We start from the raw sequence: 72,089 nt of genomic DNA on the forward strand, positions 1-72,089 counted from the left end.
TGCATATTATAATTACTATATTATAATTGTTCTTATTGACAAACATTTATCTGTGCTTGATTTTTTACAATATAATTGTAGTTAGTATATTATATTTATTTAGAAGACATAAAAAATAAATTTTAACTAATTAATTAGAGACAAACACTTATTTTGTGTATGAATTATACATTTCAATAATTACTTTTACAATTGATTTTTATGAAAAATTATAGTTATTGTATTACAATTATTTTTATTTTGATAATATTAATAAAATATTGATTTTGTTACAAAAAATTATCTCATATATAATTTTAATAGTAAAAAATTTCACAGTTTTTATTTTATTATTAAAATCATATATCGAAATTTTTTTGTCAAAATTAGTAATTTATTAATATCATCAAAACAAAAATAAAAAATAATTATAATATGATAACTATAATTTCTCTACACTCTAAATTTTTCAGGGTGCTTTTTTGAAAAGGAGTCCCTAAAGAAGTTATTTAAATATATAATCATGCATGAGATAAATATTTATTATTAATTAATTAATAAGAAAAATTTATATATCTTCTAAATAAAAATAATAGTATATTAATTATAATTTATTATAAAAATTGTATACGAGAGTTAAACAAATTTTATTATTATATAGAAAGTAAAATTAAATATATTACATATAATATACTAAAAAACATTCTTTTTATTTTATTGAAATTAAAATTAAATTTCTTATATTCTTAGAAATTAAATTTAAAGTAAATTAAGTAATTAATTATTTAAGTGTTAAAATTAACTATTAAAAACTAAAATGAAATTTTTTATATTTTGTACAGAATGAATCTAAAAAATTATTATTTTTTTTGTATTTTGTGTTGATGGATATCATTTTTGTCATTGTACAAAATGTCTGCAAATAAATATTATTGTTTGTAGTTTTGTGCTGCAATGCAATGTAGTAGACAATTAAATAATTCAACAAGTTTATATTATTAGTATAATTTTTATGCCAATATAACTATTTTATATATTAATTATTAAAGTATCCAAAGGTGTTCATAAAGAATATTGTGAATAACACTCTTCCCTATAATAACCAACAAAAAATGTGTCCACACTGCATATGGCAAGAAACTTTTGACAAATATCAAGAATTTTAAAACCAAACTTTATTTTAATAAAGTAGTTTAAACCTTCCGTTAAAAAAAATGGTTTAGACCTATCTAAACATGGAAAAGTATAATAACCGACATTAATGGTCCATATATAAATTATAATTTTTAATTAAGTTTTAAATTATTATTTATACAATTGAGATGATAGTCTAATTATTGTTTTTAATTAAGTTTTGAAACACATATTATTTTATTAAATTTGATATTAATTAAATTATTATCTCATTTATAAAGATCAAAATTAATAATTAACTCATATTTTTTGAAAAGTATTATTAAAAATTAGTCTTATTAAATAGTAATAAATTACAATATCATAAATACGTAATAAAAATATTACATTAAGTATAATATAAATAAAATTAATTAAAAATACATTAAAAATTAAAAAAATTATTTTTACAAATGTGTTGGAGCGGAGAAAATATTAGAAATTTAAATAACTTTTAAGCACAAATTTGGGGTTTTGTATCTGATAGCAACCGCTATAAAGGTAAATATTTTTGTAAGGGAAAATATATGTTGAACACGGCTATAAGGTGAAGAAGACCCAATTGACATAAAAGTGATTTTTAATTAAAAAAAAGGAAAAGAGCATAGTAGTTTTGAGAATCTTAGATAAAAGGACACTCACTCGCTTGCTCACTTTGGCTTTGTGCTCCTCAAAAACAGAGTACACTCATTCACTCACTCACTACTCTTATCACATGGCTCGGAGCTCCACAACTATGAAATGGGTCTTCTCCTTCCTCCCTTTATTCCTGCTCCATTTCTCCCTCACAATCACCGCAGAAGACGGTAATGTCCCTCTTCTTCATTCAATTTTTCCTTTATTCCTTTTTGTCTGCTGAGATCTGACACCACAATTACTTGTTTTATATTTATTGTTACTTGTTATCTATCTATGTTTTTCATGTGTTTCTAGTTACCTTTCTTTTGTAAGCTCTAAATTTAATTATGGGTATGGAGTGGGGTAACATATGGGTTCTTACTACTATTTTTTATTTTTGTGATTTTAATTATAGAAACAAGAGACTGATCTATGAGCTTCAAGCTCAACCTTTGAATTGTGCTCTAAACTTTGTAAACCCTTAAAATTATTATTATAAATGTTTTGTCTAGCTTGTTCCGTTCGATTTTATTTAAGGTTTCCCTGCTTCTTCTACATTAAGTGAAATTAACACTATCATTTTCTATTATAAGTTTCAACATAGAAGGCCCAACTTGGTTTCTTATTTGCTATGAACATTTTTTATTCAGTGATTCTTATTCACTTTTGTGTCATCACATTTTGTTGTTTCGTTTTCAACCGACTTATGTTTCAATTTCATTTCTCCCTACTTTTTACGGAAAACATTGTACTATTTTATACTGAAAAAGTGGTACTGGTTGCAAGTGTTTAACAATGTTTTACACTTTTACATATATCTAAGTTCTGCTCTAGGACTGTGATGATTTCTTTTTTTTCGAATTTAAACTTGCAATGTTTAAAAAATGTGTTAGATGTTATATAGCTCTTTTTTAGATGATGCTCTTTAAATAATATTTGAATTAGGCATTTGACATTAATTTAAGAATTTGAATTGTAGCGCAATAATATAATTTTTTTTACATAATTGTTAAATTATGATCAATCATGTCTATATCTTTATAAATAATAATAACAAAAGTCAAATATTATTAATAATTTAATCGTTGTAATTGATTGATTGCTTGAAAAACTTTTTAGTATGACTGTATATATAAATTAAAATTTTAATTTATATAATTTTAATTTTAATTTTTTATTAGTTTATATATTTTACCCCGAAGTAAAGGACATTACAGAATCGGTTATATGAGTTTAATGAAAATAGTTAAATCAACTTATTAATTTGCACTGCAAAAGAATTATGTAACTAACCTTCTTAATATGATCAAATTCTCTCAAACCTAGTTGTATAAGACCCACCTTGAATTTCAGTACACAACTGGAAATGACATTTATTCATCTACCAATTTAATTTAATCACCGCAAAACATCGCCATCCTGCAATTAGTGATAAAGTTGAAGAACCAAAAACTTTACCCTAAAAAATTACAGATCAAATGGTCAAAATACTGTAATGTGACTCATAGAAGAAAATTTTGACCTAGAGCATGAAATGAAATAATGCATATGGAAAGAATATATATGGGTCCCAAGCAAAAGACTTTTTCCATTCTAGGGATATGAAATGATCAAATGACCTATTGACATAGTGTTCCCGCCTCATAACACATCCTCTTTTCCCTCCAATCTTGAGCAAAGTTTAAGGACCTTTCCGTAAAGAACGCAAGCTCTACACAATGCTTTTACAGTTATTGTCCTTTACTATTGTCCTTTATGTCACTAAACCCTATATCCTAGTCTCATGCTCAAGCCATACTCTATTAACTATTTTTCTTAGCGAAACGGTACACTAAAGTGTTAATAAGTGTCCCTATCAAGAATTTAAATATAGAAAAAAATATTGAAATTTCAAAAAATAAATTTTTTCACTTAAAACTTATATTTTATTTCTTGTTGGTATCTTTAATAAATGTCCATTTGTTGGTATGACTTTAATTGAATATAGGAAAAACGTTACTTTATTGCAAGTTTGCATTGCCAAAATACAATTGTTGTTTGGTTAGAGTCATTCTCTCAATAACTTTTTATGAGTTTATAATACTTTTTGAGATGCTACTTCAAATAATTTTTTATTTTATAATTTTTTATTTATTTTTTATTTATTTTTACTTTTATTATCTTAATTGAAAATATCAAATATTAATTAAATATATTTTTATATTTACTAGTTAGTTCAACTATTAAGTTTATCAAAATATTTATACCAACTAATTTATCTATTATAAACCACTATTTTTTTAACTAACACCCTAAATAAATGAAAGAAAATAAAAAACAACGGTAAGAAAAAGAATTGTCCTTGAGTCAAAGAAAAAGGATTAGAAGAGGAGCGAGGGAATGTGTAGGACCCAAGCGCTTAACGCGGGATCTGGTTTATGGTGGATCATACAAGACTTCAATTTGTTCCCCGTCAACATCTTTTTCTTTTGTCTTTTTCTTCCTTCGAATCTTTCCCATCATATTTGCATTGGTTTCTTGCTACAATACATTCAGATGTCATTTTTCAACTGCTTCGCTAGTTGGCATTTTTGAAGGGTAGCTAATTTTGTTCCATAGTAATTTATTGTTCTAGTGTGGGCTTTGAGGCCCATTATTTGGATAAGTTAATTTAAATTACACTAGATATATAGTCTATTATTGGCGTGTTGCACCGTTATTGTTATTGTTTTTAAAGAGGGGACCAGAGATAATTAATTGGAAATTAATGTGCAATCACAATAAAAGAAAATAAAGATGATATTTGCTACGCTCTAGTTCAACATAAACGTTGATTGCCATTTACATTTGGGTTGGGGCATTAGTGCTAGTGGACAAAACCTTGGCAATGATTCTGCTGTTGGCTCTCTTACACGTTGAAAATTTATTCGGCGCAGAATGTGGCCCCGTATTTTATTTTCATGTCATGCTTGATGCTTTTTTTTTTATCTTGAGTGATGCTGCTTGCGTGAATCAGTTATTGCTATTGAGTTATTGTTTTGGGTGTTTGATGAATTTTTTTACAACAATTTTTGTGAAGTTGAAGGTAGTTAATTTTTGTGACATACATACTCAATAAGACTCGGAGTATATCGGGATGGGGTGGGGTATAGTATTTAATTGCCTATAGTCCTTTTCACTTTATTCATTTTTTCAACCAATTTATCCTTACTCACTGCGTGGTAGTTTCTTATTTTATAATTGAATATCAGTTGACTAGCGGGTGATGGAATTAGCTCGATTGTTGTCAAGAATCATTTCTCGATTTTTTGTTTCTAATCTAAAAAGGATATATGAAAAATAACTTGATGTCAACGGCGGATATATAAAAAATTGTTTAAGTTAATATTCAATCTTATGTTTTACCTAACATAATTAATATATATTTTTTACAATGGTGGTAAACATAATCATATTAAAATTGAGAGTAACATTTACACAACTTTAATAATATTTCGATCGTTATTTTAATTTTCAGGGTTAGTAGCAAATGGAGATTTTGAGTTAAGCCCATCAAACGGGTTCCCTAGTGAAGCAATAGTAGAGGGACCGAGTGAAGTCCCAAACTGGAAATCAAACGGCACCGTTGAGTTAGTTGAATCAGGGCAAAAACAAGGTGGGATGATCCTGATCGTACCACAAGGTAGACACGCAGTTAGACTAGGCAACGACGCTGAGATTAGCCAAGAATTACCGGTAGAAAAGGGTTCACTTTACTCGGTCACGTTTTGTGCAGCTCGCACGTGTGCTCAGCTCGAATCTCTTAATGTGTCAGTGGCAGGTGCATCACAGACGATAGACCTGCAGACACTCTACAATGTACAAGGTTGGAACCCTTACGCGGTTTCTTTCAATGCGGATACTGAGAGTTTTAGGTTGGTATTTAAGAATCCAGGTATGGAGGATGACCCTACTTGTGGCCCCATTATTGATAACATTGCTATCAAGAAGCTTTTCACTCCTGATAAGCCCAAAGGTATCTATCTATCCACCACACTAAATGCTTTGCTCAGAATACTTGTCACCTCTTTTAATGTTTACTTTCCTACGTACAATGTGATTTTTTTTAATGCACTTCGCGTATAGTATTAATATTTTTTCTAAAAGGCTAGTAAACTTATGATTTGTTTTTCCATACAAGTAATTTCATGAGTTTTAAGTTTTATGTTTCTCTTTTATCGAAATTTTAAGTTCAATATTATATAAATTATTGATAAAATTCAGATAGTCATTTTCAGTATAGTTATTAATGTTGGTTATGTTGGGATTTACAGACAATGCAGTAATCAATGGTGATTTTGAAGAAGGTCCATGGATGTTTAGGAACACTTCAATGGGTGTACTACTTCCAACAAACCTAGACGGAGAAACTTCATCACTACCTGGTTGGATAGTTGAATCAAATCGAGCCGTCCGCTACATTGATTCCGATCACTACACCGTTCCACAAGGACGGAGAGCCATCGAGCTTCTCTCCGGAAAGGAAGGCATCATATCGCAAATGGTCGAAACCAAACCCGACGAGACATATAGCTTGACATTTTCATTAGGTCATGCTGATGACAAATGCAAGGAACCTCTTGCTGTCATGGCCTTTGCAGGTGACCAAACTCAAAACTTTCATTACACTCCAAATTCAAATTCTACATTCCAAATTTCTAGCCTCAATTTCACTGCCAAGGCTGATATGACTAGAATTGCTTTCTATAGTGTTTACTACAATACTAGAAGTGATGATATGAGTTCTCTCTGTGGGCCTGTTGTGGATGATGTCAGGGTTTGGTTTTCTGCCTCTAATGGGCTTCGTGGGTTAGGCTTTGTAAGACTTGGCCTTGGGATTTTGGGTTTAGTTTTAGTTCTTGTCTAAAGGGGTTTCATTATGTTTTGCTTTGTTTACTTTTATTTCTACAAGCCTAATAGGTGAAGTCACATTCTCCAAAATTGTTGTATTGTGAATTGGCATTAAGTTTATAGTTTATGCTATATTAAAATTTTAAAATGAAAATCAGAATGAGTAGTTGTATGTGTCATTCATGATTCTTAGGTATTTGGATTTGCTGTAGTGACTTACTGCACCTAATCGGTTACCGCATGAATATTCAAGTGTGATTGCACAATCTAAATCTTAAAGAAATTTTATTTTATTTTTTAAAATTAAAATTAAAATTTCCGAATTTAAGATCTAGTCAATAACTTCATAAATGCGTGTAGTCAATGCTTGCAATGAATCTAAATCCAATTCTTAAAGAAAAAGTAAAATTTTAAGCACAGACATGAATCTTTGATGCGCAAAAGATACTGCTTTCAAGATTTCTCAAAGATTGAATCAAACTTCTAAATGAATCCTTCCTAATGTTGTACAATGTGTGATACATGGAATGTGGTAGTTGGCTTGCATCTCAAATTGTTTTTTGTTGATGATTCTCGACAAAGAGATGAAACTGGATTGAATTTGCTTTCTCTCGAATGTGCTGCACAAAATCAATTGTACAAATCTAGAGTAACTTTAGTGATAAATAAGATTATGTTTCCAACGAATCCAAACTAAAATACACTGTGACATGTAGTGTTTGAGGGTTATCACTATGACATGCATTACATCATAGGATATAGGAGTTAAAAATTAGTATCATTTAAAAAATCCATAATCTACTAGAAAATAAGAAGAACATTAATTTTTATAAATTATTATATTGTTCATTTTTAAAAAGTGATATATATATATATATATATATATATATATATATATATTGTATTTATTCATTGATATTGTCTGTGTGAATATTTTTAAAATAAAAAGACAATGTTTTATTGGTGACAAGGAAAAATTATAACTATATATTTTCTGTAGAAATATAAGATGTAAAAAACTCTTGTGTACAAGGGAGAAGAGCAAAGAGAAAGGAGAGATATATAAGTGCATAAAGAATTTATGGAGACAAAAGGAGAATCCAAGATAGATGAGAGATTTAATGACATAAAAAGAATAAAGATATATATGAGATAAGAAGAGAGGCCTAAGAGAAATAGAAAGATGAGAATAAATAAATAAAATAAAAAAGTGAACATTTCCTCTATGATTCTCCATAATCTACTAGAAAATAAGAAGAACATTAATTTTTATAAATTATTATATTGTTCATTTTTAAAAAGTGATATATATATATATATATATATATATATATATATATTGTATTTATTCATTGATATTGTCTGTGTGAATATTTTTAAAATAAAAAGACAATGTTTTATTGGTGACAAGGAAAAATTATAACTATATATTTTCTGTAGAAATATAAGATGTAAAAAACTCTTGTGTACAAGGGAGAAGAGCAAAGAGAAAGGAGAGATATATAAGTGCATAAAGAATTTATGGAGACAAAAGGAGAATCCAAGATAGATGAGAGATTTAATGACATAAAAAGAATAAAGATATATATGAGATAAGAAGAGAGGCCTAAGAGAAATAGAAAGATGAGAATAAATAAATAAAATAAAAAAGTGAACATTTCCTCTATGATTCTCAAACTAGAATTACTTAATTGACAATAAAATTTATTCCATTCTAATGTTTTTTTATCTCCTCTATGATTCTTGAACTAGAATTACTTAATTTTGTCGATAAAATTTATTCCATTGTGATGTTTTTTTATTGGCTTATCAATCTTTCACATTTGAAAAATGTTTGTGACATTCAATCATTTTCTTTTCCAACTCCAAGTTGTTTCATTTCTTTTACTATTTTAAATCTTTTGTACAATCCATTTTGACATTTCTTTGTTCTCCCCTTTATCATTAAATTTTGAAATGCACATAACAACACCAATGAAGCTTAATTTGAGTCTATAGTTCGTGATTTGAAGTTCATTAGTTGAATTCTTTGCTTGTTGGATGGATCCTAAGGGGTACGTGCAAGTTGCCGCAGATCAGTTATTCCAGCTAATGGTCGAATATGATTACTCTTGATTGATTCAATATTATTGTATCTCATTAACCCCTTAAATACAATTATTTGGTTATAGTTAGAGATGATGATGGGTATCAACATAGCTATATGTTGTCCTATTTTGTTGAATAAAAAAAAATATTTGCGTATCAACATAGCTATATGTGAGGACATCCGGTAAACGAATATCTCATGAACTTTTGAATATCTACTAATATTATCTTATAAATAAATAAAATTATTTATTTATAATTAAGTAGTACTTTTCTTCTTTTTTTTTTCTCAATAACACATAAAAATATTAAAACATTAGAATATAATCAAAATGTATCTCAAAATTTTATCATAAAAAATATTAATTCATCGACACAAACAAAATTTAATAATTTTGTAAATTTATTAACATATATATACTGATATCTACAAATGCAAATACCAATTATATCCAAACTTAAAACTTTGACCGTCCAAACAGTACTACACTCAATTTGCACTAAATTCATATTCAAATTTGAGAACAAAATATAAATTCAAACTATAATTTTATTAATGTATTGTTCTATGATTGTTATTATAATAATATTATTAATAATAAAATAATAATTATTATTTATTTATTTTCTCTGACTTTTTGCTTTTATGTCCTTAACGCTTAAAAGTGTTTGTTCCTTTTAATTCACTTATACGTGTGTATGTGTTTTCTCAAATAAAATGATGAAGTAAAGTGATTTTCACAAAAAAAATTCATTTATCATTTTTTTTTCTTTTTAGAAAGGTAAGCAAATTATCTGCGAATGGGTAAAACCCATAATATATACTCTACTTGTTTTAAGATTTTATCATATCATATTTTATTTAAACATGAGCATGACTTAGGTAGCTCAAATATGAATTGAATAGATAAGATTGAAGCCTAAAACAATGTGTCAACTATTAAGGTCAATACCTAAAACCATCGCCTAAGATCATGTAAATGGAATTATATTATGTCTTACTAAATCTTCGTTGTGTTATACATTAAATGATAATGCATTGATATTATTTTATTGTGTCTCTTAATTACATGATGTGACATGTATTGAGAAATATGGAGTTGCGCATACCTTAAAAATATTTTGAATCCAATATCATGATTATGTAAATATAGAATGGTGAAGTGTACTTGATATTGACTTTGACTGAATTTTGATGAACATTATGCATTCCGCGGGAGTCATGTGATGAATAAATTAGATTGTATTGAATTGTGATGAATTTGACCTATGTTGGAGGCCACTCATAATGTAGTGACCTAAGCTAACAAAAAGAGGGAACTAAGATTTATGGTCTATGATCTATGTACGGTATCAAAATTTTAGTAGTTTGAGAGAGTATAATTGAATGACTCTGATCAAAGTTTTCTATTTAGCGTTAAGGTAAGATTTCTGGACCTTATGGTTTTTCAATGGAGAATTCTTAGTGACTTGCAGTAACCTTCTAATAGAAATTAACATGCACCACATGTTTCTTTAGTCTTACACAAATATTATTAATTAATACTATTAATTTTATTTATCTTATAAGATGTAATGTCAAAGTTGATATATTAATTATTATTTTTTTTTATGATCATCACCGCATGAAATTGACACTTTAATTTTTTCTTCTTTTATATATATATATATATATATATATATATATATATGGCAACTATTTATAATTAGTGATTGAGAAAGTAAGAAGGACAATTGATCATACGAAGACTATTGGTGTCTTAATACCGCTGTGGATTGGGCCCGCAATGAAATTGAGGTCTTAGATCTCGTAAATTAATACTTGTAAAATGTAAAAAATTTAATTTTAATTTTTGTAATTTTTTTTTTAAATTTTATTTCAGTTTTGACTTCACTATTTTATCAATTTACGAAATTAGTCTCATATTTTAAAAGTCGAGAATTTTTGTCTAAAAATTAACGATATAACATATTATAAATGACATGACTTATAATTTCATAGTAAAAAACCATCTAGATACATTAATTATTCACACGTCATTGATTTAATTACAAATATATAAAAAAATTGATGTTTAAAATTAAGTTTTTACGATGTTTTATTATGATTTCATTGGTGTTAATCATTTGACATCACCATATAATATGTCATGTTATTTAAAGCAAGTCACATTGTCTTTTTTATTTATTTAAAAAATCACATAAATTAACCAAAATTACCGACTTTTAAAATAAATGAACCAATTTGGTGAATCGATACATATAAAGCGACTAAAATTGCAATTTAGCCTAATTTTATTAGTGTAAGTCCCTATAAAATGCTTTCATTTTATTAGTGTACACCATCAATTTTTTAATAGTTGAGTAATTAATGACATTAAATTTAGTTGTTACAAGATTTAATAAATTTGATTTTAGACCTTGCAAAATATTTTATTTTGTTATAATTCCTGCAAAATATTTTATTTTGTTATAATTCCTGCAAAATACAAGAAATTTGATTATAGTCCTAACATAATAAAAAAAAATTATAATTGTTTTTATTTTTATATTAATGATATTGAAAAATACTAATTTTAACGAACTTTTTATTGACAAATATTTTTGTGTTTGGTTTTTACAATCTATTTATAATTAGCATATTATATTTATTTATAAGACATAAAAAATTAAATTTTGACAAACACTTGTTTTGTGTAGGAATTTTATACATTCCAATAATTTCTTTTTGCGACTGATTTTTATAAAAAAAATTATACCTACTATAGTACAATAATTCTAATTTTTATTTTGGTAATATTATTAAAATCTTAATTTTGTGAAAGAAAAAAATATTATCTTGTGTATAATTTTATAATAAAAAATTTAACAGTTTTTCTTTTATGAAAATCATATATAGACAGATTTTTGTCATAAAAAATTAGTTAAAATTAATATTTTATTAATATCATTAAAATAAAAATTAATTATTATAATATAATAACTATAATTTTTTACACTCTAAATTTTGTATGTTTTTTTTATTTAAAATAACTCGCTAAAGATGCTCTTTAAACATATAATCATATATGAAATAAACGTTTATTATTAATCAATTAATAAAAAAATTTATATATCTTTTTGTTAAAAATAACGGAGAGTTGTTTGAAATGAAGATGGCTTTGCAGTTGGGGAGAAGTGTATCTGAACTGAGAGAACTTGCATCAAAATCAGCTTCTTGTCGCATGGAAGGTGTTGATATTGACGAATTTGCCAGCAAGCTCTTCTGAGATAATTTTCATGACAACCACATTCTTTTGTTTTTTATGTATTGATCACATTCTTTTATTCTTTCAAGTAAATATATTGTTAGTCATCTCACATAGAAAGTGTTGGCCGGGTTAATTCCCAAGTACAACCTACTAATTTTATTAATATTATTATTATTATTAGTATTAATATTGTTATTATTAAAAAAAAAAGTTTTAATGGGTTTGACCCACGTGAAGGAAATAAAAGGAATTTAGAAATCCTAAGAGCACACAATATAAAACAACGGAAGAAGAAGAAAAAAAACGGTTGTCAGAAGAAAAATAAGCGTTTCGTTCCGGTGGTGGTAACATGTGTGTAGCTAGTTTGTTACTTTAATATATAATTTGAGTAGTTTTATCTTCTCTTAGAGTTATCCACTTTAGTGGAAGGTTAGTGAAAGTTTTTATTAGGTCCCGTGATTTTTATTCTCTCAATTTGAGGAAGTTTTCCACGTTAAAATTGTGTTTGTCTCTTATTGAATTTTCTGCCAATTATTTTTGCTATGTGGAATTGTATTTTCTGTTTGGTCATTTATCGGCACATGTGGCAAAAAAATATTCTACATTATTGAGATAGTTATCGCTAATTATCTCTGATTTTTTCCAGCAGAAAGCAAATGTTTATATAGATTAGAGCCATCTGATTCTGCATATATAATTTCTAATTTTATAATGTAATTCAGTAGTTGGATTCATATTATATATATTATTTTCCTAATTTTGCTTTATTGTTGTGATGTTTGCATATTTTTAAATTATTTATTTGAGTTTATTTACTTTTAGGCAATTAAGTGTCCGTCGATATATTGGTGTTTCTCCATTATGTCTCTTAGTTCAGTAAATTCAATTATAATGATTTTAGTAGGTTTAAATTTATTGGTTCTTTAATTTAGATTGAACTACTACTGCAATAGGACTTTTTTCCTTGAGATTTTGTTTTTTAAATGTGATTTGCATTTACTAATAATAAGTGATTAGTACTAGTAGGCCCTTGAGCATAGAGACAATGCATAGCCTCTCGTTAGATGGTTTAGGAATAAAGTTATATTAGGAATAAAGTTATATTTTAAAATTTAATGTTATACTGTAGTTTGTAATCCTAAGCTTAAATAATAGAAAATCATGCTCACTTTATTCTTGAAAACTTATGTACAGCTGAACAAATTCTAAGATAAATTTCTTGTGTTTTTTGTGTATGTTTTTATGTATCTGTTTTGTAAATTAGATTTAAAACAATTTTTAGTATTTCATATTCGACATGGACGCTAATTCCTTTTTTTTTATTCATTGCAATGTATGATGTCAGTTTATTCAAATCATCAATTATATAAATTATTTTTATTTAAATACAAACGATTATGATTATAATACATTTAATTACATTAAGTATACTTAAATATTATTTTAGAATTTGAGTTGAGTCATATACAATTTCACAAAATCAATTTGTAGAGTGATGTTTATGTACTACTTATAAACATTTTGTTTGATCTTAAATGCGGGACTCTTAAACTATTCCTCATGCTTAGGACTACATATTTGGATGAGACCCAAGTGGTATGACAGCAGTAGGTGGCCCTAGAAAAAACTTAAGTCCCATTGAAATTCAATTATGAGTGGTTAGTCTCATATTGACCCATAAATCTAATGTCTTAAAGTTTTTGGTTGAGATGTGGTGTCTAAGTTTCTTCAGAATCTTTGAAAGAGTGACGTCATTTACATTACAAGTTAATTTTAGTAAAGATGAGTTAGATCTAATATAAAATCTAAGATAATATCAAAATTTACTCGACCGACTCATCTACCATTTACTCTTTTGTATATTTTTGTTTAGTTTCTTTTTTTGAACAACCTCATTTTTTTCTCTATCACTTACCAGGCTTACTGAATGTTTTTGTGCGTGTGTATAGGACTATTCACGTATTCTTCAGAAGATACATGTATTCACCTTTGAGATGTTGTGCAACTCCCGCTAATCTTTCATTTTTCATGCGTGGGACTAATTTACAAGAATTTGACTTTCAATATATCTAATTTAAAGATGATGAAAAAATAGCTTATGATTAATTGATCACATTGTAAAAACTAAATCATTCACTATAATTTAATAATTCCTTTTTTTCCAACGCCTTTTCAAACACGATTTACTTTTTGAACCTAATAGTACTTGATTATTTACATAGTATTATATATAGCCATAATACTTAATTTATATGTTGCTTTATGGATTTTTAAATGGAATTTGATTCCTACCGTTGAAACTTGTGTTTTTCTTTTTATTTTATATACTATACTATAGTATATATTTTTATAAAATTATATTTAATTACTTTGTATCAAATCAAACGTTCAACTCAAGTCAAATATTTGAACTTTTTTGACACAGTCAAGTATTTGAACTTTGAACTCATACCTACGTCGATTAGTTATCTCATTTGATTTTAATTATTTTAATTTAATGTTCCTTGTATGCATTTTTATGAATTATTAAGTTAGTGACAGGAATTTAAAAAGGGAAAATGTGAAAAATATCTTTAATTTTGTAAGGTGGGTTTATGATGGATTTTAATAATTTTTTTTTATCTTTAATCTCTATCATTAATTTTCTATTTTTTTTCTTCTAGTACATGATACAAGAATTAGACTTTTAAAAGAACATGGGTAAAACACTAGATTTTTTTTATTAAAAAATATTTATTTTTAATTAATTGAAGAAGCTGGCTATAATTATTTAGCTAATAAAATAGCCGACACATTCAATATGACTTTGAAAAATATGTGAGCTAATCGTCTAGAATATAACTTGAGCATTAACATAATTTGACAAAAGAGATGATTAGTACAATCTCGACACAAAGTCATGAAAATGTATTAATACACATACTAATCCTTCTAAGAAAAGCATAGAAATATGGAGTACATAACACATCCATGGTTCAAAATAATTCCCCATAAATTTTAAGCAGACTATAGAGTAAACTGATACGCTTCATTTCTCTAACATGTGATTTAAGTCTTTTTACTTGTAACACATTTGAATAAAGTTGAATGAGATTACATCTCAGTGGGTCCCAATAAATGGAATTAAATCAATTAGCGTCCTAATTCAGGACTATATTTATTTTCTGGGTTTCTCTTCAAATGTAAAGTTTTGACTCTTTCTGAATATTCAAGTCGTTAGACATGAGTAATCTAACGACTTAAACTCTACCTAACAAGCATGTCATAAAGACTACATTAGTTTTACTAATGTCCTCTTCTTGTTAGTAACTTTATTTTGGTAAGATTTGACATAATTACGTTTGTAAGTGGTGCCCCACTTACCCCTCGCTTCCGTCGTATATAGACGGAGAATTCATCTAGCTAGGATGAATCCTATACTTCTCACTTTAATCAAATATATAAGTATTATATATAACAATCCATACACATACATACACAAATATAACATCATCTAATAATACATATATTAAAGACTACCATACACTCAACCTTGAAAATTATTATGATAACATAAGCTATTAATTCAATTATATCATACAAAGCACACAATGTAAAATAAAATTCCAGAGAATATGTTTAAGGTGGATTTTTCCCAAAACAGTCCCATATTTATGTTATAACAACTCAAAACTGAGTTTAACTTCAGAGTCAACTGATAGAAACTTAAAAATATCATAATTGAGTGAATGAGTACTCTTTGGAAAGCTTATGATGTCTACTTTATAGATAAAATTTTATTTTATTTTTATTTAGTCCCAATTCTTGCAGTTTATTAAAATAAAATACAATGACAGAAAACAAAACAGAAACAACAACTCTGGTCCAGCTTGTAACCCATTTTTCAACATCAATATTCAATCAATCATCACGAATTTTGTACTCAATTTGAGAGTAATTGAGTCTAGTTTCTAGAAAACTAAAAATCATTCAAAACGAATGTCTATAGAAAAAGTTATGACCAAAACATCACATATATGTCATGCGAAATTTAAGTTAATAACATTCCTTCTATGACGCTAGTTTCCTAACAATTCTTGTCAATGTTTTTTTGTTGTTTTATCTCTTCTTCTTTTTCTATCTCACCATTCTTCTCTCCTCTCCTTTCTCTTTTTTTCTTTTGTTTTCATTTGTTTTATTTATTACTTTTAATTTACTACTTTCCCCATTTTCTATTATTATTATTATTATTATTATTATTATTATTATTATTATTATATTATATTATATTATACTAACATGTAAAATATAAATAAATAAAAATTACAGCAATTTTCATACCTACATGTTCCATTCCTTTCCCAGTGTTTTTTGACGGTTTTAAAATTCAATCGTTCCTAAATTAAAGACAAATCAAGAAAACAAATTAAAACTCACAAAAAAAAGTTAATGAAATTAAATAATGAAATTAAATTAAACATCATAATCAACCATCACAATAAAAACTAACCAGATTTGATTGCAAGAATCTAATTTTTTTTTTGGAGTTCTTCACGATTTTTCAACAATTCATTGGTTATTTTGATTATGCATTCTATACAGGAATCTTGTATATCTTCGATTCCACTATTCACAAATGTGTTTTGTGATTAACTTTAAAGAGAAAGTGTTTTGATTTAGTCGCTTAATAATATTTTGTAATTTTAATTTTCATGAATAATAAATAAATAAAAATAGTTATTTTGTTAAGAGGTTAGCTATTATTGACATACATTTGAATTTTTTATTCACAACTATTCATTGATATAAAGCATCTTCAACACTATATATAAATTAAATTTTTTGTTAAATTATATTATTTTATCATTGGTGTATTTTTTATTATCATAAATATAATGTAGAATTAATATTTTAGTAGTAGTGTAGATAGTAATATTTAAAGTGTATATATAAATGGAAAAAAATAGTTCAAGTTACATTTAAAATAATGTTCATTTTAAAATATCTTTGTTGTTTCTAAAGTCACATTTATTTTAAAATAAATGGAGTATAAATTAAAAGTTCTCTCCATATTTACACCTAGGTCATAAAATTTAATATTGGTTCAATGAATTGAATTTTGAAAAAGACATTGATTTCAATCGAGTGGTTGTTTCATTCATAAAAATAAAAAAAATTATTATAAAAAATTTCGAGTAATTTTGAACAATAATCCATAATAAACTATTCAAAGAGGGACCAACGTGAATCTCTACCTCTTCTTTCTCCTAAAATATATTATATAAATAATGTCTCCGAATGAATGTCAATATATTAATTATTTTTAATTATAATTTTATATAATTAATTTATTTTATTTCAATTATTCTCTCTAATTAAGTTGTATACAAAATAAGTAAGCTTGTGATTCCTTATGAGACCAAAAATTGCTATCACCAGCAATAACTAAGCTTGTCATTATTCTCTTGTTAAGCATGTGTACAAAATAAGTAAGCTTGTAATTATTCTGTCTTTGGTTTCTTATTTTTAGCAATCAAACTGCTATATGTGCTGTCCAAACGAGACATTCAATATTAATATAAAAATTCTTCTTTGTCGTGATGTTTATTGGATACAGTAGCAAATCAATATATCATACAAAAAAGAATAAGGCCTGCAAACACAACCTTATCACTGGCTTTAATAGTTTTAATTATTTAAATTTTTGCATTTGTTTGTTTCCAATAGTACACAACACATACTGCAGAGATGAGAAAACCAAAAACTAATTAGATGTGAATCAAAATTAACAACTGGTTGAACCAACTTGATAAATAATAGCAGCAATTAAACTCTATCAATTTCGTATATTTACAACAACAACAAAAAAAACCATAATAGTTAGTTTATATAGACAGTATAGTACAACAAATTTAATAATAACAATAGTACTAGAAAAGCTTGCTAGCAAACTCTTCACAAGCATCATCATCATCATCATCTAAGGAAGGTAACAAGTCAGAAAATTGCCTTAGTTCTGAGACACTCCTACCTAATTGTAAAGCAAGTTTAATTTCAAACAACTCACCATTTTCTCTTTTAAGAAAATCATCTTCATTTAAATTTACCTCTATAGTCTCTTCCATGAGCTGAAAGAAACCACTAGCTCCCCTATAAAACTCAAACACCATCCCAACTTGTCCACCATGTTCTATAGTATTAACAACACTTGCCAAACCTCCACAAATAATTGCAAGCATCACAGGCCAAGTTGAATTAACAGAGCCCAAAAAAACAGAACCAACTGCTGCAAGACAAGTTAGTATTGGACCAGAAACTGCTAATATTTTATTCAACTTCAAAAAAAATTCACTCAACTTCAATTTTTTTCCCATATCCTTCTTTTTCAAAACCATCACAATCTTTTTCATTTCCTCTTCCAACCTTAAATCCCATCCATTATTATTTTTCAATTTCCCATTTTGCCCTTTATATTTTTGCTTCCTTTGTGGCCACCATATAGCTGGTTTAACATTTTGAGGGAACTTCTCAATCATTGATCCTAACAAAGGAAGAGGAAAAGCTTTATCCAATGCCAAAACTTTCTCCATTGCTTCATCAACATCAAATTCAGTAACATTCCCAAGAACAAGCCTTGTTTTGAATTCTCCTTGAAGCTGCTTAAAGAATCTAACAGCATTTCTCTGTTCTTCTGAAAGTTGTGATGGCTGAACTTTGTTCATCAACAGAAGCAAACCAGTGGAAGCCATGTAAAGAATTGTGGAAGAAACTTTCAATGCTAAAAGAGGTGATTCGACTCCACTTGATGAAACTGATGCAAGACCAATCATTGATGCAGCAGAAAGTGTCATCATGTTGATCGATGACAGTAGAAGATGGTTCCAATTGTCACGCTGGATTCCAATGTTTTTGTGCATTTCTAATCTATCTGATATGATTTCCATAATCATGTGAAGCTTAATAACCTCCTTTGAATTTGAGGTGCTTCTGTTAAATGGTGTTGAATTGTTATTGTTGTTGTAAGGATCATTGTTCTTTACATGTGATGTTGCTAAAGTGTAATTATTTAGATAGTTTAATCTATTAGGAAGCTTTGGAATGGAGATTTTGGTTATATGAAACTTGTTTATTGCTGTAATTTTTTATGTATGAGAATAAGAAAAAGAAGAAGAAACTTTGTTTGAAATCATAAAGGTTTCCATGTGCTATTATCAATGGTGTGTGAAAATATTTAATAATATATAGTTGTTTTGTTTTTATATATATATATGAAGGGATAACTAATGGTAGAGGAGTGTATAGAACTGGTTTGAGAATGAATTATATGACCTTATAGTTATAGCACATGCATATAGTATATATAAGTAGATAAATCAAATAATTTAGATTGATAAATTTTGCATTTCATAATTCCAAATATTGTGGAATATAGTTTGAGGCTGTGAAATATTCGTCGTTTTCACTTTGGAAACTTGTATTCCGAGTAGAGTACTTGATATGCTGACTTTGAACAGAATTAACGAGTAAAACCACCCTGTATACCAACTACTACAATATTTTGTTAAATAATTAAGACCATGCCAAAAATATAATATAATTTAATTTATATGTGCTATTATTATAAAAAAAATATTATACTATTAATCTATCATAATCAATAATATTTGTGAATTTTAGAAATAACTAAAATAAAAATTATATAATCTTTAATTTTAACTCAACATATAAATATTGATATTATTATATGTTTTATTCTGATCTTACAACATAAATTAATTATGTGAAATTTATCAATTTTAAAAAAAATCTAAAAATAAAATAAAAGACATATATTGTCTTTAAGTCTAGCTGAGATATTGAACGCCTTGTTATATGACGGTGGATGAATGTATATAAATTAAAATTACAGAAATTATTTTTGAAATATAAATGAACCATACAACTAAATGAAAAATACAATGAAAGAAAAATCCGTTGCTTGAGGAGCGTGGTCGTGACCGAAATGAAAAATGTTTCACTATAAAAGGATGTGATATGAGAAACAGAAAGACTGCGGAGAGAGAAAGAGCAAAAACGAAAGTGCGTGGCAAATTTCTAGAGAGAGAGAGAGATACACATCATCCTCTCTCCTCAATGGAAACCGGCGAACAGGTTCTCCCTTCAGCCACCGCCACCGCTCCGGCCGCCGGCGACCCCACCGCCTCGTCTCCTCCGCTCGGGGATCCTTTTACGGTTCCCGATCCAGATATTGACCTTGACGATGTTGCTGAGCCTGAAATTCATGTTCTGATTTCAGACGAAGAGCATGATCACGATCATGAGCATGACCACGATCATGAACATGATCATGATGAAGGCCAGGAGCGCGATCATGTGGCTGATACTGTTGTCTCCTTCGATGATCTCAAACTCAAGATTATTAAGCAGGTAAATCTTCTTCTCTAGCAGTAACTGATTTATCTCTCTCTGTAATTGGCGTTCAGTGATACTGTTTTATAGTTGAATTGATAGAAAGAGTCGAAAAAACTGAGAGAAAATGGTTGTTGAATTATCTGAGTTTTTTGAAACTGTAATTTGATACGTTTGCTTAAAAACCTTGTAATATTGTGTTTTCACATTTCTAGGGTTTATGTTTGGATATGTTCAATTCTTCTATTGGTTAATTGACTTTGCTTTAAGTAATTGGTTGATTTGTTCAGATAACATAGTAAATTGTTTTTGTGTTGGTTTTGAAGGTGGAGTATTATTTCAGCGATGAAAATCTGCCCACTGATAAGTATATGCTGAGTCTCGTGAAAAGGAACAAGGAAGGGTTTGGTAAGTGATTTTTTTAGTATAGCTTTCTATTTTGATTTGAAAGTGTATTGCGTTAATTCATTTAGGAAATTTTGTCGAAGTTTCAAAAATAAATATGTTACTGAGCAGAAAATGTTGGTTTGAAATGTGGAATAATGTGAGTTATATTTTGTAGGAGATCCTAATTAAAGATGAATGTTAGATATTCCTCTTTCTAGATTTCCCGACTTTTGAATTTTGCCTATATGAATGAAGTTGTGAAAAACAAATTGTTGCGAAGTACTGGTTACAGAGTTGAATTGGCAGCACGGTCATTGTCCAGATTTTCATTTCTAGTGACAAATCGTAGATGTGTGCAATTACTATTATCTGACATTTGAGATATTCAGTTATCTTTCTGGTGATAATGGATGATCATATTTCCTCTTTCTGAAGATGATAGAGAATGAAAGCATATTTGTCAATGCAAGTGGGCTTATTTACATTTTCAATTTGTAATTATTTCGAAGGGGATCTGTTAAAGTTCATGATAGGAAAGGTGATTAGTGAAAGTGATTTGAATTAAAAGGGGTCCGCCGATTGTAGCAAGCACACTTTCAGTATATAGACTAAACCCTGTGTAATATAAACAACGATAGTATCCGTACTATAAACTAATAATAACTATGTAGTTCTTTTTCTAGAATGATATTTAACAGTTACTTCATTATATGAAAACCTTAATGAAACTTTGGCAGAATGATGATTGTTACTTAATTATTTTTAAGAGCATTAAGTAATGCACACACACTTATTTCCGCATGCATCATATGAACATGATGCTTCTTGTTTGCTTTTGGACTATAGTGAATCATCTTTTGCTGTCTTTGCTACTTTTTATTGGTATAACTTAGGTAATCCTAGTTCCATATTATTTGTAGAGTCATTGTTATAATTTTTCCATAGCTCCGTTAATGTATTTGTTTATCCTATTGTGTAATTCCTAGTAATACTGTTCATGCAGTTCCTATATCAGTAATTGCTTCATTTAGAAAAATGAAGAAACTCACTCGAGACCATTCATTTATTGCTGCTGCACTGAAGGAATCTTCACTGCTGGTATAATTCTTCCTTCCTGGTTTTGTCAACATGTAATGCATTGCAATCCTCTACTTCTAGTACTAAAGAAAAATTCTTTTATTGGGGACTGTAGATTGTTAGTGGTGATGAGAAAAGGGTTAAGCGACTCAATCCACTTCATTTCAATGAATTTAAAGACCATAAGGTATTTACTTAATAGAGTATGGTACTTATTTTAATCTATTCTTTGTTATCCCAATTCTTATTCTTGGACTCTAGTTATATACTGTTTTGGCAGAGAATTTGCCGGAGGACCATTCAAAGGAGAACATTCGGCAAATATTCCAAAAAGCTGGAAAGTATGATGTCTTCCTTAACTTATCCTTTTTTTTCAGTCTCATGAAAGAGGTTATATTTGTTCTTCCAAATTGCTAATTGTGACATTATCTTCTAATATGCAGTATAAAGAAGATAACCATTCATGAGCCGCGTTCTGCTGCAGATTCTGCTAAACATATCAAGCAAGAAATGTTCATAAGTACTAAGGTACAAGACCGAACTATTAGATGAAGTGGTTTTGAACTTCATTCCTTAAGGTTACAAGACCAAATTCTTACCACTGAGTTAACACTTCATGGACAAAAACAACTTATGTTAATTTAACACATAATATGTAGTGTTTTTAATTTTTCATTGCATTGTTGCTTTTTATTAGAAATTTCATTGTGTAGATTTGCACCATAAAGCAATGAATCCCAATATGGATTTTTTAAATATATTTTCCCTTTATTTATTTTTACTTAAAATGGATATGATTATGTGTTTAGTTGGTCTCTATTGTAACTACAGTTACAGTGCTAAGTCAAATATTGCATTCTAGATGATGTGTGTTACATTGTAAAAATTGGATCACTGAAGCTTACCCTTCTATAAGGAACAAAATAAAAGAAAGTGCCTTCCCCTTGTTACCCATGAACATGGGGTGAATGAAACTTCTTGTGGCATTGATTTGATTTTATAGGTTGCTTGAAATAAAGTTTACCAATTTCTAGTTCCAACCCTAAACTAAGTAAATGCCCACTTTGTAAATAACTCTGTTTTAAAATAGCTAGATTTTACTTCTTATTTATGTGCTTGAATTGTTCTGTTAAAGTTGGATAGCAATTTGGTGTTTGATTGGGTTTGAAATAAAAATTGATGTTGGATAGCAATTTATGCGCTTTAATTGTTCTGTTAAAATTGTGTTTGTTGGGTCTCATCACCTTCCACCTTGATTTTAATACACAATTTAATTTTCTATTTTACTTTTTGTTGGTGACACCAAAGCTGCTGAAACATGAAACATACTATGGAATATTTCAATTTGCCACGGGATGCCTCATATAAAAGAACTACTATTCTTGGGTTAAGTTTTTAGGCTTTCTGGTCCTCGTTTAAAATGTTCTTGGATAGATATACAATAATCTTGTGTTAGCTCTGACCTGCGATATTCTTCTTTTATTTTGGTGCCTTTATCTCCTTTTCTAATGCTGTTTTCACATCATTCTATTTTACCTATCTGTAGTTACATGCTCTTGTGGAATATGAGACTATTGAGGCGGCTGAGAAAGCTGTAAGTTTAAGTTTATATATTTTCATATTATCGTTAGGCCTTTATTGTCTGAATGGTTTGCTTAGTCTCTATGGTGCCAATGCTGATTTAGGTGGCAATGTTAAATAATGAACAAGACTGGAGGAATGGAATGCGGGTTAAATTTCTCAATCGAATGGTTAGTTGCAGTTATCTTTTCTTGTCTGGCAAATTGACTGTTATTGGTGTTGATGGCGATTTTATGGTTTAGGGGAAGAATGGACACAAAAAACAAGCTTGGAAGGGATCAAATACTGAGAAGAATAGCTCAAGCCATGTAGCTGAGCAAACTAGAGATGAGGAGAATCATGGTTCACACGAGCATCATGAAGATACACCTAAGGAAGAGGTGTGTGCTGCATTTGTTTTTCACCTTGGCAGCATCCTAGCTAGTATTATTGGTTCCTTTCCCTTTCAGGATGAAATCATATTATTATCTTCATATGTGAGAAGTTACAAATAACAAACTCTTGTAACCAAGCATATTCCAATTATCAAGATACCATGACATCATAATAATTGATAGGCACTACAACTATCACTTTGGGGTTTGCACTACACAATACCTATAATTTTGTGGTTTGGATTTAATGGAACATTAGCACACTTTAGTTGTGTTTTGGAGCATAGTAATAATTACTGCTTGCATTCGTATGAAAAGTAGAAGTTCCAAGTCTTGTTGTTTGTTGGAGCTTATATCATGTCCCCTTGTATGCTATCTTTCTCTTAGACAACTTCAGAATCCTTTGTCTTTTGTTCAACTTTGTTTTCAATCAGGATCCTGTAGAAGTCTGCTCTATGTGTTTCCTCATGCTCATGATTTTAGGCAAAACCAGTATAAGCCTGGTTATTTGAGATTCTGAAACCTACAGAATCAATTATGATGGAAGCACTAAATGTGTTTCTTTGGATATAAGTGCTTTGGAATCCATTATTTTCAATTATGTGTTTGAAAGAATATCTCACAAACAGGTTAAATATTAATCAGATTACATTTGTCTCTGGTGCTTACCTGTCATTTCAGGATGGGGAGCATTTGCCGAAGGATAAAGGTGGGCAGAGGTACAATAAACAAGGAAGATCAAGAAAGCATAAATACCGTGCTATAAATGGAATGGGTATCTTTTAATCTATATATATTTGGGAATTTCATTATACTTGATTATAATATTATTTTGAATCCCTTCTCTTTTTAATAACTTGTTGCATTGTTCTAGGCCATGGAGGTACATCATCTATTCATACTGCCGAAGCATCAAAACCTCCCCCAGGACCAAGAATGCCTGATGGAACGAGGGGTTTTGCAATTGGACGAGGTCGTCCTCTTGTCCCTGCATCCAATTAGCAAAGTTGAGGCCATACAATGGACTGTATTTCACTGTATTTTCAGTTGTTTAGACGATGTACAAGTTTTAATTTGGTTCTGATGTGTGTTTGCTTGAGTCAACGTTCAAGGGTTTGTTGGACTGTTAATTTTGTGGCCCTTTCTGGTGAAAGGTAGTGTTGGTGGAGCGCAATATTTTAAGATTATTAGGCTGGGAAATATGAAACTTTTTTTTTTGGGTGGTAATCCTCACCATACGAGGAATTGTGTAGCAAGCAATATTCAATAACAAGAAATCTGTTGAAAGGGGTGAAAGCTTCATGTTTGATATTTTATTGAAATGATTTGTTTGACATTATCGCTGGTGTTAAACTGGAAGTTCTTTAGCTATCTCTTTAATAGAATTTTACTACACAGTGATGAAATAACAAGGCAATTTTACTCTTGTATTTCGTGACGATGAGGGAAAAGGAAGATTATTACTTTGTTAGTTTATAGGGTTTTTAGACAGTTATAGTACACATTGGAATATCAAATCTTTGCATTTTATTAATAGTTGCCAGTGGATATTTGAGGATTCGAACATAAAGTAGAAATTTGTTATCTCTTGTTCGCTCTTTGCTCTGTTTCATTGAAAGTATGGTTATTACCTTTCTATACTTGAACTAACAACAGAATGTTGAGTTGGTTCAAGATATATCTCCCATTTTCTTTTTTTGGATATTTTGGAGCTACTTCTAATAAATTTTGTATGCTTTTGTTTTTCATCATGTAAACTTTTTGTAAAATTAATCGGCCTGATATTTACTTTTGCAATTCATTTTATGGTTTTCCCTGAACTAGGTATAGTTAGCACAATCTTTATGACTTGTTTTCTATGACAAATTGCATGATCATATATATTGTCAAATTTATTAAACTGAATCAATCAATAATTAATAGTATATCAGAACTTAGAAAAGGGCTCTTGATATTTTGAAGAACCGATTAAGCAGAGCTATGCTAATTTGTACTAGTGATGAGCTGAGGCGCACAGTATTTGCAGCAAATAGGAAACAAATCAAAACTACGCATATAAAATTACTAGAGAACAAATGCAAAAGGTATTCTCCACATGGAACATGTATCATATCAAATTGAATCACCTTATGCAATAATGCATCTACAGCAATATAAATAAAAGAATACAAGAGAGAAAATTAAAAGAGAGATAGAAAGTTGTAGAGAGTGCTGCACACATTCCTGCAGCAGCAGAGGATCAGGATCTAGATCCGTATCAAACACGTCCATTGATTGGCAACTGTTCATAATAACATGGTGTAGCCGTAGAAATAGAAGTTCAACCACATTGTTTGAAGAGGCAGTTAAAACTTAAAACTAGTTTTAGAAGTGGCAATACCAAACACAATATATACTTTGTTTGCATCGAAAGCACCTAACAAATTGAAAATGACCCCACCGAGAGAAAACGGTTTCGTTTCGGCTACGCGATGATATCAAAGTAGCTAACACAAGAAAGTCGCAGTTAATTACCGCCATTTGACACTTTCCCTCCTCCTGCCATATAAAAATGAAAATATCCTTTCTCCGTAATCGAATATACTCGCGCCCTTGCATTCTACTCGATAATAACCGTTTGTTCCTTTTTCTCTTCTTCTCACTCTAATCTCAGATCTACTCTCTCTCGCTCGCTCGCAACGCATTCATGTATTCGCATTCTTGTCTCCTCAACCACCAAAATCTACCTCTCCGCCTCTCTCGTATTCACCGCCTCTCTGTTCCTCCTTCTTTGTCACTCGTCTTTTCTTCCCCTTCCAACTTCGATTGTGCCAACCTCAAGGTACTCTTCTACTCATTTCAATGTTTATCAAGATTAGTTTTCTTTGTACTTTTGTTTAATCTTGCGTGAACGTGAATCGGGTGATATTATTCATTCATTGTTTAATTGTTTTATCGCTTCTTCTTCGATGTTCTGCAGTTACATCCATTCATTATTCATCAATACAGGTCTTGTGTTCGACGAAATGTTTCAAAGGGAGCCTTCGATGAGGTACACCTTATTTCAATATATATATCAAATTAGTGATCGTAAGAACCGAGTCTTAGATTTTAACTATCAATGTTAGCAGCTACTCTCATTTCTTAGATCAATAGGAGAAAACATCCATCATTAGATCTCTGCATTAATGATGAAGTATTCACGATTAAGTAACATTATTTTAAGTTGTTTGTGAATATTAAATAACTTTTAATGACATAATATTCAAGATTATATCCAAATGTGATCTAGGTTGTATTTTTTTTCACCTCACTCTTAAGTATACAAATATTCCTCTCACTTGATTTTACCTGGTTTATAAGTTTTACTGTGGTTTTTACTTTTAAAATTGTTGATAGAACTTAACCGAGGTTCTTGATGCTTTGAGGGATTAGTGTTATCATTTCAATTGCCTCTAAAGAAGATTATAAGTGCTAATGTTTTATTTTAACTACATTGAGATTTTGGTTTAAAGACATTTAGCAAACAAGTATTCTTGATTATTTGACTGGTGGCATTTGCGGAACTAATGTGATAACAGTGATGTCAAATAGCGGGGCTATAGTGTTGCAGAATTTAAATAAATCTCTATTGTTCCGCAATACACTATTTAGTACATTGTGTTGTTTAATAGCAGCTATAATGGGCTTTAGCTTGGTAGAATTTGAACAAACTACTATTTTTTGCGATCTGCAATTGACAACACTGTGTGATAGTCTGTAAAGTTCATACATTTTCTGGGTTTATATTTGGGGATTTAGCCTGATGAATCCTGTCTCTAATTTCTAGCAAGTCATTGCTTGTCATGAGTTGTGATTTATCTATACTGATGATGATTCAGTGTCATGACATCTGTTATGTGTTACAGGATTCATTTGACTTTCCACTACTTGATGATTGGAGTCCTGAAGAGAGTTCTTCTTATGTGCTCTCATCCAGTGATGGCGAAGACTTTGATGGCGATGTCTTTCTTACCCCGGTGAATGATGTTGATTTGCCTTCTGTTTCTGCATCAAATAATGATGCTTTAACAGTGGCTGCTCATCGGCTTGCAACCATTGGGAGGGGACACAAGAAACATAGGCAAGTATGTTGTAGAACTTGTGCAAATGGTTTTGTCTTTTATACCCTTATTTTGTCAAAGGAATATTTCACATGTTGAAAAATGAAACTAATATTCTGTAGCATTTTACGGTTATCTAGAAATTTGGTGTGATTTTACTATGTTTCTTCCTCTAAGGAATTTATTACAAAAAAATTGGAGTTCTGCTACATATATTATATTTATGTATAGTACTGTCACTAAATTTTTTACAAAAAAGCACAACATAGATGAAGATTTGGATATTAATAGACATCAAAGGTGTAGCTGACCTAAATGAATTTTAGATTTCATAAGGATTTTGCGAGAGCTGGAAATGCATCTTTACGGTTGGTGCATGATTGGCTTTTCTGTCGGCTATTACACGAGTTATTAAAATTATTGATTGCATTTCTATTTCTGTGTGATGTTACGTTAACCCAGTTCAGGTTTTAATGTATTTTCAGGATCAAACTTGGCCTTTTCATCACTGTGGGGCTTATAATCCTCTTGACAGTGCTGCTTTTATATGTAGATTGGTGTGCGTGGAAAATTGTTAGACTGCCATTATCACCTTTTTACTTGACCTGCCCATTTCTCGTATCAGCCATTTTAGCTTCTTTTGCTGGTTATGTCTGTGTCCCAATTTTTCGTCATATTAAAGCTATCCATGTTATCAAGCAACAAGGGCCTCTTAGACATCGCTTGAAAACAACACCTACATTGGGTGGTTTATTTTTTGTTCCTATTGGTATAATTGTTGCTCATGTAATTGCTGATTCCTCATCTATTGAAGTCTCTGGGGCAGCTGGTGTTACAATTGCATTTGCAGCAGTTGGTTTACTTAGTGACATATTGAGCCTCACCAAAAATCATTGGAGAGGTTTACCAGCATTGGCAGAAGTTCTCTTGGAGGTGATTACTCTATTTTTATGTCAATTTTTATAATCAAAAGCATTATTTTTGGTTTCCTGCCCAAAAAAGGCATTATTTTTGGAGTTTCGATGTGCTAGCTAATTAAACTATTGTTTTTTTGAGCTTCAAACTAAATTTTACGTTTGTATTTTGTTTTTTTTTTTGCTTCCTTTTGCGCTTCACAAATCAGTTTTTGCAATCTAATTCCTCATCAGTCCAAGTTTGTAATCAAATCGGTCTCGTGGGACATTCAAATTGATATTTTGATGGACTGAATTGAGGAAAAAAGCTAAAACAAATTGTCTTTTTATCTGAAAGAAAAATATCTATGCTTCAATTTTTATTTGGTAAATCTGCATTTTGGTAACACAGGTAGCTGTTGGAACATGCTTTTCGTTTTGGTTGGACATCACCAGTATATCTTCACCCTATGGCATGTATACCTTCTTGTTACTAATCTGATCAACATTTTTCTGAGGGTAACTCACATATCTGTTCTCATAAAAAAGCACTTTATTGGCAGTTGCGAATATGATGTTTTGCCCATTCTGTCCTTGAGTCATACCAACAAATAAAAATAAAGTATATAAAGATTTTTTTTTTATGCTTCAAGTTAAACATGCAACCGAGTTTCAATTTTTCTTGTCAGCAACATTAAGTATTAATCTTCAGCAATCCTTTGATCATTCTGAAAATTCTGCTTGGTCACAGGAGTATAATTGGAAAGATCCATGTGGGGGTACTTTGCTTTGAAATTTAAGAAGAGGGAGACAAATTTATCTTTATGCTATATATAAGAATTTCTTTTGGACTTTGGATGCACCCCAATCCTTTAACACAGATCCTGCCCTGCTTGACATATGACTACTAAAAAATTGTCTTTATAAAAATCACATGGAAAACTGATAAGTTAGTCTTGAAAGAACATTTTTAATGTACAATTCCTGTTAATTGTAAAATATAGACGACGATGCCCAGAAGTGAGACATTTTGGCTATTTATATTTATAGGCCCCTAACTTGTATATAGAAGAAGAGGAGTAAAGGGAAAATAAGGCATAACGGGAGGATGGTCTGTTACTAATGTATGAGCGAAGAAAGTAGCAAGTGCGATCAGAAAAAGCGATGGAATAACCAAATTGACAAGTGGGAAAGAGGGAATGGAGGAAAATGATGTATGAGTCATACGTTGTGAGGAAGGAGCATGATTAGAAAAGGGGGTTCAACAAAATAGGGGTATCGTGGAATTAGAGTGGTGAAAGGTGAGCGAGACTGAGTGCAGTAGGGGTCTTGCTTTCAGTCAGGGTGCAAATTTTCTTTTATCATATGCATTTCAATCTTGTAAGGAGCACTTCTTCATCCATAGTCATTTCTTCTTTTTCACCCTTAATTTTTCTGCATTCTTTTATTATTACAAAACCTTCTTTGTTCGAGAGAGTTATTAATACGGATACCACATTTTCTTTTTTCATAACATAAATATTTGTTAAGTTGTTAGGACTAGAATATCTTTTTTGTTGACTGGGCAACAAATCATTCATTCCTCTTAATTCCCCTCACTTCTTTACTTACATGCAGGAAGAGATTGCTCCCACTACCACTAGGCCTTGTGTACTTGGGGCGATATTACCAACTCTTGACCTCGTGTTGTTTTGTTTCCATGGGACATGGTGTGAAATTAGCAGATGCTCTTGATGGACTCGCTGGAGGCATTGCTGCATTGGCTTTTACTGGAATGTCAATAGCTGTGCTTCCGATATGTTCTGGTTAGTAGCATGTCTTCTGACTCAATCATAGACCTTTGAATCTAGTATCTTTAGGGAAGATATTCCTTTTTCAATTATTCCAGTTCCATGCTCAATCTATAATCAATATAAAGAATAAAAAAGAAAATATAGAGTAAATAATGTAATTTTGGCTATCATGTGCAACTTGCAAGACCTTGACCCCTTAATTCATGTGTGGAGGTTCTCCACACTTCATGTTGAGCTTTGCAAAACGACAGTAATGACCTTCATGCAATTTGAGATCTCTCTGCTTTGGTATTTTTTTATTCCCCTTATCTCTCATCAAAGTCTGGATCTAAATATATTTTGATTATTTTTCATTATGTATTGCATCCCTGTTGTCACTACTCACTAGTCAGAAGGGGAAACCTCAGTTCTTTTTAAGACTGAGTAATATTATAATATTTCCTCCTATGTTATTTTACTAGGGTACTGAAAATGGTCATTTTTAGTACTAATAGTGTATAGACAGTGAATTATTAACTATAGCATGATTTTTGTTGGATATTTTTGTTATTGATTTGTAAATATGTTAAATCAGAGCTTGCCATATTTGGTGCTTCAATGGCTGGATCTTGTGTTGGATTTCTTCTATACAACAGATACAGAGCATCTGTATATATGGGTAATACAGGATCTTTGGCCCTTGGTGGTGCATTAACTGCAATGGCTGCATGTACTGGAATGTTCTTCCCACTATTAATTTCTTCTGGAATTTTCATTGTTGAGTCATCATCAGTTATTCTTCAGGTTTGTTTCATCAGAAATTAACTTCCATGCTTGTAATGCTTCCATACATTTAGGAGTTCAAATTTAATTTGTTTATCATTTTCCCCATATTCCATATGGTCTCTACGTTTGATATCATTCCCAACAAAAGATTTATTTTTTACCTATTGCGGTTCAAATTTATTTTGTTTAGTATTTCCCATATCAGATGACATATGATGGCCTTAAACTACTAAAGTCAACTGTCAATTGTATTTTGTCATACCTCATTGTATTGGCATTACTATTCTTTATGCAAAATTTGATTGATCATATACTTTACCTGATCTTTCTTTGTCACTACGTCAATGCCATTTGCCTTGTCCAAGTCATTGTTTATTTTAAACATCCAATTAGGGGTAATTTAATTTAATCTGTTAGACCATCATTTAAAGTTGTTACTGCATTTCAGTATTTATCATAAAAATAATAAAAATCCAATGTTATTGTATTACATCTGGGGGGAAATACCATTCTTTTATCTATCAAGTCGGATTGAAATGATCCAACTTACAGTACCTAGCCGTATGTCAAATTGTTTATCCATTCATTTTCCCCTTATACGATAAATTGCATTTTTCCCTATCAAATTGATCAAAATCCAAAATAGAAGGAATAAGATTATGAGAACGGAGGACGAGTACTGATGAATTATAGTTGTGCTAGTGGTATGGGATGGTTGGTGTCTGAGCTTTATTTAGGTTCAATCCATCTATTTACTGTGTATAAAATGACCTTGACCTGCCACTTATTGAAATTTGACTCTGCAATTTTCTGCCTATTTCCTCACAACTAGGTGTGTTCTTTCCAGTCCCGTTACGTGAAGCAACGGTGGTTACTGCTACTAGTAGTTTCCTAAACTAAATAATTAAATAAAGATTGTCACATTTAAACTGGCATGTTGCTTTAATGTCTGCTCTATTTTTGGCTTCAATCTGTTCTTTGATTAGTTAATAACTCCGAGCAAGTACATCGTTATCTTGTACTAATAATTTATGTGTTGATTGGAGTCACAAAGTGGACTTGCTCTATGGCTAGAAACAGGAATTATATGATATTATCGGTTGTCATTTTTAGAAGATAAAGTCCTTATTTTAATAGCTTATTGCTTTGTTTCCTGTTTCAGGTATTGTACTTGAAGATAACTAAGGGTTTGCGGGCAGCAGGTTGGCGCTTTTTGAGAATGCCACCCATTCATCGTCGCCTCCATTTGTGCGGGTACAGAGAAGTGAAAATTGTGCTAGGTGCATATCTGATTTCATCTGTATTGGCTTTGCTCGGCGGATATGTAGGTCTTATTTCAGCGTAATAACTTCTAAGTGTTGTGAAAATTGTCATTCTTGATAGAGAAAATATATTTGGACAAAGTGTCCCTTATGTTTTTTTGTATTTTTGAAAACTGTGTAAATTGTACGCGTGAAAAAGTTAGAGAAAGATAAAAATAGAAGTATTCGGTGTCACATATGGTGTATGAAATTAGATGTTGAAAAATACAAATCTTCTTGATATAAGCATAAATCCTAATTTTCAATGCACTATGGTAAGAAAATTTCCCAAATGTCTGTTGTGTCAAGCACTTTGATTTTCAACTTAACGCACACTTCTCTTATTGATTGAAATTTAATAGGATCTTACTAATTATATTGGTTTCATGTAAATAGAGAAGACCCGAATGAGTATCAATTATAAAGGAGATTAAATTTGAAAGAGTTAGAGATCAGCTTAAGAATGCATTGTAATCTAGTAGTGCTAGACTCTCCGAACCCGATACTAGAGGAAAATAAATGCTCTGTGAACTTGTTTTGTAATTCATCTTTTATATAAAGAAAACATATATAAGGTACGGATTGTCTATAGTAGTTGATAGATTACTCATACTTGTGCTAGGGTTGTGCAAAAAATCCGGTTATGAGGCCCAAATTCAAAACCGGATCCAAATCCATTTTAAATATCCGGTTAAAATCATATGGTTATAATTCGGTTTATTTAAAACCGGTTGGATAACCACTTATGTTTTATATTTGGATTTGGTTTTTAATCGATTTTTATCCACTACCAATATTTTGTTAATTTTGAGATTTTATGTTTTGAAAAAAATTTGAATGTTTTTTTGCGAAAAAATATCGGAAAAAAATAAATAAAGAAAACTTTTTTTTTTCTCAAAACAATTTTAAATCGAATTTTTTCTTGAAAAATTTGGTGAGAATTTTTTAAAAAAAATTTATCGAAAAAATCGATTTTTTTAAATAATCGATTTTTAAACTATGAATAAATATTTTTTTAAAAAATAATCAAATTTTAACCGATTTTGAAAAAAAAATCAATTTTAAAGTTAAAATTTTCAAAACCGGTTGCTTAATTATGAACCGGTTATTTAACCATAACCAATTTTATAATTGGTTTTATAACCGGTTTTAAACCAAATAATGGATTTAGTTATAAATCTAAATCCATATATTAGTTTTAAAATGGATATGGTTTGGTTTTTTTAAAAAACCAACCATGAACAACTCTAACTTGTGCACAATATAAATCCTCCTTCACATAGCCGTGGTTGATATCCAAGTCAGTGCAGTAACTAATAACTATTCCCTCAAACTTTATATATAAATAAGTTTGGGTCGATAAAATAATAGTTGAAGTATTTGATTCAAAGATCAAATATTTGGATTAAATATATCATTTTTTTGTTAATTCAAAGTTGTTTATGTTTAAGGCATAGGAAGTATGTCTGTATGTATTAACTATTAAGAGATATGTGACAGATCTCATTGGTTGTCCATGGGCATGGGTTAAAATTGGGAGGTTACCTTTCTCACCCCTAACATCAGTTTGAGAACCTTTAAGTATTTGTCACATTTAAGAGATTGTTGGATTTTTTCGTCAAGAGAATGTTTGTCGGATGTTAAAATCAATTGACGTGTGATTCGTAATGCAGAGTTGAGTTCTTCCTTATAGTTTGCTATAATTCAGCCTCGTCAGCTTTTTTTTTTTTCAACTTGAATACATAAAGAAAAACATTATTACTCACCCCAAAACTTCTAATAAATTTATTAAATGAATCCCATCATAATTACAACTAAATTATGACATGCACCTTGTGCGGTTTTTTTTAAGGTGATATATATATATTTTAACGCATCAATTTTGTAAATTTTTAGAGTTATAAGAAAAATAAATGAATAGAACAAATTATAAATTATATAATTAAATGAATATTTTTACTCTTAATAAAATATATGATGAACGGTGTCATTTTACAAAATTAATAATTTTTTAGAGATAAATAATTATTTTATAACCGTTTTAAATTAGATTTAAACTTTGTCTACAATATAGACATAAAATATTAACTGAAATTTAAGTGATAAATTATATAATTAATAATCTTAAATTCTATTTTTATTAAAATATATAAGCTACGTAGGAATTAAAGTTGTAATATTTGTTTCTACACATTTTTAAATGTTTTAAAATACTGTTTATGATAAATACATGCATTGATAATTAATAAGAAGAAGAAGAAGAAAAAAAACACAAATTATTTATTAGATTGATTAAGTGTTATTTGTGTATTACATGTGATAAATATATGTAACGTCACAATAATAATAATAATAATAATAATAATAATAATAATAATAATAATAATAATAATAATAATAGTAAATAATAATAATAATAATAGTAATAATAATAATAATAATAATAATAATAATAAAAAAGTATAAAAGTTGTATATTGACTAGTTTTAATATTTAAAAAAACATTTAAAAGTATTAATTGAACGTTTTATCAATTATATTGTTAATCTTTATTAAGCTTTGATGATTGATTTTGAAGTTGTGATTATTGTATTTTTATATGTTTTGCGGTCATTTAAGATGATTTAAAATATTGTAATATATTTATAGTAATAAATTATCAAGAGTAATTTAATATGAAATTAAGTTTTTAATAGAGCTATGTTTTGTTTATTATTGGTTTTTCAATCATAGATATGTATGCAAAAAATTAATATAATGAAAAATAGAGTAAATATACTTTTAAGATAATGAAAAATAGAGAGTGATTATATTTTTTTCAGTCAAAGTGTGTCGAATAATAAACATGGATAAATTATATCTTTTTAATTGTTTATCTTTTTTCTTCCTTTTTTTTGTTGAGGAGTTATTTTATCCTTACTACTTTTTAAATTTATTTATTATTTTTTTACACATATTTTTTTTATTTAGAGATATATTTTAGTTTTTTTTTTTCTTATTCAAAGTGCATGGAACCATAAACATAAACAAATTGTATTGACTAGCATAACACATTTGTTATGCTAATTGACATTGTAAGAAATATTATTTTGTAGTTTAAGAATGTTAAGGTAAAAAACCAAAGATTTCTATCCAAAAGTAAAAAAAATACAAAAGATAAATATATTGAAAACAAAGAAAAATTCAAGTTACAAAATAACAAGAAAATACCTAAATTAGAATAAACTGAGGTATCTATTTTAGATTAGAACTGCAAAATATGGATTAAAAAAAATTAAAGAATGATAAAATTAAGTGGAGAAAAAAAATAATCTAAATATAAGTTTTGATTAAACTGAGGTAGTCACCGAAGAAATTATATAATTTCATATTTTCCACTGATATTTAAGGGTGAGAATTGAAAAGGTAAAAACTTTTTTCGAACGGTGAATTATGAGTAGACGATCAAATGCATGCTCTTCACAAAAGTAGAATAAATAATTATTTTATAATTGTTTCAAGTTAGATTTAAACTCCCTTTACAATATCAAATTTATACAATTTAATTGACATGTCATAGTTCATAGACATAAAATATTAACTAAGATTTAAATGATAAATTATATAATTGATAATCTTAAAAGAAAAAAAAAACACAAATTATTTATTAGATTGATTAAATGTTATTTGTGTATTACATGTGATAAATATATGTAACGTCACAATAATAATAATAATAATAATAATAATAATAATAATAATAATAATAATAATAATAATAATAATAATAGTAAATAATAATAATAATAATAGTAATAATAATAATAATAGTAATAATAATAATAATAGTAATAATAATAATAATAGTAATAATAATAATAATAGTAAATAATAATAATAATAATAGTAATAATAATAATAATAAATAATAATAATAATAGTAATAATAATAATAATAGTAATAATAATAATAATAATAATAATAATAATATACAAAAGTTGTATATTGACTATTTTTAATGTCTAAATAAACATTTAAAAGTATTAATTAAACGTTTTATCAATTATATTGCTAATTATTATTACGCTTTGATGGTTGATTTTTAAGTTGTGATGATTGTGTTTTTATATGTTTTATGGTCATTTAAGATGATTTAAAATATTATAATGTATTTATATGTAATGAATTACCAAGAGTAATTTATTATGAAATTAAGTTTTTAATAGAGCTATGTTTTTTTATTATTGGTTTTTCAATCATAGATATGTATGCAAAAATTTAATATAATGAAAAATATAGTAAATATACTTTTAGGATAATAAAAAATAGAAAGTGATTATATTTTTTTAATTGTTTATCTTTTCTCATTCTTATTTTTTGTTGAGAAGTTATTTTATTCTTAGTACTTTTCAAATTTAGTTATTATTTTTTTATACATGTTTTTTTATTTAGAGATATATTTTAGTTTTTTTTGCTTATTCAAAGTGCATGGAACCATAAACATAAACAAATTGTATTGACTAGCATAACACACTTGCTATGCTAATTGACATTGTAAGAAAAATTATTTTGTAGTTTAAGAATGTTAGGTAAAAAAAAAACCAAAGATTTCTATTCAAAAGTTAAAAAATACAAAGAATAAATATATTGAAAACAAAAAAATATTTAAGTTACAAAATAATGAGAAAATACCTAAATTAGAATAAAATGAGCTATTTATATTAGATTAGAACCTCAAAACATAGATTAAAAAAATAAAATTAAAAAAATAAAGGAAAAATTGAAGAATGATAAAATTAAGTGGAGAAAAATAATAATCTAAATATAAGTTTTGACCCAATTGAAGAAGTCACCAAAGAAGTTACACAATTTCATATTTTTCACATATTTAAAGGCAAGAATTGAAAAACTAAAAACTTTTTTCGAATGGTGAATTATAAGTAGATGACCAAACAACTTAAATAGAGATTATGATTACATAAATTTAACGTTGTGTGACTGAAAAAACTTTGTATGCAATACATGTTCTTCACAAAAGTAGAATAAATAAAAAATATGATTATAAAAAATAATACATAAAAGAACATAAGTGACTTAACTAAATTAATATTAGGTAACATGTAAAATGATGAGTTGTGATAGCATGAATGAATAGGTAGCCGCCAATTTGATGCTACTAATAATGAGTAAACTTCCCCATTTGGGTTGCTTAGTTCCTTTGGGAATATTTATAGTATGTTCCTAAAAAAAAAAGCATTTTCGTCCTCCACGAACATAAAAACATTATTCTTGTTGTACAGTTCTCCATTATTGATGCCCCTTCCGTGGCCTCTTCTTCTTTGGACTGTCATTTCATCTTCATAAAAAGCAAAAAGCAAATAAACAGATGATATAAAGGCAAACCAATATGATGTCATTTTCTCTCGTAAAAAACAAATGTCCTATTGGTTTCTCATTCACTTTGTGCTTGCAACCTTTTCTTTTTCTATCTTAGTTGTCTTCCTGATCTACTATTTCTAGGTCTAGACGGTTAGATAATGTTAATTTGATATTGTTATAGAGTAAAGTGGTAATAATTGAATGGAAAACAAATGTCTTCTAGCAAAGGGTGCAAATGATATGTGTATGATAAGTTGACCAAATGGATTAGGAACATAGCAAAGGCGACGTTTGGTGAATCAATTGGTTATTGACCTAAAGATAAAAGATTTATGGTGGTGTCGAAAATGTGTGCAACATAAAATTACCATAAAAAGGAAATATTTTAAAATATATATGTGAAGATGCTAAAAATGAAAGAAATAAAAAGAAGATACGTCGACATTATTGACACACTGTTTCGAATTTGAATTTAAAATTTAAATTTATTTACCATTTCATTTAATCAAAAAAAATATCATTAAAAAAATATTATTATATTATGTGGGTTTAGTTGTTAATGCGAGAGTAAAAAGAAAAAATCCCAAAAAAAAGCAAAACTTAACTCAAATTGAATAAAAGAGCTTTGAACAAATTAAACCACATAAAATGAGGGCAATTGATGCTAAATTTTGAATGTGTCCCATAAAAAATTAAGGGTTTTCTATTATAGAACCCAAAAAAAGATAAAAAGATGCTGTACTTTACAAAAAAAACTACTTGCAGTAGTGTTTTTTCTTAAAACAAAACCTATATATAGAAGTGTGTTTAACATAGAATTCGAATTTCCTATTAGAGAATTTTATATTCATGTATTCTAACTTATTTTATATTCTTGAATTCTTGATCAGATGGATCAAAACATGTATATTTTTATTTCATGATTTACAATATTGAACTAGAATTAGGATATTTTTTATTGAACAATCATCAATATCCAAAATGCATAAATAGGAGATATTTCAACTGCAAAAAGAATCTGGATCAGTCGACATAAGGATCTATTAATGTCATATGTGACTACAAAAATATCTGGAATTTGTTATGCAGCATTATTGCGTGTCATGTTAAACTTCCACTCAAACAACAGTATAAGTTTATATACGGTACAAAAGAATCATACTATTTTTTCTTATATGATCATAAGCAAAGTATTTTTTGTTTAATTTTTATTTATTGTCACTATAAAAAAAATTTACACTGTCAACATTACAATTAATTATGTATATAATTTTAGAAGTAATTATAATAAAAGTTAAATATTTTATAATTATTATTGATTTAACAATATAAGAATTTGTGATTTGAAGATGAAGAAACTGAATTTGAAGATGAAGATTATTGAATTTTTATTAAAAAATTTGAGGTTGAAGATAAAGATTATTGAGTTTTTATTATTTAATTGGTTTATTGATTAACTAATTAATTTTAATTTTTTATTAAATAATTAAATAAGTTAATAAAATAAATTTTAATTTTAAATATTAAATGTTGTTTAGTCAACCATATTTACACCGTCACTATATGTCACTGCATCTAAAATTAGTCATGTCACTCTTTTTTTACTAAAAAAATTTATAAATTATCTTTTAAAAATTTGTTAGAATTTATAAAGATATAAATCAAACAAAAAAATTACATGAACTAAAATCAGAATAAAACATATTTGTAAAGACCAAAAACATATTTAAACTAAAATTTTTTTTACACTAACTAACAGTGTGTATATAAGTTCTTATTATTTTTAAATCAACATTACATCTTGAATACTAGAGTTTCTTTTTTTATACCGACAAAAGTTGAGATCAAGAATATTTAATTTTTGTCAAAAAAAAAATAATTTTTTCACTAAATAATTTATTAAATAATTTTTACCTTTTCATATTTAATATTTTTTTTATGAAAATTTTTCACTTTTAATATGCACATGTCTTTAATATTTTCTGAGTAAAAAAAATCTTTTTGAATTTTTTCATTCCTAAAAAAAGTCTTCAATGTTTTTTTGATAAATTAGTTTCCGTTAATATATTATTGTAACAATTTAATGATTAGTCACTTTTGTAAAATAAGCCATTAATACAACTTACTTTGACTATATTTAATGATTTTTACTCTAAAATACCTTTTAATATTTAATATGTTTTATTTTTTAGTAAATTATTTATTCTTTTTTTAAAAGAAAATAATTCTTTTATTCTTACAAAATAAGTTTCTAAAAAAACACTTTTGAAAATACATTGATTTTTTTTATTATGATACTATATGATTAATTACATTTAATGTTATTTATTACAAACCCCTTTGTCTCAAAATAAAGGTTATGTTTAATATTTTACATAAATTAAAATAAATAAAAATAAATGAAAGTAAATAGTAATTTTTATCAAATTATCTTTATTAGTCATTGATGTACTCCATTAGTTATAAATGTAAAATTCATATTTTTTTTATTAGTGTCAGTTTCGAGTACGAAATTTTACTCGAAACTATTTTAGATAGATAGAATGTAAGACCCTCATTTTTCTTTATTATTAGTAATGTGTGAAATATGGTTTTATTAATATTTTAAAAAAAGTTCTAATGTGGTTGTTATTATTATTATATTTTTATTCAATTATTATTTTTGAAAAATATATATGTGTATGACATGATGTATTTAATTTGACTGAATATTTTACTAAGTATTTGAAAAAAATGCTTATAATAATAATAATAATAATAATAATAATAATAATAATAATAATAGAAAAGAAATAGGCATGAATTGAGAAATAGACATTAAAAATAAAATTACATTAATTTGGGGAGTGAATATTTAAGGTCGGTTTAGTTTGAAACAACTGGTTCCTCAACTCTAGTGATTTATCCTCTCAAGTAAGAACTCTTTAATTACGATCATATTAACTTTGTTTAGCCATTTTTCATTGTTAGTTCAACAAAATCTCTTCTTGATCTTTGGGGAAAAAAATTTATTTTTATGGTAAAGTTGTTATTGTTGTTACCGGTCAAAAGCATATTTTAGTAAATGACTTTATGATGAAGGATAATTTAAAAAAAATGGTGTTTGATATTATTATTATTATTATTATTATTATTATTATTATTATTATTATTATGTAGGAAAATCCTTTTTAGTTTTAAAAGTAAAATTGTGATATGCAATTTATTTTCTTAGAAGTAATCTTGATTTTTTTATGATATTGATATAAAAACCTATTTTGATTGGAGAAAATATTTATCTATGTCAAAAATTAATTTTCATCCAATAAAAGTCGTTATAAAGACTAGATTGTGTTGTAATCAATAGAATTTGGTTAAAATTTTATGTTGTGATAATTTTAGTGTTAAAAAATATTAAGAAACTTTATTTATGTTAATTATAATAGTTTTTCTATAAACATTTTGAAAGTTGTTGTTATAATTATTTCTTTGAGAAGATTAAAGTTATGATATATATATATATATATATATATGAGACAATTTTTTGAGGTTGTGTTGATTTATATAATAATAATAATAATAATAATAATAATAATAATAATAATAATAATAATAATAATAATAATAATAATAATAATAATAATAATTTGGTTGTTTTATGAGAATTTGTCTAAAATTAAACTTAAACTTTATTTGAGTAGGAGTTAGTAGTTGAAAGACAATTAAATACTAAGTTAATTATTATTTATGCTGAAGATGTGAACCAAGTTGAACAAGAGTTTGTGACGCATAATTATAGAAACAACTTTAGTAACGGCATCAATCTATTCGTTTTACTATTTGAATTATATGTGCTATAAATGTAATGTGATGTTATGTATTGGTTAGGTTTGTGTGTTATCTTCAAAATATGTGTTATATGAATTACATGTTTATGAATGATATTATGAGATTAAACAATTTGTGTATTTTGATTGATATCGGGTGATTATTAAAGGTGATGACTTTGTGTCTAAGCCATATTGGTTTAGTACAAAGTTGAATGGTTTTAGACACTCTGGTTGAGTGATCTATTTGTTATTTACTAAGACGATGACATTCATGCATGTGTTGATGGTCTGAACCTATTCACGAGTACATGACGACAGTTTATTGCAAATGCAACGTGATTCAGAAAAATACTTAACGGTGGGGTACTAAACATGAAACTCTGAAGAACATTTTTTCAGCGGTGGGACATTGCCCAATGGTGAGACTCTTTACTCTACATGGTGGTGATATTCATAATCATGCATTAACATATAGTTTAACAAATAAAATTTGTGCATTTTGATTGATTTGTATCTTAGGTGCTTTGTGAATTAATTGTTAAATGAAATATATGATTTATTTTTATTATTCTATAATAACTATATATGTATGTCTATTTACTATGTTTTGTTATTTGAAGATGACCTTTACATTTGACAAGACGTCACATGTGGTGTTACTTAAGCGAATAATGTCGCGGGCCAACCTAGTATAAGAAATTCGAGGAAATACAATAGCATGCAATTGGAGGCTCTGATATACTTTTGTATTGGTGTTAGACTTGTTGGAAAGTTTTCCACAAGCATCCAAAGTTATGAACAATTATGATTTATTTTTGGGTAATAAAATGACAAGAATTTTAGTTTTAGGAGTTTCTTTTGTTAACGTATTAAATTTAATTTTTGTAATTAAGAACATTCTAATTCATTATTTTTAAAAATATAATTAAAACAAATTATTAATTGATTTTAAAGTAAATGAGTATTTAAGATAATCTTATAAATAAATAAACGAATTTGTATCTTTATATATAGAATTTTGTTAGCTAATGTCTCAAAAAAAAAAATAGCGAGATATTACATAAAATAGATAATAATAATGACAATTTAAAAATATATATATAGTATTAAATAAATGGTACAATTGAAAGAAAAAAATTTAAATTGATTGAAAACTAAAAGTATAAGTCGTTTTGAGTTATGTTTTTTCATAAATGTGATAATTATTTTAGACCAGATGAAGTAATAAATATTAAATTATTTATTTTTCTTATAATAAATAATCATAGTATTTATTAAATATTAATGATACCAATGTGTTAATCCAAGACAATCAGGCCCTGTTAAAGTGTCTTAAGGGATAGTATTACTCTCTCCATTTTCTTATTATAACATCGTCCAACATATTTTATGAATATTAAGAAAAGTTGTTGAATTAATAATTTTTAAAATACAAATATTACTTTTATACATCTATCTTTTTATTCATTGATATTGTAAAATCGAAAAAGAGAGGTTATATTTATTAATAGTGAATTAATTAGGAGTATTTTTATTAAAAAAATCATTAATACATGTTAAATTTTGTGAAGGGTTTGATGTTAAAGGATAAAAATAAAAAAAATTGAAAAAATGTCATGTTTAATGTGTTAATTGATATTGAAACATCACTTTCGTTAATCATAATCTATTTGGTTTAGTTTACCCGCTGACAAATTAACTTAATCCAAGGCAATGAGACCTATTTAAATTGTCTTCTCATAAATAAAAAACACAATTTAGAAAGATACTATAGCAACATAAAAAAAGTTGAAAATAGACATATCATTGAAATTGGAATAATTTTCATTTTATTTGAATGTCAATAAGCACCCAATCATCCACCCACTATCCATATCCAATGACCTCTCAAATTCAAATTCACATACTTTTACAAGAATACTAACATTTCAAACCCACCAAAAATAAAAAAGTCAACTCATCGTTTACGACGGCTAGACATAAAAAATATTAAAAATACAATAAAAAAATACTTGTAACCTGCGACAAACAGTAAGGGCATTTTGGTCAATTGACGAGCTGATCAACTCCAGGGAAAGTTGGGTACCTTGTGCACCGCTTAGACAGAAAAACCATGCAATCATCTTTTGGGCAAATCGTAGGCACATAGTTGATCTCATCACAGCCGTCCGTTCTTTCCCTCTTGAAATCAATCAACGTGGTGAACATAGCGATGAACAACACAAGATGATTCAAAGCGTACCTCTGACCCACACATTGGTGGGGCCCAGCTCCAAACGCCAGAAAGTTTCTTTTAAATATTTGATCTTCTTGTCTTTCCTCTGAGAACCGGTCTGGATCGAACCGGTTCGGTTCAGTAAAACCCTGAAACGATGACTCGAACGCCGACGGGAAAACAATTGTTCCTTTCGGAATCGTGTACGACTCCGTTAGCGGAAAATCCTCCGCCGCGATATGCGGCACAAGAGTCGCCGGCGGTCGATACCTAATAACTTCACGCGCCACCGCCTGCGTGTATTTCATTTCCCTAAGTTGTTCCGCAGTTATCAGCTTATCCGATTCCGGCGACCAGATTCCGGCGACTTCTTCCCTCACTTTCGCCAGAACCTCCGGATGCGCATCTAACAACGCCACCGCCCACAGCAGCGACGAAGTTGAAGCGTCCTGTGCCGCAAAGAGGAAGTCAAAGAGATAACCACCGATTTCAGCGTTGGTTGAGAACGGCGGCGACGTCACGCCGTTAACCTTCGCTTCATCGATCTCCCTTAATGTGTCCTGCATCCAGAAATCGATGAGACACGAAGGCTCTTCACCTTTCTCCATCTTCGCCTTACTCATCGCCGTACAAGTAGCTAGGGTTCCGGCAAGACGGTCAACGGCGAGCCTCGCGTTTCGAAAAGCGGTTCCGGGAAAGTCAATTGGAAGTTTCATGAGTCCAACGTTGAAGAGAAAGTAATCTCGCTCGAATCTCTCTCGGGCTTTCAGGCCCAGATAAGGGCCCACGAAAACCGTCTGAGATGTTTCAAGGTTCATATCACGGGCTAATACTCGAATTGGAATCGAGTGTTGGGCTTTCTGAACCCATGACTTAAGATGTTTAAGTATAATAATCTGCTGCAGCGAGGTGTAAGTGGAAAGAGCTTTAGGAGTGAAGTTAGGAGCGATCCGACGGCGGAGATTCTTGTGTTCTTGGCCCATCATATAAATAAGGTTATGTTCACCGAAAAGCTTCTTGCCAAAAGGGTGTCCCACGAGATGGAAAGCGTTGGGCCTAACATTGGAGAAAACCTTGTGGGAGAGTTCTGTATCTCTAATGAAGACTATGAAGTTGCCAATGATGTAATTAGCTGAAAAGCCCAAAGGAGTGGATTTGGATAAGGTGGATTGAAGGTCCCAGAATTTAGTTGGGTCACGTACCAATGGGATTGCGTTGCCAATGAAAGGAAGTACCAAAGATGGGCCTGGGATGAAACGTTTTTTTGTGATGTATGAGATCTGTTCAAGAAGGAGAAGGAAAATAAGAAAACATATTAGGTATGGGGTTAGTTGTGTGAGATTAGAGAAAGATGTTAATAACATGAGAGGAGAACTCATATCTACCCTCTTGTGTTTTTTGATGAGGAGATTATGATATGGTTTTGCAATGTATGTATGTAGATGTAGAAGAGGTTGAATTGAATTTAAAAGGAGGAAGGGGAATAAAATAGGTGGGAAAACTCAAAATGGTAAAATAATACTAATACTAATACTAAGGGGTAAGGTCAAAATTGGTGAGTGTGTTGAATTTGAACATAAATTGACAAGTCAAAATTGAGATTTTTAAGAGGGAAAAAAGGTGGTGGTAGAGTGTAGTGTATAGGTAAGGTAGAGTGGTCAGAAGTGGTGAATGAATGAATGTTATGGTTATGAAGATAATCGAGAAAAGAGAGAGGAAGAGGAGGATTGGAGATTAGAAGAGGTGGTGGGTGTGAGTGGGTGGATCTATGGGGAAGATATCCAGCTAGGTAAAAGGAGCCTATGACGTGGGAGACATCGTTAACGACAACAACACAATGACAATTTTCACTTATTCATTTCAAATTATTTTCTTGTTACGTGTCTTTCTTGTCCAACTTCTATTAGGACCAACTCTATTTTTTCCCTGTAAAGTAAATAAGTGTGTACGTCTTAAAACAATTCAAAATGTTACTTTTGAAATTGTAACTTTAACATGGACACATAAAACACTTATTTAGTAATATTATTTTTATAAAAAACTAATCACACCGATTTCGTCCATAACTTTGTAACTCACTCTTAAATAAAACTCTAAAATTATAAATATTTTAAACACATTGTCTTTGTTACATGTTACCTAATTAACCACTTATTTTTATAGAAGTTTTCTTTTCATTTTTATATTTTTTTTTTAAAGTTCAAAAATACTATTAATTATTTTTTAATTATTTATTGTTGACATAAAATAATTCTACCATAAGTAAGTAATTGTTTTATCAAAAATGTTATAGGTCTATCATAAATAACAAAATTTTTATTGCTTGATTGAAATGTGTAAACAACTTTAAAATAACAACAAAAAATAAATGAAGGTAGAGTAACATTTACACATATAGTATTGCCTCCATCTCTAATTATATATTCATTAGAATTTTGTTGTCCTTAAATATAAGTTCATACACAAATTATTAGATATATTTATGATTCTTTTACTAAATTTAGCCCTATTAATTATCCATTTTATCTTAAAATAGAAAAAGTTTATATTAAATACATATGTATAACAATTCAGCAATAGCTACACACATTAATTAAATAATTTATTGTTCTTGATATATGTTAAACGTTTAACGGTGTTTACAAAAAGTGATAAATTGAGTACACCATACTCTCTCTAATTATAAGATTTTAGGATAGTTGTTACGTATATTAAAAAAAATTGTTATGTAATTAATATGTATAGTTATTACTAAATTACCATTTATGTATAAATATATTTAATGTTAATTTTTGATACTCTAAGTAATATGTTTGATCCTTATTATAAGAAAAAATTGGTACTTTTTTGGTCCTTATTATAAGAAAAGGAATCACCTTTCTTTTTTGAATGAAAATAAAGGAATTATTTTTCTTATAATAAAAGAAAAACACCTGTTAAACTACATTAGTTGCTATAATTCTTTTCATATTTCTATTATTTAATCTGAGATGCATACTTACAAAAAAGTTACATAGTGAAAACAAAATATTTAATGTTATGGATATAATTGGAATAACATTACAATTTTATAGCATTGAATATGATTCTTAGTTTCATTTTTTTATATAAAGAACTAGAGAATATTAATAAGAGATGAATTTAGAAAAAGAGTCATAACCATTCTAGAAATTTGTAAATGGTATATTGTTTCATCAATGAATAATTTAATGAATAAATCAATATTTTATTTCTTAAAAGTATGGAATATTGTCACATTGTTGACTTAATAAAAAATTTCAAATTGGTAATTTAATAATTAAAATGGCGTCGAAATTAAACCTAAATGTACAGTGTCATGTTAATACCATTAAACGAAGATATTGATGTAAATAATTATATTTTACATCACAATAAATTTAGTGTCATGTTAACACCATTAAACGAGTAACATAAATAATTATGTAAATAATTATATTTTACATCACAATAAAATTTACCAAAATCATAATGAATCATTATAATTTTGCAAAACTTACATCTTTGTATAACATTTAATATTTTCAACAAGTAAATTTATCCTATATATGGAGACCCTATTAAAGCTTTAACCAGTCTAAAACCGAGATTGGGTTTTGATTCTTGAACCGTGGGTTATTGTTGATTGGGTGAGAGAGGACCACATCAATGAACAAGGGAACTGTCAGGTGAAAGTTAGCCGAATTAGCATAAAGGATGAGAGGAGACCTATGAAATAAATGAGAACTTGTCAAAAACCAAAGGAAATTAATGACAACATTGATTACCCAAATAGCATATGTTGCTTGTAAAAATCTTGTCTAATACGAACAAGTTTGAGTATAATGAAATAGTTGACTTCTACAATAAATAAAGTTCGAGTTGGAGAACATATCCACATTTAATATAAAAATAAATAAAAAATTGTGTAATTTTATATGTACTGGTCCAAAATATTTTTGGATGTGTAAAAATAAAATATAACAAGACAGTATAACTTACTTTAATTATTCTTTCCTTTCATAGATTGTTTATTGCTAGAAACCTTTTCTTGTTGCTGTATACTGTGTCTCTCGGTTGGCTGTTGTTGGTACTATTCTGGTTGGAGTATTCTGTTATGTTGCTGTCCGCCACCTATTAAAAGACATATGCATCCATACAAATCAACTATGCATCTTTCACCTATATAATTTTATGATTCACCAAAACAAAAACATTTTTTATTAGTATTTTGGAAAATACATTTTATTTATTTTTATATGTTTTGTACATTTAAAATAATCTAATCATATTTAAAATATATCTGTAAATACTTTTTCAATATAAATTTAAATTTGAAATTATCATATTGTAGTAGTCATTTTTAATTAGATCTACTCTTATTAATTTAGAAAATATATTTTAAATTCTTAATTTAACTGTAGATAAACCATCATTTTAGTCTTTTAAAATATAAGACGATGTCATTTTGATATTTGACTCTGCAAAAAATTAAAATTAGTCATTGAATAATAAAAATAGTTATTGAAAAATATAATTTATTATCATAAAAGCCTATAAAAGAAATGATTATTTTTAAAATACTTCATGACTGTTATAATATCAAAGATTAAATTGACTGATATTTTGATGATTCAATTATTAATTTTACATTTTTTGATGAGTCATTGACTGAAATGACATCTTATATTTTTAGAAGTTAAAATGATGGTTTATTGTTTTATTGTCTAACGTTATTAAGTACCCATTTCAAATTTTGACATTATCAATATGGACTATTTTGTTGCAGTTAAAAAAAAAATTATAGTATTTCATCTTTTTTTTATAACTTTTTAAAAATAAAGAATCCAATGAAAAATTTGTTTAAATAGTTTATCATAAAACATCATTTTAGGTATTTCATTTATTTGTTATAAATTTTTTTGAAATAATTAAATTTTTAAAAAATGATTCAAGTGAGAAGGCATTTTGAAAAACTTTTCGTAAAAATTATTTTTTAGAGATACCTTCTTTTAAGAAACTTTTTTAATTTTATTGAGTTAAAATATCTAAGAATAAATATCAAAATTACTTTTTTAATCTATAACAAATAAATCTATAATAATGTCTAATATGTTTAAATAAGTTACTCCATATATCTTCCAATGGATGTCGTTTAATATTTTTGCACACATATTAAGAAATACAATAATTAAAATAAAATAAAAAGATAAAAGGTTTTACTAAATTATTTATCTTAACTATTGTGGATTTTTCACTATTATCAATACAAAATATAACAATGTCTTTGAAGTTGTGTATATAATAATCATTAAATAATAATATATGAAAAATAATAATTAAAATTGTAAATGATATTTATTTTAAGATATAATTTTTTTTTTGTTAAAGTGATATACATATAGTGTCATGAAATCTATTTTTAGAAATATCAACCATTTTATTTTATAAATAATCTATAACAAAGGCGGGCAAATAGCTTATGAACCAACGATTGCATTGATTCATATTTGAGTCGTTATAAACGATAGTGGTTCGAAAATAACTCTACATAAACTATTTGAAGAGTTGATTTTTTACTCAAATCATATGAGTTTTTAATAAATAGTGACAAAAGTATATTTTGTTCTTAAGTCATAATTTAACTGACAAATGTCGATATTATTAGATTAGACGTCTTGTATCAAATTTAAACACTATATCTCACAGTTATGTGAGTTAATTAAGGTGTAATTTATCATATTTTCTAAAATAAACAAAATATATATATTTCTAAGTCAAAAATATATTTTAGTCATTTTCTCTAATAATTGAGAAAACTTATTATGTAAAAATATTATCAATTCATATGTTTAATGTGAATGTGCAATATATATCAAAAATTTCAAAATATCATGAAGAGAATTTTTTGATTCATTTGGTTATATTCAATATACATAAATTGGTAGAGACAGATCGAACATAAAATTCAATGTAATACAAATTTATTTATTTATGTAACATTCATAATCATAAATTTCATTTTAATCTTATTTAAAATTCAATGTAATACAAATTTATTTATTTATTTATGTAACATTCATAATCATAAATTTCATTTTAATCTTATTCAAAATTTATAGCTTACATCCGACACATATAAAACATTATATTCCTCCAAAATCCAAATTGTGCGATAGTTATATTCCTTTTGGAAAATCTCAGTTATTTTTCACGTGGGATTTGTTGTCTCGGTCACGTTAGTCTGAAATTTCCGTTGGTTTTTTGAATTGGACAATACCTGAAATTCCAAATCCTCTTTTCCAACGTTTTTCTTTCCTTTGTCGGTTATATTATTTTGAGCACTTCATATAAATCTTAACCGCACAATGTTATTTCTTCCTTATGTTTTGAATGTTCTCTTTAGATTATGAAATCGGTGTTCTACTTTTTTTCTTTGAATTTAAAGATTATATATGTCTTTAATGTAAATTTATTTTACATTAATAATCAATCACAATTAATCAACGCATCAGATAATTGCATTATTTCTTTTTTTCAGTTTTTGTATTAGCAATGCATACTTTACGGGAGTTGAAAAATATAAACTATATGTAAAATTAGTTATTAATATTAGTAATTAATTCTTAATTTTTTTAAAAATATGAGTTGAATTCATAATTTCTTTATTATTTTAATTTCTTCAGACCATCAAATTACTTTATATAATTTATTAATTATTAACGACAGTAAAATTATTTTATATTATATGTATATGTTTATTGAAATTATATATATATATATATATATATATATATATATACATTTATTTAATTATCAAATGCAAATAGCAAGATGTGTAAAAAAACTAATTATTAATTGTTTCAATACAATCTCAAGTGAAATAAAATATTATGAATGAAAAATTAAAGATTTCATCAACATTGAAATATCAAAGTAAATTAAAACTACAAAAAGATTATAACAAAAGTACTTTTACATGTAATTATCAACTCGAACATGTAACAGTAATATCCCACAATAGCAATAACATCCTTTTATTAATCTTTGAATATCACTCTTGAATATGTTTCAATTGAAACAAAAACAAAACTATTTTATCTCTCTATCGAACATAACTAGCTAAATTGTAGTTTCGTTCGCTATAGATTATAGTAGCAACAACACACTTTAAATCTCTACTAAACAGATTATAGTGACAATAATACATTTTAAATCTCTATTAAACAAGATTAATCAAGTTGTAATCAAAGACCAAACTTTTTAATTTTATAAAGACTTAATTGCAGTTTTGGTCTTCCTATTTTAGTTGAATCGCAAAAGTAGTCCCCTCATTTTGTTTTTCTCCAGTTTTGGTCACCAAAACAGAATTTTGGTCCAAAATTTGATGAAATTTCATTTTTTAAAGTCGTACTACACCATTTATGATCATATATTTCAGTTACAATTGTTGCAAATGAGATCTTGAGACATTGTGTGACTTAAATAAATGCAAAAAAAAAATCGTGAAGTTTTGAAATAAAATTCTGCTTGGAGACCAAAATTAGGGATAAACAAAATGGAGAGACTACTTTCGCGATTCAATTAAAATAGGATAATCAAAACTGCAATCAAACCTTTTATAAATCAATAGCCTGATGGATTTTGAAGCTCTAAGGTCAAGTTGCTAAGAGCTATTCATAGTTTTCTTAACGAAGGAGAAAGTTGAATTTAAATTTTTAGAGTTCCAAATTTATGATTGTCTGTTTTTAGTTTATGTAAAATATAATACAAAAATAAAATAATGACATAAACATTATTTAATGACATAGATAAAAATCTATTAAGATTTAATCAAAATTAGCAATTTCAAATTATTAGTGAAAAAGACAATTTAACAAATTTAACTTAATTGTAACTTTAAATTTTATAAAATTAGAAGACTAAATTTTCAAATTTTCAAATAAGAGGCTAGTATTGTGATTTGATTGAAACAGAGTATCAAAATGGTGATTCACGTTCCACGTTGTATTGAAGTTTTTATTATTAATGAAAAGGAGTTGAATTTATTTGGTAAAAGAAACTAGTTTTTGAGCATATCCACAAAACATATAATTATTTTATCACAAACGAGAAGCTTAATAAACGTGACGAAATCTTTAATAGTATCTTTTTAACAGAGACTTTTTTTTTGGCAAAATATTTTAACAAGACTTTTTGATTCTTTAAGGTAACATATTTTTTTATTACCGCCATTGTCTTCTCTTGAAGAACAACATGGCTGCATGAGTAATAATATTCGTGAAGTTTGACCAAAAATCCTGTTTTATTCCTATCATGATGTAAGATATATCGCTTTTTTTAGATTATCTCTAAAAAGTTGGAACAAATGTTAGCCACCATAACAAAGAGTAAAATTAATTTCGAGATTTGTATGATATGTTTAAAAGTTAACATATTTTACTATTACTAAATTAAATTATTAATAGTTAAATAATATATCATCTATGAATGAATTATCATATTTTAGATTTAATAATATCAAATTTTTAATTTAAATTGTTGTATTTATTTTAAAATAAATTTTTTTGTTATAATTTTAATTATGAAAATAGTTTATTTAATTATTATGGTTAAAATTAAATAGATAAATATAATAAAAATTTAATTTAATGAATTTTAATAAATATATAATAATATTCACGTTGACAAATTAGATAAATCAATATATCTAACATTATATTTGTCTATATTTTATCTTAGATGAATTATTAAATATATCATATTGATTCAATTAATTCTGATCACGTCAATCCCAAATTTTCCCAGGTTTCAAATTGAATAAAACATAAAAATCCTAATCGTGGACAATTGACATTATTCCCTAATCTCTACCGCATATAATTTTTTTTCCGTTGTTTGCGACTTGTATTTCTTTCGGCAAAAGAAATCTTAATTAAAGCTCAAAGGGTTCCTTCCACATTCAATATATCATCCATGTTACTGCAAAATCAAAGCACTTTAGTATAAGTCATGTTTTATCATGATATTTTATTCGATTTGCATATTTTTGTTGTGAGATTAATTCACACTCTAACCGTATCAAAAAGTAATTTTAAAATGAAGGGGGTATAATTAAAATTAAATATTTTTAATAATGTGACGGTTATAATTGATTAATAATATAAAATATTTTAATAACATTAATGTATATAAATTAAAGAGGAAAGATACATTTTAGTCTCTCATAAAAAACATGTGAAATAAATTGGTCCTTTAAAAAAATAAACTCACATAATTAGTTTTTTCTGTTGATTTTCTATTCATTTTTGAATTGTGACGAGATTATGTGACTATTCTCGTGTCATATAATAATTCAAAAAAAAAATGAAATCATTGTAAAAAAAATAATATTAAAATTTGAAAATGAAAATACAAAAAGAAACTTCAATTTTACATTCAAGGGTTCATTTTCATTGTATGTATAAGTTTGCATCATTTCCTTTTTTTAATTTATTTTTTATTGAGATTTTTAATTAGGGTATTAAAGTATTCTCTTCTGTTTTTGTTAAAGAACACGTAAGAAGTTCACATAAACGGTTAATAACTTTAGTTTTTGTTTGAAAAACTTGAAGTCACGTTAAAAATTCACGTTTGTCCAAACTTTGTAATTTGTAAAAATATGGCAAATTCAGTCACATTACAGTCTTTAGAGTTTTTCAACGTTGCAAAGAACGTGTTAATCAAATAACGTAGCTCAATTTTTGCTTATCATAAATCTATCAAGACTCAAGAGCCTTAAATAAGGTTCTAGATAAGTATACTAATCATTAAGCAATTAAACACGCCTAATGTGTCAGATCCTTCTTATTCCTCATAATCATAATCTTACCAGAAATATTTTTACAAAAATTTATCACAGAAACTTATTAGAAATTGCTGGCCTGAGTACTTCTTTTCACTTTATTTATAAGGAAAGTCAGTTAAATATTTCATGTATAATTAGTCTAAATACATTGAAAGTAATTTAGATAATAGATATAATTTTTATTAGAATTATATAGATTAAATGTGATTAACAATAATAAATTATAATTTATATACTCATTTATACATTAAATCATAAATAATTATTCTCTCTTATCTTAAATATAAGAAAAAATTAATATATTTAATTTAAATTTTAAATTAAATATATTAATTTTTATTAACATAACTTTCTTTTAAATATAAATTCAAAGCGAGTGTTATTTATGATTTACTTTATCTAATAAAAAAGTTGATCACAGTATTACTCATAGTCATCAAACACATGACATAGGCCCATCAAAGCTTAAAAATTAGCCAATCATTAGCAACTCATCAAACTTTTTAAAATTTTGATAATTATGGATATATTGAAAAAAGAGAGAACTGGATAATGATATTAATACAGATAGAGAGAACAACTCATCAAATTATAGAGTGTAAACCGTGCTGGCTGCTCTTGATGTCTTACAGATTTTTTATATTAATTTTTGTTGGGCGTATCTTATGCCAATTTTGATTGATGAATTTCATTTTGACTTAGAATATAAAATACAGATAGAGAGAACAACTCATCAAGTTATATTCAGACACGTAAGAGATATATTCAATTGAAAAAAAATTATTTTATTTATATAAATATTAAATTAGAAATTGAACTAACGCACTCATATCTCAACTAATCATTTTGTTTAATTACATGTGTAACATATTGTAGATTAAAAAATTGTGTATAGTTCAGTTAGTAGAAGCAAAACATTAGTATGTATAGATTAAAATTTAAATTTGAAATTCCTCATTTTTTCTAAATTACTTGACAAAAACACATAATTAATTTATTGTTTCTATGATCAGTGACAGAAACTTAAGAGTTCCGTTAAATGTGAAGGGCTAATCTATTGCCATAGTTTGTTTAGCTAACTTAATTCTATCTCATATTTAATTACAAAATTGAGAAATAGACATCAATAATAGTAAGGTTTATGGGATAAAATATAGATAAATAAAAATATAATTTTACACAAAAATAAATAATTCTTAAAACGACATATTTAAAAATGAGATAAAAATGCCAAAAACAACTTATAACATAAAAATGATATAGTAGACAAGAATTCGTTGGCGTTTTTGTATGGACATCAATTTTATAAACAAATACAGAGCGCACAATTATTTAACTAACCACCAATCCATCATTCTTACAATTCACGTGACATAACCAAATGAGTGCTAATAAGAAATTTAAAGTCAAAAGGAAATAATTGTAACACAATAATATTGTTTTGACAACTTGAAATGGATTGTGAAATACTACAAAGTAGTAGCTTCTATTTGAATCTCACCAAACATGACATACGATTTTTTATATATTCACTTTTGTCTCAATACCCAGTTTGAATTTTCTTTGTTATCTGGTGTAACAATAGTAGAGAAGATAACTTTTTTTGTAATACAAAGATCTTCATAGTTGATGCACCACAAAGTAGTTGCAGATGATCTAGATCCTAATAGAGATACTTTTGATAATTTTTTCAATTAATTAACGTCGTGGTTGATTAGGATCTTGGTGACTCATTAAGATGGCTCCTCGTTTATCATTGATAAGGAGGATCAACATATTAGTGGGAGTAATCCATCTGTTTACCACTAATATGTTAAGTTTAGTTGTGATGACAGACATATTTTGAATAGTATTATGGTCAATGGTTTAATAAAAGATTATACATTTAAGTTTCTCCTTTGATATATTGAACTGATTGGCCTGTTTAGTTTAGGTTGAATAGATAATGGCATGGGTCATTCTATAAAGAGTTAATGTGCTTCTCATCAACATCTCAGAATAGTTGAAGATATCAAAATTGCTATATTATATTTCGAATATTGTCAAAATATATATATATATATATATATATATACACACTAAAGAGGTGTTAATAAGTACTAGATTCTTTTTCTTTTATTCCCTCGAAAGTGAGAATCACAAACATTTATCGTATGATTTATTTTCTGACTGTAAAAAAATGTAGGTCAATATGTTTATTTCAATATTAATTTCTTAATTAAAAAATAGATCATCTACTTTAAAATAGATCAAAGCACAAACCAAAATATAAATCTCATGATATTGTGAATATCAAGACTAACAGTATATAGGAAACATATAAAGGAGGTTATCATCTACTTTGCAAGCCAGTTATCAACGTGCAAAACTTTCAGTATTCTTTCTAAAACGATGTCCAATTAACTCAAATTCTTGTAATGATGGCAAAAGAAATACTTGTTTTGATGATAAATCAAACTTGCTAAATAACAAAATGCAGCAATTCTGTTTGGCTTGGAAAATAAGTGATACAAATGCCGCTTTCCATACACCATAAGGAATTTAAAGCCTTCTACCCCTTCTACCACTCTTTCTACGGGTGCTGTCCGAGGGAATGGGAGTAACATCCTCTGAAAAACCAATATACAGATGAAATCCATCAGATAGTAGTATTACAAAAAACAATAAAAATATACAATGAAATACATCCCCTCACAATAAATAACTACCAGTTTCAGACCAATTAGCTACTACACACTAAAGAGGTGTTAATAAGTACTAGATTCTTTTTCTTTTATTCCCTCGAAAGTGAGAATCACAAACATTTATCGTATGATTTATTTTCTGACTGTAAAAAAATGTAGGTCAATATGTTTATTTCAATATTAATTTCTTAATTAAAAAATAGATCATCTACTTTAAAATAGATCAAAGCACAAACCAAAATATAAATCTCATGATATTGTGAATATCAAGACTAACAGTATATAGGAAACATATAAAGGAGGTTATCATCTACTTTGCAAGCCAGTTATCAACGTGCAAAACTTTCAGTATTCTTTCTAAAACGATGTCCAATTAACTCAAATTCTTGTAATGATGGCAAAAGAAATACTTGTTTTGATGATAAATCAAACTTGCTAAATAACAAAATGCAGCAATTCTGTTTGGCTTGGAAAATAAGTGATACAAATGCCGCTTTCCATACACCATAAGGAATTTAAAGCCTTCTACCCCTTCTACCACTCTTTCTACGGGTGCTGTCCGAGGGAATGGGAGTAACATCCTCTGAAAAACCAATATACAGATGAAATCCATCAGATAGTAGTATTACAAAAAACAATAAAAATATACAATGAAATACATCCCCTCACAATAAATAACTACCAGTTTCAGACCAATTAGCTACAATAAACCATTAATTTAAAAGGAAAGTCAAGTAAAGGTTTTAATAATAAGGTTAAAAGCACCACAACATGTTACAACAATTATAAGAGTATAAAAATGCGACAATCTTTTTAACTATTCATATTGATGCAGTAACTCAGTAATTAGAAACCAAATAGGGAGAACAATGATAAAATGTGTTATTATATCAGCTATGTGGATCAATCAACGCAAAAATGCTCAAGATGTCTTTGGACCATTGATAAATAAATCGATCTCTGCAAGGGTTGGGTGTGGTTTTCGTATTTCTGGAATTATCTATTTCTCATATTAATGGAATAATCTTACAGAACTCCATTTGGAAAATCTATTTTACAGAATTTCTACATGATGCCTATAATATATATATCTATACTAATTTTGATTTAAACTATGGAAATTAATCTGATAAAGCATAGTGAGGAAACATGTCCATACTACATAGTAATATTCACAATTATTTTAACATAAATATCAAAGAATTGACACAAACCAATACTATCTGCAGATTATGTACAAAGAAGCATTGAAGCAAATTTAAAATACCTATACGGCCAATCTTCATTCCAGAACGGGCGAGGGCACGGAGAGCAGCCTGAGCACCTGGACCAGGTGTTTTAGTCTTGTTTCCACCGGTAGCTCGGAGTTTGATGTGAAGTGCAGTTATACCCAACTCCTGCTCCAAAATAGTATGAATAAGTACAATAAATTTGACAACTTCACAAAACAAAAATAGTACTTGGTTAAACAGATTTCACATGTAGTAAACCAAATTAACTTCTAATGTCACCAAAACAGAAGCACATTGGTTATGGACAAGTTGACAAAGTTAAGAAGAAATCTTGTAACCTTGCATCTGGTAGCAACATCTTGTGCAGCAAGCATAGCAGCATATGGAGATGATTCATCTCTGTCAGCTTTGACCTTCATTCCACCTGAATTATTATAACAAAAACATAAAAAAACCAAAACAATTCAGCTACATCCACTAAAACAAACAAGTTCAAACTAAACAATTTCAATTCAACAACAAACGAATGTTATCTTAGTTATCAATAAATTAATTCCATCTAATTAATTTTCCAATGAGATAAAACATGAAAATTGTAGAAGTGAAATAAAATCTTTAAGCTCAGTCACTAAGCTAAATATAGAGAACAAAGGATACCTAAGACAAAAATTCATTCAAAAAAGATTTAAAATTGTACAGAGAAGAAAATTTAACTTATATTCAGAAAAAATAAATCCAATGAAAGTAAATAACTATTTCAGTGACAGCACGAATAAAACATATGAAACCTAATACTACATTCTGCTGAAATTAAAATTAATACCAGTGATGCGGACTAGGGTTTCCCTGCCAGATAAATCAGTGACATGCTGCAATCCAAAAACAATTAAAATTAAATATAAATAAAAATTAGACTTCAAAAACCAGTAATTGAAACTAAAAATTAACAAAAATAAAATATACTGACAATGAAAGTGTCGTTAAACGATGCAAAGATACGAGCAACACCGAAAACATGTTCTCCGTCCTTAACAGCTGGACCCAAAGTCACGGTTTCTTCCTTTGGCTCCCTAACCTTCCTCCTAGACGACTATAGTAAAACAAAATATAACATCATCAAAATATAGAATCGATTTTGAGTGACAAAGTACATTCATAACGAGCTAAATCTATGAAACCATTTATCATCTATCTACTTACCATGGTTGATTGAAATTGCGAAAAAGATATATGAGATTCGAAGAAGTTAGGGTAAGAAACACAGATACTGCGCTAATAACCTTGTCAAAGGAAAAACGTAAAAGCAGGGTTTTTCTTTATATATTATCTCCGAAACCCTAATGGAACCGTATCTCTTTTTTATTTGGGCTTACACAGGATCTCTTTCTTATTTGGGCTTTACACATCATCTCTTTTTTATTTGGGCTTACACAGGATCTCTTTCTTATTCGGCCTTTACACGTATCTCTTATTGTATTTGGGCTTTACAAGGGTGCTGCTATTTGCACCTTTTTTACGATGCGTTAGATTCAATTAATACTTGACTTAATTTTATTATTTGACCGTTTACATTTATTTTACATTTCAAATTGGTCACTTACATTCGTATAACATATTAGTCACAAAGTTGGTTTATTGTTTTACTTCAAAATATTTTTGTTTTAGTTTACAACACTTTGTGTTGTTTATAAATAAAGTTCAACATAAAGACACGAACCTTGTTCTTAAATGAGTCTTAATAAACTAATTTAATCATTTTAGTTCATAATAAACTTATCTAATGACTACTAATGTTTCTTCTTCCTTTATAATGAACTTATTAAATTAGTTACTTGGTTCTTTAAACATTATCTAATATAATATATAATATCTTTTTATCATTATTGAGAATTGTGACAATTAATTTAATTCAATAGAGCTCGAACAATACATCTTTAATAATTGTTCATTTCAAATGAACTTTTATAATTTATTATTATTATTATTATTATTATTATTATTATTATTATTATTATTATTACAAAATGTAAATAAATAAGAACACATCTTTGATTTCATCAAAAAGTTAAGTACGTGTTTTAGATCCTGATGATCTAAAGCTTCTACTCTGTATTTATCAATAAAAATTTGGTAAGGATATAAAGTAAGAAGAGTAAAAGGTCTATTTTGATCATTAAAAATTTCTTGAATACTTATTTAGTCATTGAGAAAAATAAAAAGCACTTTTTTAGTTTATAAGAAAAATAAATCGGTTTAAATTAATCTTTATGTGAATATTTAGAAAAATGAGTTTTTTTTTTTAACTTGTCTGGTGACTCATCAAAATTGATATTTCCACTTGTAATTTCTATTAAAAAAATAGACAATTAGGTAATTGAACATGATTTAAAATAGACAATTAAGTATATGACAATAATTAAATGAACAATTTAGTCCATACAGTATCCTGCATGAACAATACCTGAAATTGCACCCACAAAAATGCGAGCAGGAAAAACAATAATGCACCTTGAGAAACGCAAGGGCGAACAAGAAAAATGTGGGAGTGGAGAAGAAAACGCAATTTATAAAACAAACGAGAGAGACGACGAAAGTCACACTTTTAGAATTGCAAAACACTATGAAGTCAAAATGGTTTCTATCTTATACCCGATTTATTTTTCTTATAGACTAAGAGTGCTTTTAATTTTTTTTTAAGGACTAAATTGGGCATCTCATAAATTTTTATGGACCAAAATGAGTTTTTAATAGAGTAAGAATTATGCGGTAGTAGTAGACTGATAATGAAAATGTGCAACTAGAGCATAAGTAAGTCTCGAATTAGGCATTAGGTAGGACTCCAAATTTTATTTGTAGTATACCATGATAAGGCCCAAAATTTTGATTATTGTATATCCTAACCTTTGAGAAATTGCATTAATAACTTTGATTTTGTGCATTGAACACTCTAAAATTTTATATTTGCATGTTATGCTTATAATAAATATCCAGTTTTTCCACCACTACGTAAGTATTTCAGAGTGGCAATAAAACCTATAAGTTTCACTACATGAACTTTGATGTTAGAATTTTATAATTTTAGTGTTTAATTTTTATATACAACCAATATATCTATAAACACTTAAACAAACAAAGTTGTAATCAGAATTTTACCTCAACAAAACTCATATTTTATCTTTTATTCATGCAAAACTTTGTTAATTAGTTCCATCCTCACATCGTTTTGTTTTTCATATAAACTATATGTATTGCAAAACTTTTTAATTGTCCTCTTAATATTTGATTGACAAATATATTTTCTTAATAAGTATGCTTACAAGGTCATACGTATTTTGTTAGATTTACATAGTATTAAGACAATCTAATTTGTGGATACATATAACTCTATAATTATTTAAAAATATAACATGTTTTATTAGAGAAATAATTATATTCAACAATGATGTTGTAAAACGTGAAATTTTTCCAACCTTAATAGAACGAATTGCAAATTCGAATTTATACTAACTTAAAAGATCAACTTAGAAATTTTAAATTATAGGGGAACCAAAATTAAAACTCAAAATAAATATAAGAGATTAAATATGAAATTTGATAAAAATATCAATTATCGTGTCACATTGCATATAAAACATGAGAAATAAAATGAAACATAAGAGATCAAATATGAAAATAAGCTATTTATTTTTTGCTAGTTGGTCTAATATAAAATACCTAATAACCAAATAAATTGATTTTGTCATGTATTATATTAGAATAATGTATCTTCTGATCATTCTTATAGTGTTATTAAGATGTAAAAATACTGTGAATAATAAATTTACAATATTTTATTTTTTGGGGTAATAAAACGATGATATATATATATATATATAGAGAGAGAGAGAGATAAATTCACTTTGAATGACTAATTTAAAAGGTGTAACATTATGAAACATTCGAAATTATCTTTTTAAATTTTATTAATTATAAAGACGTAATTGATATATATACACAATTTAAAAGATTAAATAATGTTTCACTTCAAATATTATTCAAAATTGAAAATATAAAAAAAAAGTACTAAGTATATTTCTTTAATCTAAATCCGAATTTACCGTGGAGTGAATATCGTTTCATACATGCCATGGTATATACGAATAGAATGGTTTTATAAAAATATCTCTAGAATGCAAGTGCTAGACCAAAGGTCAAACAATCCAATCTCTAAAAAAATATAGATAAATAATATATAAAATAGTGAATTTAGTTGTGAATATATAATATAGCAAATTATTTATAGATTTTCATCTATTTTAATTGATAAATATAAGAGTTAATATTTGTCTTGACTCAAATTTAAATCCAATTGTAAAATTAATTGGTTAAATTTTATTATAATATATATTTCAAGTGTCTAAATAAATTGGGCCAATCTTACAAAAATGACAACTATTTAAAAATAAATATATGAATAATTTTTAAAAAAATCATAATAATTTAATATCACGACTTATAATAACGTGTTCGTATATTTATTTTTCTATTTTACTCGGCGGATATATGTAGAAATAAAAAAACAAAATATATTTACACTATAAACCCCACCCTAAGTAGAAGATATTCTAAAGGCAGCAAAAAAATATTACGAAGTCCATAGTTTCGACCACCAGGAGCTTTGGCAGTCATGCAGAATAAACTCACATACTAAATTACAATTTCATAGTAATATGTTATTTTAAAATATTTCAATTTAAATTTTATATAGAAAATGGTGTAACTAAAATTGGTATTACTTAATGAGTATCCTTTAATTATATATAATTAATATAGAAGATATAAATCTATATTTAAATAATGTATGAAATTAAATAAAATTGTAAAAGAAACCATGTTGTTAAAGAAAAATTTATAAATAAACAAGATACTAAAACTGTTAATTTATTCACCTAAATAAAAAAAAAACAAAATTGTGAACTTTTATATTGTGGTATAGATTTATAATAATTTAATCGAAGAAAAAGAAATCAAAATTCAGATATAATTTCATTTGGGCTTTAAATGATCTGGCCCAATGTATCGTCGGGCTCAAAATCAATCGCTTAAACTAGGCCTTAGAAAAAAAACTAAACTAGGGTTTGCTTCGTATATATTTAAACTAACAAAAACCTCACCCGGTACCCTGAATCGGAGGCGACAGATTTCAACCAGAGAAAATGGTTTCATTCAAGGTATAGCATATCAAATTTTGATTTTTCTTTTCTAGTTTGATAAATGAACTTTGATTTTCGTTGGTTGGTTATTTCTGTTGATTCGTTTTAGTTTTCGTACTGATGTTTATTTTTCTTTGATTTTGCAGTACCATCAGTACCAGGTCGTCGGGAGAGCTCTTCCTACGGAATCCGATGAACACCCGAAGATTTATCGTATGAAGCTTTGGGCTACCAACGAAGTTCGTGCCAAGTCCAAGTTCTGGTAAAGAAAACAAATGCAATTATTTTTAACCCTATTTTCTGTTTTATTGATTATTCTAATTTTTTGGCTTGTTATTATCTGTTTATTTTGTTTTTGTTAGATCAGTAATGACATTTAAGATTTTGCTTCTTTAGGTTTCTGAATTCGAAGTTGATTTTTTCTGTTTTGGATCTTAATTAGGTATTTCTTGAGGAAGCTGAAGAAGGTGAAGAAGAGCAACGGCCAAGTCCTTGCTATCAATGAGGTAAGAACAACTATGATATTGGTAGTTTTAAATTTCTGGATTTGATATTTTGGCACTGAATATGTTGAAAACAACTATGATATTTTGTTCGAACAGTTACAATTTGTTTGTATGTTTCTATTCGCATCAGTTTTCTGCCGCTGTTAGAGAAAGTTTAGTACTTGTTATGTATCTAGGAAAATTGAAGGGATGATCACTGGAAAATTTCGTTTTTGATATTAAAAAAATGGAAGTGTTTTTAACATAACAGGGTACACAAGTTTTGCAGGTTGGACATTGTTTTAAATATTTAATGGCATATAATTCTTATTATTTATTAGCTCTGAATCTATTGGCTTTTAAATTTTGTTCAGTCTAGTTTTAATTTTTTCCTGTGATTGCTAATTATTTTGAATGTTTCATCGTAATGCGATCTTTCTTCTTGATGTTGTATTGCTTTTATATTCCCAGAGTTTTCCATTAGGTAGATATTTTGCTGTTGTTGTTGATAATTAATTACATCCAAGTGAGCTTATTAATGAACATTTTTTTGCTTTCTTCTCTGATTGAAATTCAAAGTAATATATGTTACATTTCTATGTGAAATTTTTTTAATGCACGTGTTTGTTTGTGTTTAAAAGTTGAATGTAGGTAGTTTATATGTTCTGAAAATAATACTGGTCAACTTTGTTTTAATGTTACCATTGCAATTAGTAGTTTCGTCCCTAGAGACATCAAAGTTGTGTACAACATGGGGTTTGGTGCTAGACTATATATGTGTCTAAACATGGTATTTAATCTCATTGAGGCTAATGTAAGTTTTAACAAATATTGGAATTTAACCATGATAGCCTCTGCAACTTCATTTGTTGTGTCCTCACTGTCTGGCAACAGTTTTTTCTGGATATATGCTGTTTATTTAAAATAAGGTTCAAATATGTTCCATTGAACTACTTTCTTTGGTTATTGTGGAGTGTGTTATTTGAATTTGCACATGTTCACCATTTATTGAGAAATGGTATTTGGTTTTCAGATTTTTGAGAAGAACCCAACCAAGATTAAGAATTATGGTATATGGTTGAGGTACCAGAGTAGAACAGGCTACCACAACATGTACAAGGAGTTCCGTGATACCACTCTTAATGGAGCAGTTGATCTGATGTACAATGAGATGGCTTCACGTCACAGGGTTCGGTTCCCCTGCATTCAGATTATTAAGACTGCCACCATCCCCGCCAAGCTCTGCAAGAGGGAGAGTACCAAACAATTCCACAACTCCAAGATCAAGTTCCCCTTGGTTTTCAAGAAAATCAGACCACCATCAAGGAAGTTGAAGACCACATACAAGGCCAAAAAGCCCAATCTATTCATGTAATGTGTTTAGGTTGAGGAAAGTATCTAGGCTGTCTCGAAACATTCCCGATGTTTATCTTTTCCGTCTATTGCCAGATTTTGCTATGAGCATTTTTAGAATGTTGTTTTTGGATTCTAATATTTATGTTTTTGTTGGATATTATCTAAATCATTTTGAGTAGATTCTCAATGCATATTTTCTTAAATTTGAAATTTATAATATTGACTTCATTTGGAGGAGTAACTCCTCTCTAAACTAAATTACAACAGCATTGTTTGATTTATTAGAACCCTTGTAAATTGGATCAAATCTCGTTTATGTGATTCACGAATAAAATCTTCTATTTTTCAATGAAATGCAAAATTGTAGGCATGCTATCTCGAAACTTCGTTCTCTTTGTAATATGCTACCAACATGTCGAAATCACTGCATCCGTTAGTTTTTTCGTTTTTGAGGTCGCAACTGTCCTAAATACAAACGGTCAGGTTCGGATGGATATCCTCTTTTTTTTTTTTTTAATCCCCAAATACCCTACTCTGAAACAATATTTCCGGAATGCTCTACTTTTTCGTTCCCTAGTAGGGTATTTGGGGAATAAAAAAAAAAAAGATATAACCGGTTGATATGCGGGTCACGGGTTGGGTTACCGGTTTCAATTTGTGAAGGATCGTGTTGCATTTTATCTCGGGTTTGTTGATATGCGGGTCATGGGTTGGGTTACCGGTTTCAATTTGTGAAGGATCGTGTTGCATGTACACTCTCCATTTACAGTTGAAGAGAAGAAAAAGGAAAACAAAAGGAGGGTATTAGTGTCGCGACGATGGCGGCGGTCACGACTTCGAACAGAACCGTTGGTGGCGACGGCCACGACTTCGAACATAACCGGTGGCGGCGGCGGCCACAGCTTCGAACAGAACCGATGGTGGTGGCGGTGGTTTTGAACATAATCGATGGAGTTGGTGGAGGTGAGTGTATGAGTTGAGAGTGATGAAATGAGAATAGGGTTTTAGATTTTTAGTGAGAGTGATGAAATGAGATTAGGGTTTCAAATTTTTAGTGAGGTGGGTTTATTCTGAATTTGGGCCTATTTTTTCTGGATGGATAAAGGTATTTGAGTTTTTTGGACAACATAGATATTAAAATATAATATTATTAATTTGAAACGGACGGGTTTGGGTATCCGTGGTTTAAGAATTATGAATCGAACCCGTCTATTATAAATCATACAAACCCGTTTACGTTGACCTACGTACCCGCAGACCCGATCTTGCCCACCCGTTACAGAAACTGGGCCGCGAACGGTTCGGTTTATTTTGGGCCTCGGTTTTTTGTCCAGCCCTACTAAATACCCAATATCAAAGTCATCCATCCCATCAGAAATATACCAACAATAACTTCTAACGAAGGGCGGTGTTAAATAAGGTTAATTTCTTGCATTTCAACGGAAGTAAGCTACCAAAAAAAAAACTGGTTGTCTCTCTAAGTTTCTTTGACAAAAAATAGATTCAAAATCTTTCTTTGTTATCCTAAAAACAAAGGCACAGAAGTTTATAGGGTGATTAGTATTCTTTTTGTGCCGGGCATTGACGAATGGACGTTTCTTTCTAGCATACAATGCATGTTGCTTTTTGTTTTTTATTGTTTCTTTTTAAGTTTAGTAAACCACAAAAGAACACATGACAGTCTTCAAGATAAAGTGATTTAATTAGAATTTCCCTTATGATTCCCTTCGTTATCTTCACCTGCTGCTTGATTTGCCCCTAGATCATATCTTTTTCAATTTTCTATTTTCACCCCCACTTCTAATAGCTGGTAACTATTTAAGCAGCCCGCATATATATGAACTACTTTATATCAAATAAATTGTTGCTGTTGACAAATTATGGAAAAGGAAACATGACTTATAGTAATCATATGCTAGTACTCTAATGTTTGCATATATCTGGCTAATCATCATTGTACTCCAATATTTGCCATCATAGTGTCTCCTATACAGAGGCAGTAGATCAAGAAATATAATTGTCTTTTATTTCCATGTTTGATTGTCAGGTTATAATTATATCATAATGCACAAACAATTGCATCCTTTGTTTGCATGCTGGCTAACATTGCATTAGAAGATGCTTGCAGTGCTTCTTGGATCAATTGGAGCTTCTAAATATGTCTTTTAGAAAGTGTGAAAATTTATTTGATAATAACTAGCAATATTAAGTTATGTCTAGCACTTTATGGTGCTAGATCAGTGCAAATTAAGCTCCATTTAAATTTGCAGTACTATACAATTGTGAAATTTGCAATACTATTTAATACCGACAAGTACAAATAACATTATCTTTCTAACACTCACTCTTTTATTGAGTAAAATTTATAAGAGTATTGTAATTTGGAAATGGGTTCCACATAAAATAAAATAGCGGGACTCATGAATTTGATTCAAAGAAAAATTTAATGTTATAACTTAAAATAATTGTTGGAAAATTAGTGTTTCTTACACTAGTATATTTCTGTCAAAAATGAAAGGGGAATTAGGGCTTGTTTGATTCACATCTCAAAAACTCTATTTTAGTTTTTGAAAATTTAAAAATTAAAATACTTGTTTGAATTACTTGTTTCTAAAAACTGTTTTGTAAAACTATTTTTAATATTATATTTTTTAAAACTAAAAAAGCAAAACAGATAAATGGTATTTTATTTTTCATTTTTCAGTTTTTTAAACTCTATAGTTAAAAACTGTTTTAAAAATTAGAGTTGCCAAACAGATTTTTTTTAAATTTTCTTTTTAAAATTAGTTTTCTAAAATTTATTTATAAAATAGTTTTCAAAAATTAAAAAGTAAAACACAATCAAACATGCCCTAATTCCCTTTTCATTTTTCTTTGAATCAAATGTGTGATGTTTCAAATAACACGCGACCTTAGTGTGTGATGTTTCAAATCAAATGTGTTTTCTCATCAAGAAAGTCAAATTGAAAATAATCTAAAATATTTGTTGTCAACTTACTTGTACATTGCTTGTAGAAAGAAAATTTTATGGGATTCTCTTTTAAAATTGAGTCATTTTCACTTTATTTTCTGGTGCATGTAGTTTATGCAAGTGGGAAAATGATCTAATTTTTACGGACCACATATTGAATTTTTATTTATAAGTGTAACCCCTTTTCCTTTCGCATGAATTAATAATTGTATATATTTATTGCATCATATCGTTTAGATATATATTAAGACGTGTCTTAAAATTACAAGTTGCGGGGATAGTTCAGTTGGGAGAGCGTCAGACTGAAGATCTGAAGGTCGCGTGTTCGATCCACGCTCACCGCAAATGTTTTTGTAATTTTCGAGTTTACAAAAATTATGAATAAAGACAATTTTAATCTTAGTTATAAATTAATTACCATTAATTAAGTTAGTTGCAGACTTGCAGTGTCAATATAGTTAAGCTTCATCATTCTTTTCAGGACAAAGAAACATTTAAAACCTAGGCCCTTTAATTTGTTCAGACAATGAAAAAACTTGAATGATATGAGACAATCCTTTTGCAATAATTATTGAAACACAAGAGCAACACATGCCATTCAATGTCTGAAAAAAGTTGAGATTCGTAGCCCATTCAATGGACACAGAATACCCCATTTTGGCGTCAATGTGATCCGCAGAAAGCATAATATATTATTATGGATGTCTGGCAACGAGCAATGGCTATAGATTGTAGTAGAATGATCTTTTGGGGGTCATCATAATCTTCAAAACAATCACACTCTTTATCTCAACTACTGTCTATTTCATGCCCATGCTTTATGCAAAATAATCTCTCTAATATAATCTTTCTCTCATATTCTCTGTAATTTCTTGAAATTTAAATAAATATAAGGCAAAATTCTTTCTCCTTTCCTTTATCTTGTTTAATTATATTGAATTTGTATTTGTTGATAGTTGGATGAAAAATTTACAAATTGGTCGGAATTGCATAATTTGAGAAATCAAAATTGCAGAAATTGATGAAATGATTGACAATAATCAGTGACAACTTTGAGAAGTCAATATTTTTTATATATTAAAGTTGTTTTTTTATTATTAATTACAATTTTAATTACTTTACTTTTATAAATTTTTAAAACTTATTTCTCTATTTTAAATTTCAACAACTTTAATTTTCATAAGATTTTTTAACTACAAAAACGAAGATTTAACATATTTTGAATAACGTAATACATAAATTAATCCTATAACACTATTATATTATATGTCACGTTATTTAAAATATATTACGTAAATATTTTTTAGTTTAATTTTTAAAATAAAAAATTAAAACTAATAGATTTTAAAATAGAAAAACTAATTAATAAATTAGTGAATACGAATAACCAAAATTATAGTTTTTTTACATTTATTTGCTCAAAGACACACATTAACATTGAACAATATTTATAAATATTACACGGTACTTATAAATAATCTATATAAAAGAGTAAGTTTTAAATAGTATTACAATACGTAATATTTTATTTTTAAAAAAAATTTATAATTAGTAACTTTTATCGGATTGAGTTAATCTATATTTAAATATTATGATGAAGTTACTAACAGGATGAATTATCTCGTAGTTTTTACTTACCGTAATTTTGACAACGAAAGAACAAACATGGACTTAATCTATTTGGAAATCTAATTTATGCTGCACTTGCACAACTGTCCCGGGTGATATGATATCATAGGATTCCATAATCTTGGTTACACGGTAAAATTCATGCGACCTTTTTTTACTGCTTTTAATGAAGATCCACGTGGAGCAAACATCATCTGTGTCATGCTCTTTTTCGCATCTGTTATTAACAGCGGTCAGCTACACTACAGCCCACAGCAATTATTTAATTAAATTAATTTTATTAATTAATCTCCCCATTACATTAGTTTAATGCAATGCAAAAAGAGTAAAGAACAAGTGTGTCATATCCCATACTCTATTGACTGCCATTAACCCACGTTTCGAAATTCATTCAAGGGTACTCAAGTCTTTTCCAACCACTTTCCCCTTGACACCACAAATAAACAACAAAACACAAAATCTCACGCGCACTAGCAACTTGCTTGTTGAATACACCTTACCTCACTTCTTAACAAGTACACACTAAACACCGAGATCCTAAGTTCGGTTACAATTCAGCTTCCTTCACAATTTCCTTTCCTCATATTTTCTTTAAATAATAATGATATTTTCTGTTTTCTGTTTATTAAGATCTAGTAACTTATCCTATTTAAAAAAAAATAATCACTAACTTATATTAATAAGATCCATTTTTAGCATTTGTCTAATGATAATAATAATAATAATAATGTCTCTAAATATATTTTAAATGAAATTTGGTTTTTGTATTTAGTATATAAATTTCAAACCTAAACTTTTTAGAAAAAAGAATGGTAATAATACGGTGGAAATAGTAAGAAAAAACAGAAGAAAATAAAAAAATAAAATAAAATGAAGATATATTTGGTAATTTTTGTGTCGTGGTGGGTGCATATAAATAAATGAATGAATAAAGTGAGAGACCAATAAAAGAAGCCCCAAGTTGCAGACATAAAAAGATCACAAAATCAAAAGGCATTGAAATAGAAACTGAAACTGAGAGAGAGAGAAAGAGAAAGAGAAAGAAGAGAGAAGGTGTCCGCGTGGGTTAGACTCGTCTTAGATAGAGATTTAGAGAGAGAAAATCCAACCTCATTTTCTCTTTCTCTCTCTACAACCAACGCCCATTTGATCGGAACCTCTCATTCTAGATTATTACTGTACAATGGACCACTATCCCCGGTCCACTGAACCTTCCCGGTCTGATCCCTCGCCGGAATGGACCGGACCCGACCCTCAAACCGGTCTAGAAGGTATGCATCTTCTGATTTGTGCTCTTTGAAGAATGTGTGTGAGTGTGGTTTTGTTGAATTTTGATCTTGTTGATTTTTGTAAAATGCAGAGCCTATGTGGCAATTGGGGTTGAATGGTGCTGCAGAGGATTCCTACCCTCAACGACCTGATGAGGTTGATTGCACTTACTATTTGAGAACCGGTTTCTGTGGTTTTGGTTCAAGGTGTCGGTTCAACCACCCTCGTGACCGTGGCACGGTAATTAAATTCTTCATTTATGCTTCAAGGGTTTTCTATTTTACTATTTGATTTCATCATTTAATGCTCGATACTGTCATTATTTTTAAGATGTTTTCTTTTGCATTCTACACACTCAAATTTTCAATGTGTTGATTTTAGGTTATTGGAGCTGCTTCTAGGACTGTAGGGGACTATCCAGAACGTGCAGGACAGCCTGTGTGCCAGGTTCTTTATATGATTTTGTCTTAATAATACTATGGTCTTGCATATTAAATGGTTTCATTTCACAATTGACACTGTCATGTGTATATGTTTGAGGATTTGAGGGTGGAGTGAGCTTATGTTTTTTGTTTTGATTGTCTTCATAGTTTGTGAATTTTAATTTGTGTTGATTATATTTGCTTATAAATTGAAATGCAGTATTATATGAGGACAAGATCTTGCAAATTTGGTGCGTCTTGCAAGTACCACCATCCTAGACAGACAGGAGGCACTGCTAGCCCTGTGTCACTAAATTATTATGGATATCCGTTACGCCCAGTAAGTATATTTAATGGATTTAAAGCATATAAATAACTGTTTTACACTAACATTCAGTGAAACTTCATTATTTTATCACCTCACCCCACTTTTATACTATATTTTGAAATTGCTGGTATGATATGTAAAAATGGTGGTTTCTAACTAAGCTCATTAGACTCATCTATTAACTTATTAAACTAAGCATTTTTTTGAATGTTAGATCTTTTTTTTTTTAATGGAAAGATTTTAATCTGAATTTGAATATTTATAAATGATAACATTAACAGGGTGAAAAGGAATGTTCCTATTTTGCGAAAACGGGACAATGCAAGTTTGGTGCAACTTGTAAATTTGATCATCCAGTTTCTGCTGGTGTTCAGATTCCAGCTCCATCACCAGGTCCCCCAGTTTCACCTTTACATGTACCAGTACCTTCTCCATTATATCCAACAGTACAGACTCCATCTGGTCCTTCATCACAACAAATTGGTGTACTGGTCGCAAGGCCATCTCTACTACAGGGTTCGTTTGTCCAGAGCCCCTATGGACCTGTGGTATTGTCCCCGACCATGGTCCCCTTTTCTGGCTGGGGTCCTTATCAGGTAGGTAAAAAAATTCTAAAATAATGCTTGGTCAAATTTTGTGTGCATTCGTTGAAGCTGTTAATTGTTGAGCTCTTTG

At 28.2% G+C, this 72,089-nt stretch overlaps 8 protein-coding genes and 1 non-coding gene across 9 annotated transcripts in view; 6 read left to right on the plus strand and 3 right to left on the minus strand.

Annotated features, from left to right (window-relative positions):
* The first annotated feature begins 1,706 nt into the window (after window positions 1-1,706).
* On the plus strand, window positions 1,707-6,818 carry LOC101488455 (protein BIIDXI). Its single transcript, XM_004485973.4, has 3 exons — window positions 1,707-1,958; window positions 5,267-5,764; window positions 6,063-6,818. Exons 1-3 carry the CDS (start codon window positions 1,868-1,870, stop codon window positions 6,653-6,655), a joined length of 1,182 nt encoding a protein of 393 aa, XP_004486030.1. The 5' UTR covers window positions 1,707-1,867; the 3' UTR covers window positions 6,656-6,818.
* Window positions 6,819-17,887: 11,069 nt separating this feature from the next.
* LOC101493347 (probable F-box protein At4g22030) lies at window positions 17,888-18,901 on the minus strand. The gene has a single exon (XM_004486233.1). It carries the CDS (start codon window positions 18,899-18,901, stop codon window positions 17,888-17,890), a length of 1,014 nt encoding a protein of 337 aa, XP_004486290.1.
* A 1,088-nt stretch (window positions 18,902-19,989) lies between these two features.
* Window positions 19,990-25,124, plus strand: LOC101488792 (la-related protein 6A). Its single transcript, XM_004485974.4, has 11 exons — window positions 19,990-20,384; window positions 20,693-20,774; window positions 21,757-21,851; window positions 21,946-22,017; window positions 22,092-22,171; window positions 22,274-22,358; window positions 23,377-23,424; window positions 23,516-23,581; window positions 23,654-23,791; window positions 24,467-24,560; window positions 24,660-25,124. Exons 1-11 carry the CDS (start codon window positions 19,992-19,994, stop codon window positions 24,785-24,787), a joined length of 1,281 nt encoding a protein of 426 aa, XP_004486031.1. The 5' UTR covers window positions 19,990-19,991; the 3' UTR covers window positions 24,788-25,124.
* An 825-nt stretch (window positions 25,125-25,949) lies between these two features.
* Window positions 25,950-32,814, plus strand: LOC101489121 (phospho-N-acetylmuramoyl-pentapeptide-transferase homolog). Its single transcript, XM_004485975.4, has 8 exons — window positions 25,950-26,606; window positions 26,745-26,816; window positions 27,673-27,887; window positions 28,353-28,800; window positions 29,173-29,237; window positions 30,378-30,565; window positions 31,128-31,336; window positions 32,481-32,814. Exons 1-8 carry the CDS (start codon window positions 26,472-26,474, stop codon window positions 32,661-32,663), a joined length of 1,515 nt encoding a protein of 504 aa, XP_004486032.1. The 5' UTR covers window positions 25,950-26,471; the 3' UTR covers window positions 32,664-32,814.
* A 10,779-nt stretch (window positions 32,815-43,593) lies between these two features.
* Window positions 43,594-45,767, minus strand: LOC101489453 (cytochrome P450 710A11-like). The gene has a single exon (XM_004485976.4). The coding sequence runs from the start codon at window positions 45,379-45,381 to the stop codon at window positions 43,834-43,836; it is 1,548 nt and encodes a 515-aa protein (XP_004486033.1). The 5' UTR covers window positions 45,382-45,767; the 3' UTR covers window positions 43,594-43,833.
* Window positions 45,768-56,763: 10,996 nt separating this feature from the next.
* Window positions 56,764-59,103, minus strand: LOC101489775 (small ribosomal subunit protein uS11). Its single transcript, XM_004485978.4, has 6 exons — window positions 58,963-59,103; window positions 58,730-58,852; window positions 58,586-58,631; window positions 58,101-58,186; window positions 57,798-57,927; window positions 56,764-57,113 (listed from the first exon to the last, which is right to left on the minus strand). Exons 1-6 carry the CDS (start codon window positions 58,963-58,965, stop codon window positions 57,046-57,048), a joined length of 456 nt encoding a protein of 151 aa, XP_004486035.1. The 5' UTR covers window positions 58,966-59,103; the 3' UTR covers window positions 56,764-57,045.
* A 3,725-nt stretch (window positions 59,104-62,828) lies between these two features.
* Window positions 62,829-64,982, plus strand: LOC101490317 (large ribosomal subunit protein eL20). The gene is made up of 4 exons (XM_004485979.4): window positions 62,829-62,972; window positions 63,101-63,216; window positions 63,397-63,460; window positions 64,473-64,982. The coding sequence occupies exons 1-4, from the start codon at window positions 62,958-62,960 to the stop codon at window positions 64,812-64,814; spliced, it is 537 nt and encodes a 178-aa protein (XP_004486036.1). The 5' UTR covers window positions 62,829-62,957; the 3' UTR covers window positions 64,815-64,982.
* A 3,055-nt stretch (window positions 64,983-68,037) lies between these two features.
* On the plus strand, window positions 68,038-68,110 carry TRNAF-GAA (transfer RNA phenylalanine (anticodon GAA)). The gene has a single exon. It is a non-coding gene; the product is annotated as a tRNA-Phe (tRNA).
* A 2,231-nt stretch (window positions 68,111-70,341) lies between these two features.
* The window catches only part of LOC101490636 (zinc finger CCCH domain-containing protein 32-like), a 6,905-nt gene continuing 5,157 nt past the window's right edge, over window positions 70,342-72,089 (plus strand). The window contains exons 1-5 of the mRNA XM_004485980.4: window positions 70,342-70,666; window positions 70,756-70,904; window positions 71,046-71,111; window positions 71,307-71,426; window positions 71,696-72,010. Coding sequence (XP_004486037.1) covers window positions 70,579-70,666; window positions 70,756-70,904; window positions 71,046-71,111; window positions 71,307-71,426; window positions 71,696-72,010 — 738 coding nt within the window. The 5' untranslated portion in view covers window positions 70,342-70,578. The remainder of the gene's footprint in view (window positions 70,667-70,755; window positions 70,905-71,045; window positions 71,112-71,306; window positions 71,427-71,695; window positions 72,011-72,089) is intronic.

The sequence above is a fragment of the Cicer arietinum genome, chromosome 1, assembly GCF_000331145.2.
Source record: "Cicer arietinum cultivar CDC Frontier isolate Library 1 chromosome 1, Cicar.CDCFrontier_v2.0, whole genome shotgun sequence".
Lineage (NCBI taxonomy): Eukaryota > Viridiplantae > Streptophyta > Magnoliopsida > Fabales > Fabaceae > Cicer > Cicer arietinum.

Coding starts and splice junctions, on each gene's coding strand:
- LOC101488455 (XM_004485973.4), top strand. CDS start 1,868: ATGGCTCGGAGCTCCACAACTATGAAATGGGTCTTCTCCTTCCTCCCT. Junction 1,959..5,266: donor CACAATCACCGCAGAAGACG/GTAATGTCCCTC, acceptor TTTAATTTTCAG/GGTTAGTAGCAAATGGAGAT. Junction 5,765..6,062: donor CACTCCTGATAAGCCCAAAG/GTATCTATCTAT, acceptor TGGGATTTACAG/ACAATGCAGTAATCAATGGT.
- LOC101493347 (XM_004486233.1), bottom strand. CDS start 18,901: ATGGAAATCATATCAGATAGATTAGAAATGCACAAAAACATTGGAATC.
- LOC101488792 (XM_004485974.4), top strand. CDS start 19,992: ATGAGAAACAGAAAGACTGCGGAGAGAGAAAGAGCAAAAACGAAAGTG. Junction 20,775..21,756: donor AAGGAACAAGGAAGGGTTTG/GTAAGTGATTTT, acceptor CTGTTCATGCAG/TTCCTATATCAGTAATTGCT. Junction 24,561..24,659: donor CCGTGCTATAAATGGAATGG/GTATCTTTTAAT, acceptor GCATTGTTCTAG/GCCATGGAGGTACATCATCT.
- LOC101489121 (XM_004485975.4), top strand. CDS start 26,472: ATGTATTCGCATTCTTGTCTCCTCAACCACCAAAATCTACCTCTCCGC. Junction 27,888..28,352: donor AGGGGACACAAGAAACATAG/GCAAGTATGTTG, acceptor ATGTATTTTCAG/GATCAAACTTGGCCTTTTCA. Junction 29,238..30,377: donor ATATCTTCACCCTATGGCAT/GTATACCTTCTT, acceptor ACTTACATGCAG/GAAGAGATTGCTCCCACTAC.
- LOC101489453 (XM_004485976.4), bottom strand. CDS start 45,381: ATGAGTTCTCCTCTCATGTTATTAACATCTTTCTCTAATCTCACACAA.
- LOC101489775 (XM_004485978.4), bottom strand. Junction 58,187..58,585: donor AACCCTAGTCCGCATCACTG/GTATTAATTTTA, acceptor ATAATAATTCAG/GTGGAATGAAGGTCAAAGCT. Junction 57,114..57,797: donor AATGAAGATTGGCCGTATAG/GTATTTTAAATT, acceptor TTGGTTTTTCAG/AGGATGTTACTCCCATTCCC.
- LOC101490317 (XM_004485979.4), top strand. Junction 63,217..63,396: donor CGTGCCAAGTCCAAGTTCTG/GTAAAGAAAACA, acceptor GATCTTAATTAG/GTATTTCTTGAGGAAGCTGA. Junction 63,461..64,472: donor AAGTCCTTGCTATCAATGAG/GTAAGAACAACT, acceptor TTTGGTTTTCAG/ATTTTTGAGAAGAACCCAAC.